Genomic DNA, 72,089 nt, shown 5'->3' with positions numbered 1-72,089 from the left:
GGTCAGAAACGACGGATGGTAGACACACCATCATCACCAACTTAGTCTTCTGTAGGAGTACTAGCAAGATCCGTGCATTGCATGGAACATCAAGATGCATTTTTTTATAAAACACTTGTTGTGATTGACCCATGTGGGAGTAATCCCATGTGTAAAAACTAATGATATCTCAATAAATATGAGATAAGGTGAAGAGGAGTGGGGTGTGGTGGTGATTGGTGGTCGGACCGAGCGGAGGCATGGGGATTGACGACGCCGGCAGCGGCCACCAGGCTAGTTTGTTCCAGAGGCTTCCTTTCTTAATTGCTCAACAATGAGGTTGTTGGAGATAAGGATGAACGAGGGAAGGCCTTGTCTGCAAATGTGGAGAGGGTGTGAGTATCTTTTAGTTTAATTTCCATCCGTCAGATCTAGATCGGACGGTCTATATTGCAAGATGGCACGCGTACCATCATCACCAACTCAGTTTTTTATAAGAGAAGAAATATAAGTATGGAGATACAAACGTATTATCGATACTTGCTTCCGTAAACTAGCATCTACATTCTATTCAACGCCTCGGCATGTGGGGCCTTAGCACAATGACTTCTCGACTGTGTAAAACAAAGGTTTTCCCGTCGCCGATAAGGAGGAGGTGACAGCGGCGCGCTTTTTGGCTTGCTCTAGTCCTAGTAGTCATACTAGCTAGATGGTCTAAGCACGTGTAGATTTATTCTTTTTCACGTCTCGTGTTCGCCGTACTGCCACAACTGTTGATGAATAGACGGTAAGTTATTCACGGGGAATCCCTTGTTGAGCGTGTTTGCGAGAGAGAGAGAGAGAGAGAGAGAGAGAGTGCGTGTGTGATATGTTAGAGACTGAGGCAATGGTAACAGATTCTTTGTGTCTATGTGTGTGGAGGATAGAGAGAGACATGTACATGGGGCTTTGTGTTGTGTAACGTGGAGACACATATACATAATTAGAGAGTTAGTGTGTGAGATACACATGCGGACATGGGGAGAGATGAGGATCCAGATAAATGGGTGTTTGTGCGTGTCTGTGTGTGTTTGTGCACGCATTTGTGTGTGAGAGGGAGTGTGTGTATGTGGAGTAGAGAGACCACTAATGATGTAAACCTAGTATAAGGGGAAGGGGGAATGGTGTGACATGTGTAGTAGCGGGATAGCATGGGTGCGGGTGGGGGAGCAGACTATTTGGAAGAGACATCGAGTGTGTGTGGGAGAGGGGTGTGAGAGCGAGAGAGAGAGAGAGAGCTAGCGACAGAGAGAGAGAGAGAGAGAGAGAGAGAGGAAGAGAGGGGGCGAGAGGGGTCGTTTGTGTCCATAAATGGCGTATAGATAGGGAGACAATGTTGATGTTGTTCGAAATTGGCCTATGTACGGAGACGCAAGGGAAGCGAGTCATCGTGTGTGTGATAGGGACTTCATGAGAGATCTAGAATAGATGGTGTAGAGAACAATGTGAGAAATCGAGAATGATGATACATTAGGGAGCTATGGAAAGAGTCACGACATATATGTATACAGGGAAGGAGCTGGGGCGGGTCCGCGTGTGGGAGAGATAGAAAGAGGAGAGTGGTGCACAAGGAGACAAAGTGTGCTTGTTTGTAGTGGGGGTGGTGTGTGAGGTGAGTGCGCGAGAACCACATAACTAGGGAGATAGACGTTTGGGGGCGACGTTTTGTGTGTATGGGAAATGTACACTCTACATAGTGCGTGTGCTTGGGAAAGAGAGATGCCGGGAGACCTAGAGAGTGGGGGAAGAGATGTGTGCATGCCCGAGAGACAAAGTGATAGAGACCTATATTGGGGTCCGGACTTTAGAAGAGAGAGGGGTGTTAATGTGCTCGTGTGTTGGTGTTTGGGGGGGAGAACAACTTCTCTATGTGTGTGGGGGGTGACGAGGGGGGGTGGCTTCAGATAAAGAGTGAGGTGTCTATATTTGAGGGACTTTAGCGTAATTGAGATATTGTGCACTCATGGTTGATCAATTTGTTTCACAGTCTGGACTATGAGATAACGATACTTTTGAACATGCGTGATATACCTTGATGTACCAGAATTACAAACCTAAGATTGGAATTTTGGAATTCGACTCCATCATTAGATTTTTTAATTCATTTAAACGGAGGTACATTTTTTAAGCCGGGATTTCATGATTTCAAATTCATATATCAAACCTAGAGATATACACATACGGGCATGTTCAAACTTTATAATCATCCACTTTATTCATACACATACACATTTTTGCTTTTGTCATCATATTTATAGGATAAACACATTTGGAATTTCATTTGAATTGGACCGTATGATGGTATTTGCTTGTAGTAGCTCAATGATCCATATTTGAATTGAATGGACAATCTAAGTTTTGAGTTGGAGACATTGATTTTCAAAACTTGCACTTTTTTGCGTGCAAAACAAACAAATTGTCGGCCATGATATCATAGTCGGTCGTACAAGAGCAGAATATAATTTCAAGCGCCAAAAGCTTTCAAACTTCCCGCTCACATCGAAATATCTCGCGCCCGAAAGTTTAGTCCTGCAATATTCCTGTTTTACCCCTGCCACATGAACGGAAAAGGGCTGCTTTGGTAACTCCATTGTTTTCCCCTCTTTGCCCCCAACATTCTTCCCCAAAGCCCCTCCCCTTCCCCTCCCCGACACCCCCCCAACCACGGCAAGCCACCGAATCTAGTCCTCCGTCGCAGCGGTGGACCTCACACCCCACCGGATCTACCTTCCGCACCTTGGAACCCCCAACTGCCAACTCACCACTTCACCGGAGCCGCTTCAGCGACAGGCTTCTCCACCGCTCCAGATCTCCTTGACCGCCATCATGGTCCACCGCACCGGATCTGCTTAACCGGCGCCCTCGTCCACCACAGTGTAGGCCCTTCACTGACTCCCTCGTCCGCCCCTTCGCTGGCCCTTCACAAGCCCTCGTCCGCCGCAATAGATCCGCCTCACCGAAAGCACTGTGCAACGCGCCCGCCGAAGCCTTCGTCCACTGCACTGGACCCGCTCCACAGACGCCATATTCAACTCCACCGGCCCTACTTTACCGATGCCGCAGCCTCATCAGGTTATTTCGATTTGTACTCCTTCGGTTTTTCTCTTTATCGTGCAACTGTTCACTTACCACAGATGAGTTTTCTTGTATGTCGACAGGCGCCGCAACCATAGCACCGGAGCTGCTTCAGCGACGGCGACAGCCGGCCCAAACTCAACCACAACACGAGCACCATCGACGATCCTTAGCTATCAAGTATGACAACGATACCCATACGCCGCCGAGAATCAGGTACTATTATCCAACGGCTGGCGCCTACATTCACTTTCCTAGCATAAGCACCGCACCTTTGAATTTCTTCAGGGCATCATTCAATTTTTCATGAGACGCGTTATTCTGCTTGCACCTGTAGGGCCATACTTCTGGCAGTGAACATGTTACGTGTGCTAAATTACATACCAGTGCACATATAGTTAATATGCTTTAGTTTTGTCCTAACTATTATTACTGTACTTCCTAGATACCACTGCCTACTATTTTACTTCTTGAATGCTATATTTATGATAATGGTGTTGTTCTGATGCCACTTGTTGGTTCCATCAGACTACTTAATGTTCTCTATGCTTAATTACACATCAGCAAACTAGCATGTGGTTCCGTTGCTTTTTGTTCATTTTACCCTACATTTTCTGATGCTAGCTATTACATCACTGCTCCGAGCCTCTGTTCATTACTTGTTTGTGTGTTCTTGATCTTCCCAAGTTGCATGACTAATTTGATACTTCTATTAATTATGGAGCTGCCAACCCCGTCAAGCAAAATATTTGTTCTTTTGGGGCTGGCACCTCGAACAAGCATAAAAATAGAGGGAAGCAGATATATTGTCGTGTATGCACGCACCCTTCTTTCATTAGTTTAGATGAACCATTGATGATCAATTTGGACCAGTGCATGCAATTAAAATTAATTTTACCTAAATAGAGGGTGCAGAATAAACTACAACAACTAGATTTGCAACCATGGGATGCTGGCGATATCTTCAAAGAACATTGCAACAACAGCAAGGCTTCATAGCAACATATGGTAAGCCAGTGTGTTCTAGTACATGTGAAATGTAATGCGAGTGGCTGCTTTCTTGGCTTGTGCCCTCAACCTGTAATCCTACCGAATTACAAACAGTTCAGTTGTCTGCTTTGCTGTATTGCTTGATTCGAATGCTTGTTTGTTGTTACGCTATACCTGAGTTGGCCAATATGTCAGCAGTGCCTGCTGTACTATCGTAAAGAAATGCATGCCTATTTAATTTGAGTCCTTAACTTTTCCTCTCAACTTCATCACAAGACTGTCTTCATAGTTTATATGAGGCCACACTGTTAAGTGCTTTCTCAGATTATTTCAACTGCTTAGATGCCTTGGCAACTTAAATATAGCGGTGGTACACTCCCTTTCAACTAGGGATGTCAACTGGGTCCCGTTTAATCCCGATTAAAGTCCACTAGTGGTATGATAGTTCAAAAGAGTTTTTGTTTTTTGACGAAAATGAACTAGGGAGCTAGCAAAAACTAACTAGATGGGACTGGCGGATGTCGTTTATTTGCCACCTACATCCCTAGTTTCATCTTACCATTTTAATTTCTTTTTGGCTGATCCTGCTTCGAACCATTTAAATATAGCTTGCCATGCTCGGCAATAATTCGTCTGTTGTTTACCATGTAAGCTTACTGCCTGGATCATACGATAACTATCTCTTACTTATGTCTAGCGGAAACCTTTCAGGATGCCGTTCACACTAGGACACAATGTACAACCCCAGAATCTATTTGTGGAAGCAGTGCGCCATCCATGTTACTAGATGGTAGCAGTTCAGAGGAAACACCGTCGGAGAGCAGTCTGAGCACAGATATTATAGTGCTTGAGGCTCTACTAGAGGCAGAAAGAGATGGTGTGGCTACCATGAATGAGGTAATCTTTATCTTGAGGCTGGAAATTATGGAATTAGCGGCACGCATTATGCAAGCAACCCAAGAATTGGAGGAAGTAAGAATGTTGCATTTGAAAAGGGAGGAGGTCCTGCTGTTTCTGCTATCTGAAGCCCAGGGTAATCCCGGTTCTTCTTTAGATACCAGTTAAAATTGTCATTAGATTATTGTACTTGCATGTTGTGTCATGTCTCTGAATGGATTATGTTGCAAGACCCCCTATGTTGTGCATGTGTTGTAATGATCCGAATTTTTTAGGCGAGGTAATCCTCAGTGCTTGTATGATTGACATAAGGTGAACTGTTTGTCGTGTGAGCATATTGTATTGGATGAAATAACTGTTTGACTCAGAGTGTATCCAACCTACTGAATTCGAAGATCACGGCATTTCTAAATCATAATCATATATAAAGGTGGAATAAATCTTTGTTGTGGTTTTGAAGAAATAAATAAAAAACGTAGAATTATTTGTGGATATTCATAATCGAATACAAATTGGATTTGAATTTAGTTTGCCAGGGCCCAGGGAAAACGTGAATGCTAATTCTCCCAAGTTTTGAACGAAGCGGCTAAACACCCACTATAATTTGTGGGCTGCCCGAAGCAAGTGTTTGCTAGCTGGAAATTACTGTCTACCCCTGACATTTGACATCCTTATCGACCGGATTTACACTACAGTCGATAGGGGTAGACTAGTAACTTCAATCAGACGTGACACGACGGCCTCTGACCCCATTCAGACACGGTGCGCGCCCAACGTGGGCGGCAAAACACATTTGATTCAAGCTCGGCCAAAAGACATGTGTCTCTTCCTCCATTTCCCCATTCATACAAGGTGGGCGGCAAAACAAGCTCTCCTCGTCCGAAATCGATGTAGGCTAATATTTTAAATAGGGCAGATGTGTAACTTCCCTCAGATGTGACACAACCACCCTACCTATCAGCCCCATTCATACACCGTGGACGCCAACCGTGGGCGGCAAAACACCCTCTCCTCGCCTGAAATAGTTACCGGCAAATATTTGGGAGATGCGAGATTACCATCCTATCCCCAACCGACGCAATGTCTGAAATTTTAAACGGGGGATAAGTTCGTAACTTTCCCACATTTCAGAGAAGCGCGTCCCAAAGTTTGAGACCCCCCTCCCGTCCATTTCCCCATTCATACACCGTCGGCGGCACGACAACCTCTGCACTGCGGCCAGCCTCCTCCGTCCGCCACCCCATCCTCCACCTTGCCGGAGCCGCCACCCCTACCCTGTCGTCCACTGCAAGAGATGGACGTCTCTCATCCACGGCGCTGGACCAGGATCCTTTCATCGCCTCCTCTCGCTTCATCGGCGGCGTCGTCCACCTTGTCGTTGCTGCTCCTACGACCGCCTCGTCCACGGCAACAGGATTTATCCCCCGACCAAGCCGTCAGCCGTCTAAAGTTTTCTTCCCCGCCACCGACAGCCATCGCACCCGCAACACCCTCAACGTATCAGCAGAGGCCTACACGGCGTCGCAAGAGAGGTGGTACTCTTCCATATGTGCTTAAGTTATTGATCTCACCCAGAAAATAAATCGTAATTTGTTTACTGTACTTTTCTTCTCCGTACCAAATCGTAGTGGCTAGTTGAAAGCAAACATTGGTTGCGAAGTAGCTTTGTCTGGTTTGCACCTTCAGATCCGCCATGGCACGGGCACTATACTCGTAAAGCTTATGGTCCCCCCCCTTTATATTCACTACCATCATTGTAGGTGCTTCGTATCGTGCTAGCACTGCTCCTCAAGACCTCAACCCAAAGCTTACGTGTTGAAATAGAGAATGTTTAATTGGTCACCTAATGTTCCTATATTCGTTTTGAAAAGCATGTGCGCCACCCACTGGTCCAGCTAGTTCCACTTTCCTGATTTTTCTCTTGATGCTTAGGGTTTTCCCCTTTTATCTACTCTACTATGATCTGTGTAGGTGCTTTCTGTCAGCATTACTCCACCCTTCAAGCTAAACAACACAACATTCTGAATTCGAAAGCTTAGTTGTTCAAATATGATTGTGATATGATACTGATATTAGTTAACAGACACATTTAATTGGTTAGCTAAAGGTCACACTTGAGTTCCCAAATGCATGTCGCGACATATAGAGAGACAGCATAATTGCATTTCTTTGTCACTTGTTGACTATACTTTCTTGTCCATGCCAAATCTTAGTTGTTATTTCAAAGAAAACATCGGTTGCTAACTACCCTTTGCACGGTTTGCAGCTTCAGATCTGCCATCCCACTGCCACGGTCAACACTGTACTCATCATGCTTACGGTTTCCCATTTTATGATGACCACAATCAGCCTACGTGGTTCGTGTCGTAATAGCACTGCTCCACCCATCGAGCTAAACAAGCATAGTTGTACAAATTCATATCTGATATTATGCTGATATTAGTAAAACTGAGAGATGTTAATTGGTTAGCTAAATGTTCCTACTTTAGTTTCGAAATTCATGTGAGCCACATATGGAGAGACCGGAAAGAATAGTATTTCTCTGTGCGCTCTGGTTCATCATGGGTGGCCAACCGACATTGTATTGAAAGACTTGTAATATATTCAATCTGCTTGCTCTTCTGCTCTTCTTTAAGATGATCCTCTTCTCTTGCGGTCGACTGGTCAGGTCGAGTTGTTCTCCCTTAGTATATTTTGAATCTGTCAGGTCAGGTCGACTTGTTCTTCTTTACTATATGTTGAAGCTGTCATCTGTGAAGTGTCATCACTTCTGGAGCTCTCATATTTTGAGTAGTAGGCCACATTATATTATTGCACACACCAAATTACAGCATGCATGGCATCTCTTAAAAGAATTGCAGAGATATCACAAAGGGGTTTACAGGGAGGCAGTATTGGATTAGAATCACTTCTGCATTACAAAGAAAATCTCACTTGTTTTTATGTTTTCATGCATGTCAGATATTGAACATTATCAAAATGAATATGAGAATGGGCGCACGAGAGGAATATTGCGGATCAATCCACTGGCTAACAAACTTGGCATGGTGGAGGATGGCCTATCTTATTCACCCATCAAGGTGCTTGCTCTAACTTGGCAAGGTTGTATTGGTCGCACATATTTTGCATCTGACCTCTTGCATTACTTCTACTTTGTTACACCATCTGCTTAGCTTAAGCATCATATATGAGTATATGCCATACCTATCCATTTTCCGTACCTATTCCATGTGTCGTCACACTATGTTTTTCCAGTCAAATGTTATTCTTTCGTAATAGATGTCCAAAAGGAAGAGGGTGAGTGCAGATCCTCAAGGAGTGATACCTGTTAAAACAGATAGATCAGCAGCCACAGAAAACACAGGCCCAACTGTACCACACTTTACCCCTACTCCATTGGCCAAACCCCTATTAGAACTGCTGAGAGCCCAGCGTCAGGTACTGTCTATGATATCAATTCAAAATTTGAACTCCTAAATTTCTGCATGTGCCTTACCTTCTCTCTTGTATGAAAACTAATTTTAGATGAATCTCCTTGCTCAAAGGATCATACGATCTCACAACAATACTGGGCTCTACATTTCTCTTGTCAGTACCTCTCTCCCTTTTGCCTTGTAACGTTGTACTTAATTAATTGCTATTTGATTATGTATCATCAGTCTGCACCTGAGCTTCATTATCCTCTATTTCTTCCAATATTATTTGATCTATATTTACTCTTTGCAAAATGTAGAATAATGGCAATGCTTATAAAGAATTTTCTTTGGGGAATTTATTGAATTATCCTTCCATCAACATGGAGAAGGGCTTTGTCCAGCCCGTGTTAACATGTAATGTAAGTTCATCCTTCTCAAGCCTTCAAACTTTGTTCTAGTATAGATTTGGATAGACATCATTTCCTCCACTGCTGTTTGCTTTGCTGTTTACATCTGATTGGATGTTTGCAACAACTACCAGTTTCTAATTGTAGTTGTAAAAACATGTTCCTTATGCAGAACAGGTCCATTTATTTGCTTATATAATTGTGAAACCTGTTACGCGTCTCCTTGTTTCTCTTATGCCAGGCAGAACTTTGGGGAAGATAGTGAGCCAAACCATCTTGAGGACAACGAGATGACCCCAAGGTCCTGTCTTGATGAAGACAGTGAGTTGAAGCTACTCACCAGTAGATGTGAGACAACCTCTGTGCAGTCGCTGCCTCAATCAGTTCGACTTCTTCAGTCTCCACTTAAAGCAGAAAGGCTTGCTTCAGCTCAGCTCCGACTTGAAGTCAAAGATGCAATGAAGATGTCAGAGGACTGCCTTGCGCACCATCATGCCATACAGCTATGGGTGATGCATCTATCGTTGACACAACTGAGGTCTACTCAGCTTCTTCGGCTGTTTGGGGGGGCCGACCTGGCTAGGCCTAGGGCGCGCCCCCTGCCTCGTGGGCCCACGGTGGCCCCCTTCACTTATTCCTGCACCCACACACTTCATCTTCCTCCCAAAAATCACCATCCAGCTCAAGCATGAGTTCTAGCTCATTTTGCTGCCATTTTCGATCTCCTTGCTCAAAGCTCCATTCACAAAATGGCTTTGGGGAATTGTTCCTTGGTATGTGACTCCTCCAATGGTCCAATTAGTTTTTGTTCTAGTGCTTTATTCATTGCAATTTTTTGCTGCCTAGGTGACCCTGTTCTTGAGCTTGCATGTCAAATATATATGGTCCCAAGTAATTCTAATGCATGATATAGTCTCTAGGCACTTGTGGGAGTAGTTGCTATCAATTTTGTTGAGTTTGATTCACTTTTATTTTGAGTTACTGAAAATTTCAGAAATTTTTAGAGAAAGATGAAGAGATTTTTCTTGAGGGGCTCTGTAGCCAAGGCTCTAAAGATAAACAAGCTAAGGAGAATGAAAATCCCAAGTATAATCTCCCTCGTGTGGCGGAAGTACGGCCGTGTGATTATACTTAAGGCCCTGCGCCCTCTTTGTTTGATTTAACTGCAGGCCATTACCTCGTCTTGCCGGAGGCCATTTATGCGTACCGGGGCCAGACATCAACTCCAGAGCCCGAGCCGGAACCACCACTTGACCCTTATCGTCCATCATTTTATCAGTGGGATCCAGAGGAGATCGCCAGCCAGTGGCAGTATGATGACACTCCTCAGTACATCGGAGAGAGTAGCCGTGATCCATGGGCGTAGACCAACTTAGGCCAAAAGCCTAAGCTTGGGGGAGTACGTATTTCTCACCGACATTACATTCACGTTCACACACTCACTCTAGTTGTCGGTGCTCATACTTTTTCATTGTACTATCCATGCTAGTTTATTTCCTTTTTCTAGCTTTCTTCTTGTGTGTTTGAATAACCTTAAGAAAAAACAAAAAAAAGATTAGCTAGTTTACTTTCCATGCTTGAAGTAGTAATTAAAAGAAAACCCAAAAAGATTTCTCGTTCTTCTTTTGCTTGTTGGGAGCTTTCCCGTGTAAATAGTTTTATTTCTTTTCTTTCCTTTGGGGCTCGAGGGGAGAAGACCATAATGAAAATGTTTAGTGGCTCTCATTTGCATGATTGTTGATTTAACCAAGAGACCATATTACCTTGTCTTCTCCCTTGAGTTGAATGCTTGCAGATTCCAGCTTAGTTCAATGCACGTGCACTATTATTATTATCCACACTGTTTGGTCGTGCAAGTGAAAGGCAATAATGACGATATATGATGGACTGATTGAGATGAGAGAAGCTGGTATGAACTCGACCTCTCTTGTTTTTGTAAATATGATTAGTTCATCGTTCTTGATTCAGCCTATTATGAATAAACATGTTTGCAATGACAATTAGAGATTATAGTTGCTTATGCCATGCTTAATTAGCTAGGAGCTTATAATGGTTTACCTTGCGTGCCAACATGCTATTAAAATGGTTGTGATGTGGTATGATAGGGTGGTATCCTCCTTCGAATGATTCGAGTGACTTGACTTGGCACATGTTCACGCATGTAGTTGAAACAAAATCAACATAGCCTTCACGATATTTATGTTCATGGTGGATTATATCCTACTCATGCTTGCACTCTGTGTTGATTAATTTTAATGTGTGTTCATGACTGTTGTCGCTCTCTAGTTGGTCGCTTCCCAGTCTCTTTCTAGCCTTCACCTGTACTAAGCGGGAATACTGCTTGTGCATCTAACTCCATAAACCCCAAAGTTATTCCATATGAGTCCACCATAACTTCCTATATGCGGTATTTACCTGCCGTTCCAAGTAAATTTGTATGTGCCAAACTCCAAACCTTCAAATGAAATTATGTTTTGTATGCTCAAACAGCTCATGTATCAACTAGGGTTGTCTGTATCTTCCATGTTAGGCGGGTTATTCTCAAGAGGAGTGGACTCCGCTCCTCATTCACGAGAAAATGGCTGGTCACCGGGATGCCCAGTCCCATGCTCAAATCAAATGAAAATAATCAAACAAAACTCCCCCAGGATTGTTGCTAGTTGGAGGCACCCGTTGTTTCGGGCAAGCCATGGATTGATGCTTGTTGGTGGTGGGGGAGTATAAACTTTACCATTCTGTTTGGGAACCGCCTATAATGTGTGTAGCATGGAAGATATCGAGATCTCTTAGTTGTTATGTTGACAGTGAAAGTATACCGCTCAAAATGTTATTTATCTCTATTTCAAAATCGAGCTCTGGCACCTCTACAAATCCCTGCTTCCCTCTGCGAAGGGCCTATCTATTTACTTTTATGTTGAGTCATCACCCTCTTATTAAAAAGCACCCGCTGGAGAGCACCGCTATCATTTGCATGCATTACTGTTAATTTATATTGGGTATGACTGTGACTGGATCTCTTTTACCATGAATTACAATGTTTAGTCAGTCCTTGATCTTTAAAGGTGCTCTACATTTATGTTTTGCGGTCTCAAAAAGGGCTAGCGAGATACCATCTTGTTATATCATATTATGATTGTTTTGAGAAAGTGTTGTCATCCAAGATTTATTATTATTGCTCGCTAGTTGATTATGCCATTGATATGAGTAAACATGAGACCTAAGTGTTATTGTGAATATGGTTAGTTCATAATCTTTGCTGAAAACTTGAATGCTGGCTTTACATATTTGCAACAACAAGAGCAAACAGAGTTTGTAAAAGTTTTTCTTTATCACTTTCAGTTTGTCAACTGAATTGCTTGAGGACAAGCAAAGGTTTAAACTTGGGGGAGTTGATATGTCTCCGTCGTATCTACTTTTCCAAACACTTTTGCCCTTGTTTTGGACTCTAACTTGCATGATTTGAATGGAACTAACCCGGACTGACGCTGTTTTCAGCAGAACTGCCATGGTGTTATTTTTGAGCAGAAATAAAAGTTCTCGGAATGACCTGAAAATCCACGGAGCAACGTTTCAGAATTAATAAAAAATACTGGCGAAAGAATCAGCACCAGGGGGCCCACACCCTATCCACGAGGGTGGGGGCGCCCCCCCCTAGGACGCGCCCCCTGCCTCATGGGCCCCCTGGACGTCCACCGACCTCAACTCCAACTCCATATATTTGCTTTCGTGGAGAAAAAAATCAGAGAGAAAGTTTCATTGCGTTTTACGATGCGGAGCCGCCGCCAAGCCCTAATCTCTCTCGAGAGGGCTGATCTGGAGTCCGTTCGGGGCTCCAGAGAGGGGGATCCATCGCCGTCGTCATCATCAACCATCCTCCATCACCAATTTCATGATGCTCACCGCCGTGCGTGAGTAATTCCATCGTAGGCTTGCTGGACGGTGATGGGTTGGATGAGATTTACCATTTAATCAAGTTAGTTTTGTTAGGGTTTGATCCCTAGTATCCACTATGTTCTGAGATTGATGTTACTATGACTTTGCTATGCTTAATGCTTGTCACTAGGGCCCGAGTGCCATGATTTCAGATCTGAACCTATTATGTTTTCATGAATATATGTGAGTTCTTGATCCTATCTTGCAAGTCCATAGTCACCTATTATGTGTTATGATCCGAGAACCCCGAAGTGACAATAATCGGGATACTTCTCGGTGATGACCGTAGTTTGAGGAGTTCATGTATTCACTAAGTGTTAATGCTTTGGTCCGGTACTCTATTAAAAGGAGGCCTGAATATCCCTTAGTTTCCATTAGGACCCCGCTGCCACGGGAGGGTAGGACAAAAGATGTCATGCAAGTTCTTTTCCATAAGCACGTATGACTATATTCGGAATACATGCCTACATTACATTGATGAATTGGAGCTAGTTCTGTGTCACCCTATGTTATAACTATTACATGAGGAATTGCATCCGACATAATTATCCATCACTAATCCAATGCCTACGAGCTTTTCACATATTGCTCTTTGCTTATTTACTTTACCGTTGCTACTGTTACAATTACTACAAAACTGCTACTGTTACTTTTGCTACTGTTACCGTTACTTCCATACTACTTTGCTACTAAATACTTTGCTGCAGATATTAAGTTATCCAGGTGTTGTTGAATTGACAACTCAACAGCTAATATTTGAGAATATTCTTTGGTCCCCTTGTGTCGAATCAATAAATTTGGGTTGAATACTCTACCCTCAAAAATTGTTGTGATCCCCTATACTTGTGGGTTATCAACGCCCCGAGCGCAACGATCGGGGCTACGGTAGCGGAGGTGGCCGAGGCGGAGGACGCTGGGATGGACGCGACCACCGTCAGGAGTGGCCCGACCAGCCTCGTGAGGACCGCTGGCAGGACCAGCCTCACGAGGGCAACTGGAGGGAGCTGCCTCATGAGCTCAGGGCAATGCAGCTTTGCCTCCTCTGCCTCCACCGCCAAGAAGGAATGAAGATCACCATAAGGATGAGGGGGCTGTGGGCTTCCAGGAGCCGCGGGCCATCGCCTGCATCTTGGGCGGCTCACAAGCCCCAGCTTCTCACCGAGTCTTCAAGCAGTTTGCGTGCGAGGTCAATGCGGCGCTCCCCAAGCTTGAAGCAACTCGCCCTCTCAAGTGGTCCAAGTGCGCCATCACCTTCGACTCCACAGACCGGCTCAAGTGCGCGGCCACCGCTGGCGCGCTCCCCATGCTCTGCTCCCCCATCATCAGCAACGTGACCGTCACCAAGACTCTCATTGACGGCGGAGCAGGGCTTAATGTTCTCTCTGTTAAGACATTAGATAGACTCCAGGTGCCATACTACCAGCTGCACCCCACCAAGCCATTCTCAAGAGTGACAGACGGATCAACACACCCGATCGGGCAGGTTCGCCTCCCGGTCACTTTCGGCGAGCGCGACAACTACCGCACCGAGCTCATTGACTTCGACGTTGCCGACATCCGCCTGCCCTACAACGCCATCCTTGGGTACCCAGCACTGGCCAAGTTCATGGCGGCCACACACCATGGCTACAACATCCTCAGGATGCCAGGAAGCGGCGGCATCATCACGGTCGCCTGTCAGGAGAAGGATGCGGTGTGCTCCCTCGAGCACACTTTCCAGGCTGCAGCAGTTGAAAACCCAGAAGACGAAGACGGTGCCCTCCCTCCTGAGGTCTCCCCCAAGACGAAGAAGCTGCAGCTGAGCCAGGGGTCTCGTGAGGAAGCATCACCCGAGGACGCAGTGCTGAGTCTCGCGTCTCCGGATACGGCGCCTTCTCCCATCGCATAGGGAGGCGCGCCCGGCGCCCCTCTCAGGATGGGCTCGGAGGCTCTCCTTTGGAGGGCCTCAGACCTGGCCAACGTCGCGAGAGTGGCGCTTGGGCACCATGTGGAAGCGCTCTTCAGAGCACGCTTCCCAGGAGAAAGCAGCAGGCGTGAGGCACCAGACGTCCAGGAGTTCGTCAGCAAGGCAGTTGAGGAGATTTAGGAAGGAAGGGTTCTGCAAGGCGATCGTCGCCTGCCGCGAGGCGGAGCTCACTGCCCTAGCGAGGCTAAAGAGTTTCGCGTCTGCATCGACATCCCTGGGCTCAACAAGGCCGCGTCTTGGCAGCTCATGTGGCCGTCTCGTGTCGGCCGATGCGAGGGACCGCCCCACAGCTACGTCTGCATGCCTTTCGGCCTAACGGGCGCGGCTGAGGCGTTCCAGCGCTGCATGAGGGACGCTCAGGTGGCCTGCGAAGCCAGGCACCGGGCGATCTTGGCGGAGATGGAGGAGCACCCTCAGGAGCCTTCCGGTCCCTTCGAGCCTCCCGAGGTTCGGCACTGGAGCGGCTCATGAGGAACGGCTTCAGCAGCGCGCGTTTTTTGGCTACTTCAACAACTCTTCAGCAACAGTACCAGGTGACACCTCTCTAGTTCGTTCAGTTTGGGGCGCCCCTCGGGCTGCACTATCCCCGGGCCGTGCGGGTCCGTCCCTACGGCATGTATCGCTTTGCATTCACCGGGATTATATAACCGCTCCGTGAATTTGTCTATGATTGTCACCTCGTGACCACCGCCTCATGACCCTCGTACGTCTGACTAACGCCAATTCTGAATCACTGCACGACACTCACATCGACACGGTGCTTGTGCTCGGGTCCGTCCCTGCAACGCTGATAAACCCGGGGACTGAGCTCTGGTTCACGGCCCGCCTCGCGTACACCACCTCGCAGGGTCTTCGGTGCCCCTGTCACACGCCCTGGGGCTCTCGGCCTCTTTTGTCATCTAACTTGCAGGATCACCCTACAATGGGCCAAGGGTCGTCCCGGACGGCCACCGTCCAGCCTCGCGAGTCGCTTGCATGTTAAAGGGGGGCCTCCCGAGCATCGCGTCTCGGGAGCTCCTACTGGCTCTCCAGCCCTCACCCCCTGGCCTTGACCACGGCATCGCGACCTGGCATACCAGCGGCGGCTGAGCTCGCTCGAGGGCCGGGTCCCGAGGATGTAGAGCACTTTGGCAAGCGAGGCAGGAGGGTGGCCAAGACGGGCTGCACCTAACGGCACCGCGGGCGCGACAACAAGCGTTGCCTCTCCGATGGACTCGGATAGCAAAAGATAAGTCTCGACTCGCTACGGCATCAGTTTTGCTCCACACGCCTCACCCCGCAGTTCCACTTGGGCGGTTCGACTCTCCTTTTCAATTTCCTGCACAGCTGCTTGCACGCCAAGGGGGACCTCATGAGCATCGCATTTCATGAGCTCTTACCGGACCTTGGGCCGCTCACCTCCTAGCCTTGACCACGGCATCGCGACCTGGCATACTAGCGACGGCTGAAGCCTGCCTGGGGACTGGGTCCTGCCGGTGTAGAGCGTCACGCTGTCTAGGGAAGAGAAAAGGGAGGGACTCAGCCGGACTCGAATACGCGCATTCATTACAAAGCCAAAAGGAACAGCGATACTATTGAATATATTTCGGTCCTTACAAGCCCCACGGGGGCTGAACTTCATTTCACGCAGAGGAACGACTACAGGGCCCTACGGTATCGCTGACGATGCCGGGCGGCAGCCGCAGCAGCACTCCGGCCTCGGCGGGAGCTCGGCGGCACGTAGCTGTCGTTGCTCGACTCCGGAGAATCGCTGGGCTCAGGAGAGTCACTGGATTCCCAGGAGTCATCGCTGCTGCTGGACAAAGCGCTGAAGGGGGTAGCGGCGTATCCAGCGCCCATCACGGCGTCCCTCGAGCTGTCTCCTCCGGGGCAGCACTCCAGCCGCTCGCCCTGGCCGTTGAAGACCTTGAAGAACAAGGTGGTCGCGACGTCATACTCGAAGTGGATCGCCAGGGCACCCTCCGCTCGACAAGCCCGGGCGACCTCACCCCATCCTCGCATCATAAAGACGTCTCCGGACGACACCACCTCGACCTCAGCCCCGCTGGCTAGGCTGCTGCAGCCACAGCTCCACTGGTCCCCTCGGAGGCAGCTCGCTGGCGAAGAACCGCGGGAATCGGATCCAAGTATCGGGAGGCATCGCCGCCCACACCACGAAATCGCGCGAGCTATCCTCAGCGTGGGTCCGTGGCATGACCTGCAGGGCAATGGCGGCCCTGCCATCTTCGCGAGGCACCGCTCGGAGGCGCGCTCCTTCACCTTGCGCCCGGGCGTATAGGGGGAGGGGGAAGCCAGGCGAAGGCCTCGATTGCCAAGGCCTGGCCACCTCTTGCCTCGCGCCAGCATCGTCATGGAGGTGGAGTCGCTTCTTCGGCGGGAGAGGGTCCGGCCCCTCCCTAGGAGCCTTCCCCTTCTCTGCCGCAGAGAACCTCCTGATCGGCGCCATGGGAGCGAGGTGAAGAGGAGGAGAAGCTAGCAAGGGCAAGACGAAATAGAAATGGGCAGGGGCTCCACCCGCTCGCACGTTTATAGCTGGGATAAGGTAAATCGTCGGCCTCCCACGATTCCTAGTAATGATGATCCTTTCTGTATGCAGCATGCATTTTTCAAGTCGAGCAGTTGCCGAGGCAGCATGGGGAAGCGGAGTCGCCCACGTCCAATCAATCGCCACGCGTCATCAAGGCCGCAGGCGGTTAGGGCCCGCGGCGCTCCGTCCTTGCCCTTTGGCTTCGCCTGGAAGCCAAGCCCGAGCGCGCCTTGGGCCCAGGGGCTACTGTCGGCGTCCTGGACTTGGGGGTATCGAGTCCTGCCTGCCTGCGGCCCACCACGTGGCTCCATCGACGGCCTGGTACGGCCCAGCTTCAACACCAACACAGCAAGACCCTCGCGAGGGGCCAAGCCTTGCGAGGCGGACGACGCCAAGACCCCTGAAGGAGTTGGCCTCCTTAGGAGGGCTCCTGAGGGGCGGAGAGTTCTATGCAGCTACCTCACGAGGCTCAGCTGGCGTGAGCCATGACGACCAAGACCAGGCGGGCGCCAAGCGGGTGCAGAGCACAGGTTTCCTCTTCGGTGCAAGCGGGGCAAGCCACAGGCGCGGAGTCCCGAGGAATCAGCCAAAGGTTTCCATTCTGGTGCAACAAGACCAAGACCGCTAGGACGGCAAGACGGAGGTCATCACCGAGCCCACCGCAGCATCACGACCAGAGGCTTTTCGCAGGCGAAGACTACTTTTGTCAGGATAGACTGTACTACTTGTCCCCTTTCAAATCCCGCCGTTGTGGAATCCCTTCCCGCTCATATTTGGGAAGAGGACCAAGGCCACTATATATAGGACTTGGCCACCACCATAGTAGAGAGAGATCCATTCCACCCCGAGCACCACACCAGCTCAAGAACACCTCACCTCCTGAGGCTTGTTCATCCTTTGTACTAGTTCATCCATAGCCCCTCGAGGCAATCCACCACACCACACTGGAGTAGGGTATTACACCACAACGGTGGCCCGAACCAGTATAAATCTTTATGTCTTTGTGTCTCTGTGAGATCTACGCGCTAGGCTAGGGAGGATCGCGAGTAGGCAGGCTGGGCAGGTTGAGATCTCCGCACGCACCCCAGAGTTCGAACCTCTCAAGGGTTGCCGGATCCCGAAATCCGACAGATGCACATGAATACTGGTAGACATATGGAAATACCCATAATGCAGGCACGCAAGAAGAATCTCAAAATCACTAAGCTGTAGAGGATCCTCGGAAGATCGGATAGCATTCGAAGAATTTCGTGAAACACAAGATCAACTAGGGATGAACGGATCCCCAATAAGTGTGAGGAATTATCCGTAAGGGCTTTCATGCAAAAATGGAGCTGCAAGGCAGCGGTCCCAATGGATTTTTTTAAGTCAGAGGATAATTTGATGTATCTTGTAATAATAAGAGTAATTGGAAAAGAAGGTATGGACGGCAAGTGTATGTAGCTATCATAGGGATTTATTAGTGGTAGGGAATTGCAACAGTTAAGGGCACAAGGGTCTCGGGAAAGCATCGGATAGTATCTTCGAAATCTTCTGATGAAGCAGGCGATCATCTGGAATGAGGGGCTCTCCAGGGAAAGTAGCTACGAGAACCTAAAGTTAGAGTTAGTAAAATCTTTTAACCCGAATAGAAGAGAGATCAGAATCCCAGAGTAAGGACGAGGAATAAAAGATCCTAATACCACCCAATGGCGAGGTGGGCACGTAAGATACACAGCCATGTTAGTAAAAGTTTTGTAGTGACTAGACTCGATTTCGGCCAAGGAGTTGGAAAGGGGATTCCTATAGGTACTCGGCTCTGATACCAACTTGTGACGCCCCCGATTCAATGGTACACTAATCATACACGCAAATGTGTACGATCAAGATCAGGGACTCATGGGAAGATATCACAACACAACTCTAGACACAAATTAAAAATAATACAAGCTTTATATTACAAGCCAGGGGCCTCAAGGGCTCGAATACATAAGCTCGAAAACACAAGAGTCAGCGGAAGCAACATTATCTGAGTACAGACATGAGTTAAACAAGTTTGCCTTAAGAAGGCTAGCACAAAAGCAACATCGATAGAAAAGGCAGGGCCTCCTGCCTGGGAGCCTCCTAACTACTCCTGGTCGTCGGCGGCATCCACGTAGCCTCGGTGTAGTAGTAGTCATCGTCGAAGGTGGCGTTTGGATCCTGGGCTCCACCATCTGGTAGCAGCATCCGAGAAGAATGGAAAGAGGTGGAAAAAGGGGAGCGAAGCAACCATGAGTACTCATCCAAAGTACTTGCAAGCAAGGATCTACACTACATATGCATCGGTATCAATGAAATGGGTAGTATCTGTGGACTGAACTGCAGAATGCCAGAAGAGAAGGGGAAAGCCTAGCCTATCGAAGACTAGCATCTTCAAGCAGCTCCAAGCATCTTGCGGCAATCAGAAGAGTATAAAATAGCAGTTTATATTTAACAAACATGTTGTAGAAATAACGCCCAGAGATCCTTCCCCGACTCCCTGCGGGAAAGCAATCTTGGAGCCACATATCCATTACATGCCTCAGGATTCAGTATCCAGTTCTAGTTGTATCGATCGAGATACAACTCCGAGCGTTTGTTACCATAGGACAGGCTATCGATAGATGTTTTCTTCCATGCAGGGGTGCACAAACTTACCCAACATGCTCGATCAACTCCGGCCGAACACACCATCAGGTCATGACCGGCCTCGGCCGATCAACACACCATAGTCCTACCTAGGCTCAACAAAGAGGCCAACACGCCGGTCTACATCCTAAATGCGAATGGGGTCATGGGCCAATCGTCCTTTGCAATCCTGCGCGTTGCGAACGCGGCCTGTGAGAAGACCTAGCCTCCCTTATACAAGAGAAGGCGTTCCAGTACAACCCGGCGCACGCCGCTCAATCGCTGACGTCAGTGAGCTTTCGGAAGAATCGTACGACGCAGAGTGCCCATACTTATTCCCGCGTGTTGGTTAGTGTGAAAAAGGCCAGAGGCCTACTCGGATCAAATATCCAAACCGTTAGTGAATTAGGAGTGCGCGGTAACGAGCAGAGACTCACGATCGATGTGACTCCGTCACCCCATCTCGTGGACTTGCGACAAGGGCTAAGAATGCCCGGCTACGCCACGTAGTTATCTCGCGGGCACCTTCCAGGTCAACCCGACTCCACATCACTCGCAAATATGTTCGCGTGGGTACCCCTCAGGGCCGACCCGACTTTAGTATCATGGTTATGTGTTAAAGCCATAGTAACCGTGTGTCCAAAACACCAAGGGGGAACCCTGAGGAATCACCCTCGATGGAATTCCACCTGATGTAATCGTCAAGGTGAACCTAGGAGGAATCACCATCGAGGTCCACTCTTGAGGAGTTGCACGACAACGTCATTATTAGGAGTGGTGAAGGAGGAATCACCCTCGATGACCACAACCAATGAACTAACCTACAAGGTTAACATCAGAAGTGCTGACGAGGTATCACCCTCGGCACTCGATAGTAACCAAGTAGTGTCGTACAACAAAGGGGGGTGATGTGCGGTGTCGGGGCCTAGTTGTCCATCTCGTTATCCGAGTCTTCTAAAGATCCAGCGGGGCAGTAGGGATAAGGTGAGGTCTCTAATGGGTCTCTAACCAACCTATACTAAGCAGTTTAGAATAAGCAGGTAAGGTATGAAAGCAGGTAACAAAAACAGGCTATGCATCAGAATAGTCATACAAAAGTGGTAGCAGTTCTAATTCAAGCAAGAGAGGGAAAGAAATGGGCGATATCGGAATGAACAAGGGGGGTTTGCTTGCCTGGAAGCTCTGCGGCAGAGGTCTAGTCGTCAGAGACGTAGTTGTACTCTAGGGCTGTGTCGGTCTCGAGAGCTATGTCGATGTCGGGGTCTAACGAGAGAGAAGAGGGGGAGGAAACAGATAAATAGACAGCAAACATATGCAACACAGAGTATGCTATGCTATGATGCAGTGCAGGGTTGCCTAAAGATATGTCTAAGTCATTTTAGTTATTCTAGGTTTAAGGTTGTATTTATTAACCAGTGTATATGCACTATTCATCTACCGGATACAGGCTAAAAGTTACGGGTTCACCTACGTAGAGGGTTTCGATATAGAAACAGACGTCACGATCAGATTCGTCTCGTCGTTCTGAGCAACTTTCATGTATAAAACTTTTTCATCCGAGTTATGGGTTATTTTATATGATTTTTCAAAGTTTTAAACACATTCTGAAATGTCCTGGAATTATTTTTAATCTCAAAAATCCCCAGAAAAGGTTGGGTGCACCCGGTGCACTGCACCCAGAGTGCACTAGAGGGGCTGACAGTGGGGCCAGTCAACTGCTGACTCAGAAGTTGACTGGTCAAAGGTTGACTGGTCAGCAGGTCCAGTGGGACCGGCATGTCATTGACTCAGGGCCAGTTAACATATTTTTAAACAAAAACTTAACTGATTAGTTAGTGGCCTTGGGCCCACAGTCATAGACTATTAGAGGGGGGTTAGCACTAATCATGGTCAAACCTAATAAACAACAAAAAGAAAAGGGGGTTGGCCCCAAACCCACACGCACACAGCGCGCTCGGGCGTCGCCGGCCATGGCCGAGACCATGGGCGCGACCGGCCGACTAGAGCTCCGGCTGGTGGGGCTCGCGAGAGGGGGTACAGCAGCGGGACGCCAGTGGGAGCAGTCGCGGGACGCGGAGGGGGCGGCTCGGCGGCGCTGGCGAGCAGCGGGAGTAGGCGAGGCGGTCGTCCGTGGCGAGCGTGAGAAGTGCGGTGGCCAGAGGCGGGGCAGTCGGCGGCAGGAGCCAGTGGTGGGCGAGCGGCGAGGCCAGAGGCTGAGAGCGGGTGCAGCAGGCGAGCGGCAGCGGCCACGGGCGCCAGCGGTGTGGGGCGACGCGGGAGGCGGCAGGCGCGGCGGGACAGGCTACGCGCGCGCGGGGGTCAAGGGCGCGACAGGGGAGGGAGGCTGCAGCACGCGAGGCGAGGCCGTGCGTGGGGTGACGGCTAGGCGAAGCGGGTGGCGCAGAGTAGCTCGCGGCAGCGGGGCGGCGTGTGGGCGCAAGAGAGGCAGAGTGAGCGGCTGCGGCGAGTGGGGCGGGCTCAACAGCGCGAGTGAAGGCGCACGGGGGCTGCAGGGGCGCGGCAGCAAGTATAGCAGCAGCGCCGGGCGTGCGGCGGCTGCGGGTCGGCGTGGTTGGGCAGGCCGGGCGCGCGGAGCGCGGCAGCACAGCGGCGCAGTAGCAGGAGGCGAGCGACGGGAGCTAGGCGGCAGCGGCAAGCTTCTTCCACGGCAGATCGAGCGTCGAAGCACGCGAATGAGCACGGAGAGAGGAGGGAAAGGGAGGTAGGCTCACCGCGAGCCCGTAGTTGTGCAAAGCGTGCTCGAGGCAAGCTCAGTGTGGTCACGGTGGTGTACATCGGTGGCGACGACGTGCGATGGCCGAAGCAGAGAAGAAAAGGTTGATGGCGATGGCTACGCGGCTCCCCTCCTAGCTCCGATGCCCGGAACGGACGCGGACGAGCGCGAAGAACGCCCAGGACGTGCTCCCGCCCGCCGGAGAGGTCGGTGGACGCGTCACCGACGGCGAGGAAGCGGTGACCGCGTGTGCTTGCGAGCTCAAAATCGAGCCACAGGAGAGGGAGGGCGATGGGGGTCCAGGGGGAATTGGAGAGGGCGAGCTAGGGTTTCGGGGAACACCTAAGTAGGGTTGGGGAGGGGCACGTGGTGGCCATCCACCTCCATGGCACCGTGGATGTGTGTCACGACCTCCCCTGCCTCCCCATCCAGTAGCGAGAAAGGAGAAGGCCTGCTAGGTGGGCTGGGCCGCACTGTGGCTTCGGCCGGGCCAAGTTACAGTAGCACTTCTTTCTTTTCCCCTTTTTTCTGTATCTGCCTTAACTAATGTTTTCTATTTGGTTTTGCTAGCCAATGATCTTTGTTTAATTATGAGATTTGGTATATAAATATTAGACAACATTACAGGGTTGCACAAAAAGTTTGGGGCCAAATGGAGTTGTTCAAATTTAGCCTTGAATTTAAATGGATCACTTAAGTGCTGCTGGTCCAACTTTAAATACCTTAAGGGCATTTTAAATAACCAAATGATGTTTGTTAATTCATGAAAATTTCTTAGAGAATATTTGGAACACAACGAACATTTTTTGTTTTACTGATCGAAGAAATCAGACTTGTAATTAAATTTAAATTTGAACCAATTTTGAATCTAAGTTAGATTAGCAACAATAACCCTCATGACATGGCATCATTAACGGAGGATTACTGTAGCTTAATTACTGTGCCATGGGTAGTGATGTGTTTGGTCTCTGTTGTTAGTTTCTTGTCGTTCATGGTCGCAGGGAGGTGGGGGGGGGGGGGGGGGGGGGGGGGGGAGGGGTTTGTGGCGGCCGACGAAGAACGGCCGAGGAAGAAGAGACAAATGGATGCGGTAAAAAGGAATGTGATCATTACTTTGTCGTACAAAATGGGTAATCGACAAGAGCGGTTGGAACGTCATCCGGCGGTTCTAGGAGTCACGGGAAACAAGTGTCTATTAGAGCAATCTTTTTAGGGTTTCGAACAATACATTTGTACCGCAGCGACATCACACGCTCGACGTGCCTGTCTGTGTGTGGTCTTGATATGGCATGCTCCACTTGTTTTGTTGTAACGGATTTCTCAAATTATGATGGGGCAAATAGCACTGCGAACTTTAATTTGTAACCAGTCGTGAGACTTGACATGATGAACATGCTTTATTCAAGATAGTTGACTGAATGAAATGCTTTATTTGTGTCGTTCCTCTGTATTCCAGTTGTTACAAATGACGCGCTTTCTTGGAGAGACACGCCCGTAAAGGGTAGTCGAGGCACGATGGTACACGCAGTAGAGTCACGGTCATGCATTTATGGTCGAAATGTTTTTTTTTCTGTTAATAACATCTCTACTGAGTGAGGTACTGTTGTGATACTAGTGGAGGCACGCTGCTATATTAAGAAGAGTCAGGGTCGTGCCTTTGTGTTCCCTACTGTTTTTTGGTAAAACTATTCCTTAGAGAGGCACAACCGTCAAGCTAGTGGATGCACTCTGAGGCATGCTTGGGCATGCATTGGAGTGGAAGAACTGCCCTACGGCTAGGGCCGAGCAGTTCACCGGCCATAAATGTCATCCCATTATTGTGCTCAAAGCCGTGGCTTTGTATGACTTTGGTTTTGGCATTGCTTCATTGGATTGTCAGGTTCTCTCAAAGTCTTAATGATATATTGCAAAGATCACATCTTTTTGCTCAGCTTGCTAGTGGAGATGCTCTGGCTTGGAACTACACCGTCAATGGACATTGGGTATTATCTTGCCGACGGTATCTATCCTTCATGGTCAACATTTGTGAAGATCATCAGTAAGCCAAAAGCCCCGAGCACAATAAGCATGCCGAAAGGATATTGGGAGGGCAGTTGGTGCGTTGCAAGATCGGCATCCCATTGTTCGAGGTCATACTTGCTTTTGGGATAAGAAATCCCTCTTGCACAACATAATTATTGAGGATGAGCGTATTTAAACTAAAAGAGTTTTTTCTATAACAATATTGGTAGATGTATAAGCCTAAAAGGAAATCAGATCAGATCCTTTCAGTTTGAGGACAATGCTACACACACCCAGCTCCATGATGATGTGTATTGTATGGGAGATAAGACTCCCAATGGCAACTGTATGGGAGATGGACCTCCCATTTTATTCATTTGATCATATTTGTATACATGTGTGATTTGAACAATTCTATTCATTCCGTACCATTCGTATCATTCTAATTTTTGGATTTAAATATTTGTTGTAATTGAGATGATTAAAACATTAATAAGTTTGATTTATATTGTTGTTGTATTAAGATTGTATTTTGTTCAAAATCATGATTTGCCTAAAACCAAGAAAAAGGTTTTGCGGTACCACGAGGGCTCCGGCGCGGAACAGAAACTCGTACCGGTGCTGCCTCTCTTTAGCAGCGATGGTCCGATGTGGTCTGGCGAGGGCTTGCATGAAGATTCCGGCAGGGTGGCGATGCTGTATGGGAGGCGGCGAGCAACGCCGCATTGCAGCATACGAGCAAGAAGGCGGCAGTGTTACATTGGTAACAGGTGACGCTGCTGCAAGACGAAGCTCCACGCGTGCTACAGGGTTGGGCACTAAAGATGCAAGACGTTCAAAGAAATCATACCCAACACCCCCAAAACGTGGCCCAAACACACAGGAACAAGCAGAGTTATTGGCGTTGAACATACAATGGATCACAGTATAAAACATAGATGGGCACAATGAACCAACCCACAAACTAACTTTGCTGCATACAAAGTTGTATAGATGGATAGACATAATATTGGAAGAAATCTGCACCTCGCCCGGCATTATATGTAACACCCATGTTCTTCGGAATAATAGGTGATCCCCTTGTCGTTTTTGGCAATATAAAAGCGACTAAAGTCAATCTTGTTCCACTCTTCCTGCAACCGGTCCTGCAACCCGTCGTCGAATTTGTCCCTGTTATCATAGTAGTCCTCGTCGACCTCAGTGTACCCCTTCTCGATCAAATCCGTGCGCACCTTAGCCTGAAACTCTTCAAAACCATCTTGAACCTTCTCAAATTCCTTGTCCAGCTCTTCCCTTCTCCGGATCAAATCAGCCGGGTATAAGGTGCCCTTGGAAGCGAGGTCGTGGATGATGGGGGGCTGCCTATTCCGGGCCAAGATTGCTTGGATGTCTGCACTCAACAGCCGAACCTTGCCTGAGGCAGCCACAGAGGCGTTCTCAGGCTTGGACTGCTCCAGGATCCTCTCCACTGCGGCGTCCAGCTCATGAGGTTCCAACTTGGCAGCCTCAGGAAAGTTTAACAACACAGCCTTGACCTTCGGCCTTTCCTCCAAAAATTCAGACTCCCAGACATCCTCATCCTCATATCCAGACTCATAGTCAGACTCATAGTCATAATCATCCTCATCCTTATCCTCATAACCATAATCATCCTCTGCCTCATCATCGTAACCATCCTGGTCCTCAGGCTGAGGATCAGAATCCGCCTCCTCGATCTCAAACTCAGCCTGAAGATCACAAACCGCCTCCCCGATCTCAGGATCAGCCTGAAGATCAGAAACCACCTTAACAATCTCTTGTCCGAGGAAGGGGGTTCGGTGGCCTTGGTCCCTTCCTGTCGCGGGACCTGCTGGATAGGGGCGGCCACAGTAACATCAGCTCGCATCGGGAGTTTTGCCGTGGCGACCATTTCGTCGATGGCTGACTTCCTAGCGAATGTGTTGGGAAAGCTGACCTTTTCCTGCTCAGGAGAAGGGTAGATCTCCTCCTTGGCCTTCCTTTTGAGAATAGTGTGCTCGCCGGTCACCACGATAGGTTCGGTGGTGCAGCGCTCCAGCGTGCCCTCCCCGTCGGTGCCCCGGCTCCGCTCCCCAGTGCATAGATCCAGCGTGCGGTTGGTGGAACCCTCCTCGCCGGTCACCATCTTCTGACCTGTGCTGTTCCTTCCCAGCACGGGATTGGTGACGGAATCATCCTTGCCGGCCATCGGCGGCGCCTTGTGATCTTGATCAGCTGCTAATCCAATCGACTCGCCTCGCCGATGGTAATTTGCCTCGCTGCGATTGGTCGCATGATTGGGTTGAGAAGGGGGTGCGACGGCATCTCGATGTATATAAGGGCATCAGCAACCCTAGCCTTGCCTTCTTCAGGTCGGATGGCCATTGCTAGGCGTAAGCCGGCTGATCCTGGGAAAGGATCAGTCGCTGGCCCAGCCGTAGATTCGCCCTGATTGAGACCGTTTGATCTCCCGTTGAGTTGACCACGCCCTTGCTCCAACCCCACCTGTTCATTCTTCCCGCGATAGCTCCGGCTCCCAGCGCATGCTCGCACGTAGCTCCAGCCGGGGCACCAGCTCGCCGGCCCGTAGCACCCGCGCCGGCAAAGCTTGTCGCGACAGGGCATGCTGCAACGTAACACCCCATGAAACTCCAGCGAGCAGCCGCGCCGGCAAGCTGCGACAGAGCATCCCATGAAACTCTGGCGAGCAGCCGGGCCGGTAAGTTTGCCGCGACAGAGCATGCTGCAATGCAGCATCCCATGAAACTCCGGCGAGCAGCCGTGCCAGTAAGCTTGCCGCGACAGAGCATGCTGCAATGCACCATCCCATGGAACTCCGGCGAGCAGCCGCGCCTGCAAACTATTAGCAAAATGCCGATGAGCTCGCTACGCCATATCATGCTGCAACGCAGCACCCCCGTGACTCCGGCGAGCTCCCCATGCCGGAGCATGCTGCAACGCAGCACACATGTGACTTCGGCGAGCTTGCAAGCACGAAGGTGGTCGGAGGGCCGCGATGCTCCATCGCAGCGGCGCCGGCCGCACGCGATGCTGCATGGCAACGCCTCTCTCCCCGCTCGCCATGGGATCTCCGGCTTGCAGCACCCGACCAAGCTCTGTTGAGGCGCCGCCATGATTGCATCCTCGATGAGCTCTGGTTGGAGCATCGGCTGCGGCTACGGCGCCGACGAGCTCCTCGGTTGCAGCATGACGACTGTTGTACTTGTACCAATACCTTTGCAGCACCCACATGCGCCTTGCGACGAACCATACCGTTGAAACGTCGGCGAAGTTGCTGTTGGTTGCGGCACCGTCGTACGAGCGCGGCCTTGTAACATTGGCCGTTAGCAACGGTGGATTGCAGCAACCATGGCAGCTGCGACCACCGGTTACGGCGCCATAGATTGATTGCAGCACCCCTTCAAGCCTCCGAGGTTCTAGCACCAGCGAGTGCTGCCACGAGCGGCGCTCCTCCGGCGAGATCGAGGAGATGGTACAGGGAAGGGGGAAGCTCTGTTCAACGCACGGAGGTAGTAGAAAAAATGGGTGGTGAATGCTTCGTTAGTTGGGATAAGAATAGAGAGGGAGCTGCGGTCCGTGGGCCCCTGGCGTGCGGAGGACACGGCTTACGTCCGTGGTTTGATCAGCCGGTTGATTATAAGGATTTCCCTATTAGGATCCGTGTCGGGATGGCCATAGCCCATGGGCCGACACTATATGACCTGGGCCCTAATAGACACACGCAGTCCGCGACAGATTTTCCTTTTCTAGTCTGTCCTAGTCGCTGCAAAGAGAGGTCCTAAAACCACTAAGAGAGAGAGAGAGAGAGAGAGAGAGAGAGAGAGAGAGAGAGATCCTAGTTGGAGTCGACAACCCCGGTCCATGCAGGAGAAACCTTTCAGCTACAACCCGAGTCCCACAAGCTTGGAGGACACCTCTTTCGGGACATACGAGATTGAACGCTGATGCGGCAGTGGCCAAGAACATGAACAAGGGAGCAGCGGGAGTGGTTTGCAGAGATGAACATGGGACGTGTCTTGGAGCTTCGACGGTAGTTTTTTAAGGAATAACAGAACCTGAAACATTGGAAGCATATGCATACAGAGAGGCTCAAGCATTGGCGCAGGATTTGGCACTACGCAAAATCCATATCGCGACAGACTGTCAAAGAGTTATTAACGAGCTCAAGGCAACATTGCAACTCGATGAGTATTATATGATAGTGAGAGAGATTAACTCTCGTAGACAGTTAGTCTAGAAGTGGGACTTCATGTTTGGCTCTCTACTCCTCCTAGTAATCTTTGTATCCAACAAACTCTTGATGTCTAAATAAAAAGCGTTGTATCGACTCAAAAAAAATGGAAAATAGAAAAAAAATTGGTCACCGCGCTTGCCTGGCTTCACGAACCGCGGGCTGCTTTGCCAAAAAACGCAAGCTGCTAACCTCTAATATACTACCTCTGTTTTTAAATATAAGACGTTTTGGTAGTTTATATTGAACTGCCAAAATGTCTAACATTTAGGAACATTGGATGTAGCTGACTAGTTTGACCTCCGACCATTGACTAGTTTGACTTCTGGCCATTGACTAGTTTGTCATAGACTAGTTTGAAAAATGCCAACGAATTTTAAAAAAAGTTCAATAAATGGGAAAAAACATGAATTTAAAAATAGTTCACAAAAGTAAAAAAATCACGTCATTCAGGGAACAATTAAAGAATTTGAGGCACAAAAATCCAAAAGAATGAAAAGTTCACCAATTTGTAAAAACTTCATGAATTTATAGAAAAAAAGTCAACATTGAAAAAGGTTCACAGCATTTGAAAAAAATCCATGAAATTTAAATATATTGAAATTGAAAAAAGTTCTTGAATTTGAGGCAAAAAGTACACAAGATTTGAAAAAAATCACGAATTTGAAAAAAAAAATCATGAATTTTAAAAAAGATCATCATGATTTTTTTAAAAATAGAATAAAAACATAATAAAACTGAACAAAAACCATCGAGAAAACCAAAATACTATAAAAAACAAGTTGGAAGATTCCAAAAGCTTCCCGAAACTAGCGGGGAAGCTTCTGGTCATGAAACAAGCGACCGAAATGTGGCCAAATACCTACGGGCCACCCCGTAGAAAATTGATCGAAGGGGAGAGATGCGAGCCGTGCACAGGATATATGTAACCGGCACAATTGGGGCTAAATAGGATTCCACTCGTTGCAACGCCACACGAACAAGCGAGCTAACTACCAAGTAGACCTGGGCATATGTGGCCCGGGCCGAGCAGCCCGACCTGAAGCCCAACATATGGGCCAGGTTCAGGCCTCACTTTCTTGCCCATGGCCTGGCCCGAAGCCCGGCAAAACATGTTTTCCAAGAAAACCCAGCTATAATGTGTGTGTGTGTGTGTGTGTGTGTATAGGGTGAAGAATAAGTAATTTTTCACCCCGGTCGAACGATCGAGCCGGAGAATTGTGTTGTCTCCAATCACATCCCGTCCCATTAGCCGTTGTGCAGTAAGATTTGTCCTTCTCGAGGTAAATTTACTGGTCCCACATTACGTTGTAAAATTACCTTGATATCGAGGTAATTTTATTTGCTAACCGTTTAGGAGATTAGCTAAGCTCACGTTCCCGTGATTTTCTAATCGGATTAGAACGGTTTCATGTTTTGGAAAGAGCTAATTTTTTTTAAATAATACATTTTTTTATTAATTTTTATAAATATTACGCTGGGTAAATTTTTTTCAAAAATAATACACCGTCAGCCCGCTGCAGGCCGACTGGGCCTAGTCGGCCCACAGCAGGCCGATTGGACTCCAGTCGGTCATCCCTGTCGGCCCACTGTGGGCTGGTTGGGTCAATTAGCTCGCTGTGGGCTAATTGTTTTTGCAAAAAAAGTAGGCATAAAAAAATATGTTTCAAAAAATGTTAATTATGTAATTAAAAAATGTTAAACATGTATAAAAAATGTTCCTGATGTATACAAAAAATGTACAATATATATGCAAAAAAGTTGACATAAAAAATATGTTTTAAAAAGTGTTAAGCATGTATTTAAAAATTGTTAAATGTGTGTATAAAAAATGTTCCTTATTTATACAAAAAATATAGAATGTGTATGAAAAAAAGTTGACACAAAAAAATATGTTTTTTATACACACATTTAACAATTTTTAAATACATGCTTAACACTTTTTAAAACGTATTTTTTATGTCAACTTTTTGCATATATATTGTACATTTTTTGTATACATCAGGAACATTTTTTATACACGTTTAACATTTTTTAATTACATAATTAATATTTTTTTAAACATATATTTTTTATGCCTATTTTTTTGCAAAAATAATTAACCCACAGCGAGCCAATTAGCTCCAGTCGGCCTACTGCTGGCCGACAGGACCCAATCAGCCCACAGTGGGCCGACAGGGGCCAGTCGGCCAGCTGTAGGCCAATCGGCCTGCTGTGGGCCGACTAGGCCCAGTCCTGCAGCGGGCCGACGGTGTATTATTTTTGAAAAAAAATTACCCAGCGTAATATTTATGAAAATTAATAAAAAATGTATTATTTAAAAAAAATTAACCGGTATCGTGCAGGTAATCTTACGTTTCATCCACGCTTTCTACGGTTGGCTGGGAGGTGGGTTTGTTTTTTTCACCACTTGACCGTAATTTTAGTACACTGTATGTGACTCACTGTTCACAAGTCGCTGGGTGAGGAATAAGTATTCTTCGGCTGTGTTTGGTTGAGCTGCAGATTCTGTAAAAGCTGCTGTGAGCTGTGAGCTGTGAAAAAGCTGCTGTGAACTTTCTGCTGTGGAAAAGCTGGAAGCCGTTTGGTTGAAACAACTGTGAAACTGTAGATTTGACTGTGAATGTTCTATGATGCCCCTTAGGCCATAGTGAAATATGTTAATTTCCTAGTTGACCGTAGAGCAGTGATACATATATGGTAGGCAATTGAACGTCCATTTTGCAAAGGAAAATTATGACAATTAAGATGACTCATATGTAACACATATGCAATTTAACGATTATGGTTTGATGTTTTATATATCCAAACAGATAGATACACCATAATATTATTATGGAAGACGTGGAGCATAGAGAAAACACATATGGTTCAAATGATGATGACCTTCATCGACATAACTAACTTATCTTGCCATGGCAAGACAAGCATCAGCTATCCTACTACAAATATTGTTCATGCTATCTTCGTTCTCCTCTTCTTCAACGGGATCCGCTTGTGTTGGTGCCACCTCCTTTCGTAGCACTGGAGGTACATACTCATCATCGGCATCACATTTATCAAAAACTTTGTCACTCAACTTGCTATCACGAATGAAATTATGCAATGCCATGCAAGCAATGATGATATGCTTCTGTGTACGAGGTGAGAAACTTGGGACCCCTTTCAAGATGCGCCATTTCTGCTTGAGTACCCCGAAAGCACGCTCAACAACATTTCGAAGGGATGAATGTGAAAAGTTAAACAACTCGTACTTCCCTTCAGGTGGACGATGACGGCGAAGACGAAATTCCGGCAGATGGTATGTACTCCCCTTAAAAGGAGCAAGGTATCCCGTTCGGTTTGGATACCCAGAGTCGAAAAGATAGTATTTCCCTGAAAAAGAACACAAAGTTAGCGTCACACATAAGAATATAATTAATGATGACATCAGTTACTACATTATACCATTGGGTGGTATAGGAAATGAAGGGAAGTGTGCTAATGCATGATTCAAGACCCTTGTATCATGTGCACAGCCCGGCCAACCCGCAACCACAAACGTAAACCTCATGTCAAAGTCACATACTGCAAGCACATTCTGAGATGTGAAACCATGTCGACATCTATGGTTAACCGCATCATCTGCAGGCACTGAAACTGGCACATGTGATTCATCTATGGCACCAATAGCGCCTTTGAAATGAGGCCAGAAACGCTCTTCCTTAATCTTTTCATGCTCATGCCTAAAAGTAGGATCTCTAGGTTTGATGTTATCTTTCACTAACTTGCGCAAACATAACAAAACTTCCTTAAACTTTGTATGAACTGTCCAAAGTGATCGTACAAAACGGTTCTCAGCTTGAGCAAATGATTGAGGGCCTCCAACAATCCATAAGAACATGGCCAGTGACTCAATTGATGAAACATTAGTGGTTGACGTCAAACCATATGCAGAGACAAGCAAATCATGAAGTGCCATGAAAACATCATTGCCCATTCGAAACATTTTATAAAAGTATCTAGGTCGACCGTAACACTCCATGACCCATTGAAGTCCTGTTTGCCGAGGCACTCTGTATGTTTTGTTCAAGTATCGCTCAACATAGAGGTTACCTAGGTTTCCCATGATAGCAGCCTGATTCGCAAGTTCAGCTAGAAGTTTCATTCCCTCCCGTCCCTTTATGGCCACTTCTTCCATTCTTGCATCCATCTACATAACAATATAAAAATGTTAAAATATTCTGCATCACATAAATATGACCAGACTACACGAGCAATTATTTCTCGCAACATAAATAAGGTAAAACAACACGAGCACATATTTCTCACAACATAAATATGGTAAAACAACATGAGCACATATTTCTCACAACATAAATATGGTAAACAACAGGAGTAAATATTTCTCACAACATAAATATGGTAAAACAACATGAGCACATATTTCTCACAACATAAATATGGTAAACAACAGGAGTAAATATTTCTCACAACATAAATATGGTAAAACAACATGAGCACATATTTCTCACAACATAAATATGGTAAACAACAGGAGTAAATATTTCTCACAACATAAATATGGTAAACCAACATAAGCAAATATGGTCCACGACAAAAGCAATTACATCCACAACGAAAGAAAATATGGTCCACAAATAACCAAATTTGGTCCACAATGAAAGCAAATATAGGTCTATAACATAAACAAATATGATTCACTACACGTGCTTCAACATCTCCTTCTCATGCTCCCTCTCCAAAAAATCAAACCTCCCTTCTTTTGTTTCAAGAACATTGAAGATTTCCCTAAACTCGGGCTTCACTATAAGAGTGAGGGTTGTGTGCATGAGAGCAGTTTTTTCCTTCACACCACATTCTTTGACCATCTTCATTACTTCTGAAATGGTGGGAACATGGTTTGTGAGAGGAGCGGATGATGCTTCAACACTTGAAGTTATCTTCTCCACTCCACTTTCTATTTTCTCGCATGTCTGCTTGTACAATCGTAAGAATGGACTCTTCTCTTCCTTCTCCTCATTTGCGTTAGAAGGTTGCTTGCGCTTCTTGCTTGGTTTTGGTTTCTTCGAAGATGCCAACTTCATTTCAGCACGACCATCGGGCTTGTCGAAAGGAACCGCATTATCACCACTTGATTCATCAGAAGATATATCTCCAGCACAAGAAGCACTAGCCCCAGTAACATGTACTTTATCAAATATGATGTGCAAATCTTCAAGGTGCTTTGGTCCCTGTTTTTTGAACTTCATATGATTGCATTTCTTTCCTGTACTCTCTTGGCATCTCTGAAATGGATTTTAATGTATAAGTGAGATAATGCAACCATATAGAACCATGCCAAATGAAAAACAAAATGGCTAGTCCTACCTTGATATGTTCATCCCACCATTCTTTAGAGCAATCAACGGTTCTCTTCGCATCATCCCATCCAAGCCCAGTTGCTTCATTCTTCAACTCCATGAATCAAGTGTACTCATTTTTTATGGCATCCCACTTGTTTTTGAATTTATCCTTGGGATACTTCTTTCCCGTTCTAGCTTCCCATTTCTCCAAAACGTTTTCCCAACCCCTCTTGTTTAAATAACCTAATGGCCTATTCCCCTTTTCAACCTCTTCTCTCAATATTTCAATGAGTTTCTTGAGATGGGCATCATCCCACACCGCCTTCTCATTCATACTTCAATAAAGCAATATGAGAAAAGCACGTATCAATAATAATGCATTACATAATAGCAGCAAGTACTCAAATAGTATGTACAAGTAGCAAACATAATATCTATGTACAAGAAATTTTTGTGAATGTTGTTTGCTGTCTTTTTAGATGGCATGTCATGCAAGCTTATACATCACACAAAAATAGGTATATCATGTTCAGCTTCTGTACATATCATGTATACAAGCAATTAAACATTACATAAATAAAATTGTGCAAAAAATTCAAAGGAAACCTAAACAGGGAGGGTGAGGAGGAAGGAGAGGGGGAGGGAGCAGGGAATTGCTATAGATTTGACTATGAATTGTCTGGAATGATCCTATTTACATCCAATATACATCATCAATAGACAACAATATGACAAAGCAAAATAAATCCATCCTATTTCTACTTGTACAGGAGGTGGGAGGGGGGATAGGGGAGTGGGAGGAAGGGGAGCAGCTACCTTTCAGAGTGGAGGTAGGAGCTCGCGTCGGGGCTGCGGGAGGCGTCGACGGCGGCAGGGCGCGCGGAGGTGGAGGACGGCGCCCCTTGCTGGTCCGGTGGTCCTCGCGGGCTCTTGAGGCGGAGAGGTCCGGCGAGCAGTAGAGGAGGGAGGAGGTCGCGACGGGGAGGCGGCGCCAGCGGCTGGGCAGGCGGCGGTGGAGGGCCGCCGGCGGCGGCTAGGAACCCTAGCTGCCGCTCGGGTCGATGGGGACTGGGGTTCCGATGTGTTTTTTTACGAGGGGTGGCCTTCTGTGGTGCTGGATGACTCGCTCGGGAGGAATAGGCCCAATCGTTTTCCACTTACGAATGGCAAAGGTGGGTAAATACATTGAAACTCTCAGGGGACAGCTAAAAGTGTATTGCTGAAGTTGGGGGTTCACCTGCTTCGAAAAATACACTGCGGGGAAGCCGTAACTTTTACAGATTCTGCTTCTCTGTTTTCCCCTTTGGTTAGCTTATAGCTTCCAAAAGCCAGAAGTTGGCTGTAGAAGTCCAACCAAACACAGCCTTCATCTTGGATGACGAATAGCGCGACCCTATTAGACACCCTGGGTGAAGAATAAGTAATTCTTCATCCAGTCAATTGATGGAGCCAGACGATGGTACTCAACCACGTTATCCCACCGCTGTAAACTTTTATTGGCACCAGGGTAATTTTACCATTTTAATCAGCGTACGGTTAGCCCATCGTGGGGATTAGACTAGCCATAGTGGGGTAACATAATTAGTATCATATACTTGGAACTCCCAAACATGCTTATGTGGTAGGTAATTAAAGAAAAGAGAAGGTCATAGTAACATAGGTAGATACCATATCATAATAAATGTTATGGTACTATGTGTCATGCATGGCAATAAATGAAACCATCTATGATACTACTTTATGATATTATGCACTATGAATGTAGTATCATACACTAGTATTATATGCATGATACTAGTGTATATGATACTCCCTCCGTCTGGAAATACTTGTCGAAGGAATGGATGCATCTAAACGTATTTTAATTTTAAATACATCCATTTTTATGCATTTCTTCTACGAGTATTTCCGGACGGAGAGTAATAGTGTATGTTACTCCCCGCTAGCAGCACCCATTTCTCCCGATCTATTCTCATTATTTCGAGTTCAGAGTCTCGACGACGAGTGTCGCGCGGGCGTAGTGTGCGGCGGATGGGCTCGACGGCAAGTTCTTGTCAGCCTGGCAGGCAGCATGTCTGCGCGGGGTCTCGGTGGTGGTCGTGGTAGCGCTGTTGTGGCATCGATGGACCGCTCAGCGGCTGGCGAGGAAGCTTCACGACGGCTGCGCCATGTCCCGCGCGATTTAGTCGCCGGATGGCCCCGGCGTGGTGGATCCGCTGTAGGAAACCACTACCGCGTCCCACGCGAGGAGGCCGCGGTGACTCACTTGGGCGACCAGCCCCTATTTAGGGTTCCGCTCCTGTAGCAACGCCTGGGGGTCCTCCAGTCCTTCAATCCATCCATTTTGACAGCTCCGTCACCCCTGAGATGTGCTTCGAGCTTGAAGTCTGCATTCCTTTTTGTTCCAGATGGTGCGCTGCACAACTACATCTCAAGTGATTAGGTAATTAGGTATATCTCAGATGTTATTCAATTTTGATTTCGCCCCAAATTTAATTGTTTTGGGCATATCTAAACTAGAAGCTTAATACTCAGATTTTGATTTAAATTTCACAGGGTTAAAAACAATGTCAGTGCTTGGTGTTTTAAGCAACAACTCATGCCTGACGGCTAGTAATCTTATTTGGTCAACATTATAAAACACATATTTTAGTTAGGGAAAGCACCATTGTTTTCAACCCTTCTTTGTGCCTGACGAATAGTAATTTTATTTTGCATCTATCTTGATGGATAGATCAAGTGTCCTGCATTATGTGGTGAAATACTTATGTTCTATTATCAATGGTAATGGAATCGGCCAGAGGGTCGTTTGGAAAAAAGATGAAAGTGAGGATTAGAGCAAAGAAGATGAATTGTTATCGAATTTAATTATGTAAGAGGAAAATCACCATTCTGAATAATCAAATTCAGAGCATGGAAGCATGATGTAGGCATCGCTTGGTTGACCCCAATCCAATTTATTTCCTGTGCATACATCGTTCTTTCATCTAATCCAAATATTTCTGCAACTAGAGATATTCAGATAAAATGTTTAGTTGTGAAGGGCAATCATCGAAAGTTGTTTTATGTTGGAAAATTATTTTCAGTTCCAGTTCTTGCATTTTTTTTGGAAATCAGTTCATCACTTGCTTATTTCGCATCAATAGTAATATATAGCTCGATTTGGACATAAGTGAGTCATGAGTTTTTACAATGCCTTGTTTGTTATTATTAGTAGAAGCTCAATTTTAATGGAAAATTATTTATTTGCGGGTATTGAAAGCTAGGCTGACTAATGGCGCTTTCCCGGAAATAAAAGATATGTTTTATAAGGTTACACAACCTTGGACTTTTGAGTTGTTCTGATTTATATCAGATGTGCTATGTTTGGTATGTTCAGGTTGTGTTACTGTTTCTTAAGTTCAGGTTGGGAGAGTATGAATATTGATAATTGTCGTGATTCTGGTGGAGTAATTTATCACACAGTTTCTTTCAGGCTTCCGCCATGTCACAAATGGACCATATGGAACCGATGTTTTCACCGTGTTTTAGTTCCATGTGCTTACAAGTGACAGCTGAGAACATGGTTTAATTTGTTTAACCATTTCCTAATCCACACTACTTTTAGAATGCTAACTACTTAGACAAGCGCATATCAGATTTCCATAGTATGACGGTGCGCCCACCAATTGCTCTATGTTAGATGTCTGCCTGTGACATGAACATTAACTTCACTATACATCTCACTCTCTCAGTCAGGATCAGAGGAAGAATGAAGTTCTTTTATAGTTTTATGCCATTAGCAGATGGATATTAGTTTACCACTGGACAGGAAACGGAGGCATCTTATGTGCATGGTCCTATGTAGAATCAACAGGGAGCGAGAATGGTAAAATTACGACAGACACTATTTTTGAAAACAAACATGACTTGCTGGAATTTAGAATAGCAAATAAACAGTATGTGTAGTTCTCTACTGCTTATTCATGGCAATCTTCATTCTTTAGGTGAAAGCAACCTGCTATTCTATCTTCAGCCGACTGCATGAGTAACATTGATTATTTAGCTGACTGCACAAGTAATTTAATTTTTCTCTTCTTATGATGTTCGGAGCAATGCTAGGTTAGTGCTAGCCTCCAGTTTGGCTTATTTCCATTTCAAAGAGCTGGATACTGACCTCTTCTTGGCATCAATCGTTGCTGGCTTTTTAAATTATTTATCCTTTTGTTTCATTACAGTGCGATGAAGCTTACTGGCGCAACCTATTCACATATGTACTGTAGCTGTTCAACCAAAAGTTATCTGCACAAGTGAGGAAAGGACCTTCACTGCGTAGTAGTAATACGTGCTTTCCTTCATGACTGTTACTAGTACATAAATGAAATAAACATGTAGAAGTACTTTTTTTTTGCCAAAAAAACATGTAGAAGTACTTACCAATAAATATGCCCCTCTGGCCTGCCTATAAGAATATATGCTCCCACCACTTCTGTTTTTTGGTCTTCGGAAGTTGCTTCCTTGGAACATAGCATTGCTATTACTTTTTATGTTGCATTATTATATATTATCTTTATTTTGTCGTTGATGACAGTGCTCCCTGATCATCAGAAGCTGAATCTCATCTTCTATGCCCATCTGAATTTTATTATTGAACATTCACATTGTCCCTGAATGTCCCAACTATGCCAAGGGAAAAAGTAAAAACTGTAGCGCCTTCTTCCATGCATAACTTGTTTTCATTTTTATTTCATCATAAATTTTACTTTTATATCATATAGCTGATTCTCTCAATTTTATTATCACATTGCCCTAAATGTCCCAACATGTCGAGGGAAAAAGTAAAAACTATAGCGTCTTTCGTGTATAACTTGTTTTCTTATTTATTTCATCATAAATTTTACTTTCATATATCTGATTCTCTCAGTATATTGACAACATGATGTCGTGTTGGAACAGAAGGGTTTAGAATGGAAACTAAGGTTCTTCAAGTAAGAGCACGGGTATCATGTAAGCAACCGGTCTTCCCTGTTCCTTTTTGTATATCATCAAAGGTGACTTAAACATGTTTGGCACATAGCAGCGTCTCCAATCAAAATCTACTAGCAGCGACCAATATCCTACCCTTTACAATATTATGCAACGTAAAGAAGATTACGTAGGTATCGTCCTTCAAACTATTCCCTTAAACATCCAGTTCAGACGTACGTTAGTGGGTGAGAGATGGACAGCCTGGATGCACTTGGTTTGGAGATTGATTGAAGTTCGACTCTCCGACATGCCGGACTCAACACAATGGAAGTTAACTAAAAATGGGATATTTACGGTGAAATCCTTTTATACGGATCTGATTAATTCTGGCCCCCTCTCAAGGTCACTACATATATGGAAGGTTAAGGTTCCTTTGTGGATTAAAATTTTTATGTGGTTTGTCCACAAACAAGTAATACTCACAAATGACAACTTACTTAAGAGACGATGGGTAGGCAACTCGCGGTGTTGTTTTTGTGCTCAGGATGAGACAATACAACATTTATTCCTTGAATGCCCACTTGCCAAGTTATTTTGGAGAACGATTCATATAGCTTTTAATATCAATCCTTCAGTAGATATTTCGTCTTTGTTTGGGACGTGGTTAGCTGGGGTTGAACAGATCACGGCAGCACGTATTCAGATTGGAATATGTGCGTTACTATGGGCTATATGGAACTGCAGAAATGATATGATTTTTAATAGACAACACAACTTAACTTTTTTGCAGGTTATCTTCAGAGCTATAGCTTGGATCCGTACGTGGTCCTTACTCACTCTTATGGATTTCAGGGAGCCTTTGGTTACTGGGTGCAATCAATGGGAGATGGTGGCTCGGGTTATTTTCAACCGGTTCGGATGGCGTTTGCATAACAGGATAGGAGTTTAGAGAGCTTATCCTTATTATTACCGTATCGGTGGTCTTTGTCCGCTTGTATTTTTCTGGTTTATGCACTTTGTTTTGCTCCGTTTGCGATCATAAAACCTTTATGATCATACTTTCTGGATTTTTAATAAGAGGGTCACATGCATCATCATGATGCAGAGGCTGGGGTTATACCTCCATTTTCAAAAACTAGCAGCGACCAAGGCGAGGTGTACAACAGACGAAGCTTGTTTGGTCGAGCATGTCTGCCATCGTTGAAAATAAAGAACCATGGGTTAATATAATCCATTTTTTATAAAACATCACACGTCCATCTTGATTATGTATGAGATTATTCTGAGATATTGCCTCCAATAATTAATCTTTTAGAGAAGGAATTTATCTCTTGTGATAAATATAGGAGGGTGAAGGCTATGGTTCTCCCTGCAATTGTGAGATGAATGTTTGTACTGTACTTATCATGGAGAAAGGCCTTATTGACTATCCCCCCTAAAATGCATTTGGATATGAAGAAACAAAGGAACAGATGGCTGCCGTTCATCCTAACTCAACTATTTACATGTCCTTGATCCTCTGTTAAGGTAGAATCTTGAGGTCAGAGTGAATCAGCCACCATGGAGGCTGACCAGATGGCCTTCAGGATCGTTTAATGGAAATAATGTGACAAAACAGTTTGAAATATGCCTTGTAATGTAATACATCTGCCTATCATTCCACAACTTAATTCCTACGCTGACATTACATTTAATTGGTGGACCATGCGTTCCTCATAATCTTGTTTACGCCCACTGCCAAATTTCTTGTGCTGGCTGCCAAATTCCTACTGCTCTCGACTGAATTAGTAAAATGTGTTTCGCGATTGCGTTGGATTCCAAATTTCTCACAGGCCTGGGAATTAACTGAAAGATTTTCTTTTCTTTCTTAAAAAATGATCAATTATAAAGAGACATATCCAGTAAAGCCCGTTCAAAAAATTGTTCAACGCACCATAGAAAAAGTTGATCAATGTCCCCACAAGAAAAGTGTTAAGAGAGACATGCAGTAGAGCCTTTGTAGTACATGGTGGTAATTTAATTACCAAGTCTCTCGGCCATAAAGTTACGGGATATGCAGCATGGGTTCGTGCATGCCTTTAGTACCCGTCATTCCCACGCCCTAAGATTAGAGCATCTCTAGCCGCGCCCCCAGAAAGGCCTCTCCAGGCGATTTATTTGCGCCGGCGTCGAAAAAACGGCTCGGGGGCTCCGGCGCAAGCGAAAAGTGTTCCTGGGGCCACATTAACAGGCGAAAAGTCAAACCACCCGCCCAGATTCGCCCTCCTGCCCCCCGCGCTCGGCCGCCACCCTGCCGATCCCGGCGCCGACCACCGCCCGCCGCAGCTAGGTAGACCGTCTCCAGCCTAGAAAAAGAAGGAGCGTCGCCGAGGCAGCCTCTTCGCCGCCGCCCCTGCACCTTATCCGGCGCTCCGGCCGCGCAGGGCCTGTACGTCGGCGGGCTTGCGCCCACCTCGCCCACAAGGTGTTCGGTGAATTGCCCGGCCCGGCGATGGACTCCGAAGATGAGGAGGCGCTCGCGGCGTTGCTGGATGAGGAAGCCGAAGTCGACGTCCAGGAGCAGGAGCATCTCATGGTGCTCGCCGCCCTTGCCGGCCTGCTCGCGAGCAGTGAGAAGCCGCGGCGAGGTGGCTTGGCGCTTGGGCGGGTGAAAGCAAAGAATCGGCATCGTCTAGAAGGCTACCGCATGCTCTACTCGGACTACTTCGCCGATGCTCCATTGCACGGTGAGAAAACATTTCGGCGCCGTTATTGGATGAGCCGAAAGCTTTTCCTCCGGATTGTGAATTCCATCCGGGAGTTCGACAGCTACTTCAAGTGCAAGAAGGATTGCACCGGCACACTTGGATTCACCTCGATCCAGAAGTGCACGACAGCTATGAGGATGCTTGCATACGGAGCTCCCGGTGATTCACTCGACGACTATAGGCACATGGCCGAGTCCACCACCATTGAGTGTTTCTACAAGTTCTGCAGGGCAGTGGTGGCAGTGTTTGAACCGTAGTACTTGCGAACACCCAATGCGAAAGACACTGCTCGGATCCTAACACAGAATGAAGCAAGAGGATTTCCTGGGATGCTTGGAAGCATCGACTGCATGCATTGGAAATGGAAGAACTGTCCATTTGCTTGGCAGGGGTTGTACAAAGGCGCAAAAGGCGGTTGCAGTGTGGTGCTTGAGGCAGTGGCCACACAGGACCTCTGGATTTGACACTCTTTCTTTGGGATGCCAGGACCTCACAATGACATCAACGTCCTGCAGTGCTCCCCAATCTTTGCCAAGCTTGTTGAAGGTCATTCTCCTCCGGTGAACTTCGAGGTCAATGGGCGGCAGTACAACAAGGGGTACTATCTAGCTGATGGCATCTATCCGAGATGGTCGACATCTGTGAAGACCATCTCAAACCCTGTGCCAGGAGGCAAGAACGCCTGGTTTGCGAAGATTCAGGAGGCTTGCAGGAAGGATGTCGAGCGGGCATTTGGTGTGCTCCAATCTCGATTTGCTGTTGTCTGGTTCCCTGCTCAGACCTGGTCGAAAGATCAAATATGGGAGATCATGACTTGCTGTGTCATCTTGCACAACATGATCATTAAGAGCGAGCAGGAAGATCCAGTGTTTGACACTGAACCATACCACAGGCAGGGTCCTCTTGCCCAAGTTGATCATCAGCTACCGGCAAACTGGACTGACTACCTCAATATGCGTCAAGAGATCCGAGACCCACAGGTGCATCAAAAACTGCAACACGATCTGGTGGAGCACCTATGGAGGCCCAAGGGCGAGGCCGGGAATGGTGATGAAACTTGAGTTTTTATTTGTTAAACGATATAATTTGTAGTGAACTATTTTATTTATGTGATGAACAAGCCGAAAACACGCCGAACTATGTGAGGAGCTATTTGTTTGCGAAAATTCACGCCGAAACCCGCTGAACCGCGCCAAATATGGGCCGATTCACGCAGTTATCGGGCCGTTTTTGGACAGATTTGGGCCGAAAGCTGGGCTGAATTCGGCGCCTGGGGGCGACGGCTGGGTGCCGAACCGCCCCCAACGCCGATTTTATCGCCGGCGCACCCTAGGACGCTCTTTTTCGGCGCCCTGTGGAGCCGAACGGTTGAAGATGCTCTTACACCGCATGCAAAGATTCTTACAGCGGCCAGGCTGCTTCATGAACGAAAAACTAGTTTAGGCTGGCTGCACTGGCCGGCTAGGGTGAAGAATAAGAATTCCTCATCGAGGGTGGATGAATAGGGCGACCCAAGCCATGCTCAGCCAAACCACCGTTCGTTTGATCGAGGAAAAGCCCACCTTCCCCTCGCCGTAAGATTATAACGGGGTTGACGTTTTTTTTCTACGTTTGATGACTCGATGCCTGCCGTCTTCCCCCATTTTTTTGCTAAAAGAAAAACCTCCTTATCTTTTTCCCACGTCCCCGTCTTTTCCTAATCTGCGGCATGCCAGCATACGGTTTCGATAGTATTGGCGGCGGACGGCGGCATGGTGCTCGGCGGGATTTGGCTCGGAGTTAAGCCATTGTTTGTCATGCTGGTGGGGCGGCATGGTCTCAGCATTGGGTGGTCCGGCGGCGTGGTGTGCGGCGTCTGCATAGGTATTGGACCGCGCTGTGCACGGAGCGGTGGCTAGTGATCCCACCGGAGCCGTGGCAGGTGATCACGGCAGCGCTGCATTGGGCTACTACATGACAACATTGCCACTGTTTGGATTGAAGTTTGGTTGGGCATGAGTGCACGGGAAGAGGTGAGCAACCCCAATTTTAGTGATTTCCGTTCCAAAATTCCAATTAGCTTCGTTTCCCTTTGTCATGTTCTTCCCAAATTTGATATTCGTGCATCTGGGTGCTCCCGATCTGCTTGCTCCTGCGCCCCTCGAGGTCCCGATTTGACTACCAGCCTGTGGATCTAGGTTCTCCCGGTGGTGGAGATGAAGGGACCCCGGTGGCTATGGACTTCACCGGGAAGCAGGAGGCCACCACAATCAGCTTCCTCAAGCTAACACTAATCATTCATCTCATCTAGTTACGTCTCACGGAAGAAGATCCTCTGACGTACTTCAAAGTACTGCTGAGGGACGTCCTTCCCGTATCACGGTTCGCTGGTCATCCGACGACAGCAGCCAAAAATCAGGAAAACACAGAGCACAGTCGGTCCACAAACACGATCCAGCCCAGCCCAATGGACGGGAAAGGGAAAACAGTGCCAGCGGATGAAAAGGGCGCGAGATCAGGGAAAACGCCGCCAGACTATCCACAAGATAGTACCTCCCTGCATAAAGTACTAGTTTTACACAAGGGATGAACAAGCTAACTAAAACAATATTGTCATGCGCATGTAAATGAAATAGATACCTATCGGTGGATGTGGAAACCTATCTGCATACTTCACCAAAGTATCTCTGTCATGTGCTGACCCTGGCCATCCCGTGATAATAGAAGTGAATCTCATGTCAAAGTCATACACTGCCATGATATTTTGTGTTGGGTATCCATGTCGATCAACATGGTTGACGATCTCATCATTTGGAACTATTACAGGAATATGCGACCCATCAATTGCACCTATGCAACCATCAAAGTGAGGTGCGGATCTTGCATCTCGAAGCCTACCATGTACAACTCTGAACTCCGGATCACTTGGTCGAATGATGTCTACAGCCATGTCATTCAAGCATTTCAATACTTCATTGAATTTGCGATGTATAACTTCGGTTGATCTCTTGAAATGATTCTCCACTTGGCTTACGGATTGAGGGCCCCCAACCGTCCAGAGAAACATACTCAATGCTTCTTCTGAACTCATGTTTCTTGTTCCTTTCAAGCCATATTTGTGTACAAGTGTACGATGCAACCTATCAAAACAAGGCTTGTACATCCTGAACATGTTATAGCAATCTTTTGGACTACTCAAGTTCTCGGTAACCCACTGTTGTCCGGTCATTATCGGAACTCTTCTCTTCTTTTTCATGAGATACTTCTCACTGTACATGATACCAACAAGTGTAGCCATCATGTATTTTTTTCTCCTTTGCCTCCTTGAGGTTGGCATAGCATCAGAATCACTTTTGGACTGTTCACTATGGCTATCACTTGTGCTCATCTACATAAACACAGAAATATTAGGAACACATGTATGTCAGGATCAACATAAGCGATAACAATCGGTAGAAATAATTTTCATCAAGTGCCAAGTGACATAACAAGAAAGGAAATATTGTTGATCAAGTCTAAAGTGACAAAGCATGAAGGGAAATATTGTTCATCAGGTCTCAAGTGACATAACAAGAAAGGAAATATAGTTCAGCAAGTCTCAAGCGACATAACATAAAGGAAGGGAATAACATATTCATGATCACACGTCTAAAGTGTAATCCTAATGCCTATTTCGCTCTTCATACATCCTCCTAAGCCAATTCTTCTTCCCTTCGCTAGTCTTCATATTGTTAAAGAAACAACGATTTTCAAACTTCGCAAACAACTTGGTTGCTATGAAGTACTCATCACTTGTTTCATCGGCTCCACATGCCAGAACTTCTTCCATAATCTTTTCAATTTCAGTAGCAACACTATTCTTATGTGAGTTCATCGCAACATCTTCACTAATCAAGTGGTCAACCATGCGCTTGAAGTCCCTTTGAACAGGATTCTTTTTACTAGAGCTTCCATCTATCTTCCATGGCCCCTTCTTCGCCTTCTTGGCTTGTGTAGTCTGCACTTCTTCCTCTGGCGACGGGGGGCAAGGGGGGCCTCCGGCGTGGTGCAGCTGAAGCTCCGGCGCCGGCGCAGGTGGAGCACAGGGGCGGACTGAGAGCGGGGGCAGCAGGTGCTAAGGGACGGCGGCGCGACGGATCTGATGCGGCCGGTGTATAGCCGGGGGCGGCGGAGACCGGATCCACACGCCTTGCCGGCGACGGTGGCGGCGGGCGAACCTTAGAGAGCCATCCCCTCTCTGTTTTTCTGCCTCTGTTCGGTAGGTGTGGATGTGTGCGAACGAAAGGATGACCCTGTTGATGGAGAGGTTGGGCTGGGCACGCGGTGGCATTTCCATCATAATAACGGGTAGAAGTTGGCCCATATTTGAAAGGGGGTAAGTGGCAGCTCGGGAATCAGCAAAATCGCTGATTCCAGCTTCCGGCCTCGTCCAGTGCAAGTTCGAGAATCGATTCTAGGCATCTGATGTTGGAATCTGCCTGTTTGTTTGTGAATCTGATTTTGACTGTGCTAGAATCCAGGGATCACTATCTCTAGCCCAAACAAAGGCCACCTAAGTTCTCCAAGTACTATTGCCTCCTTGTTTATTCTCTTTGGCACGAGTCTCACAATTTTTAGGAAAGGATAACATGAATTATTTCATGTCCCAGAGAACACACATTAATTGTTTGTTCCCTTTCACATTGGTTCTAATATTTGCTCTGCACTTTACATGTCCCTTGCTCATGTTTTTTTTGCATTGTTGGGGAAGAGGCATGTGATGATGGTGCACATGCTCAAGCATCACATACTTCAGTGGTATGTTGCTAAATAACAATCACAGCTATAAATAAATCCATTATTTCTGAGAACTCACCAGATTTTTTTACCACAAGATGCAAGTGGTTGGTAAAGGGGTGTGTAGTGGTGGTGCACAACCACAAGCACATATCATAGATGATATTGTTTCTAGGGGAAAAGGGATGTTGTCTGAAGATTATAATTTCAGAACACTGCTCTTCCTGTTAGTAGAAAAGAGAGATCAAAAATAAGTTCAGAACAGGGCCAGCCACTAGCACCTCGGTACACAACCCAGATCATAAATAAGTATTGTGCTCACAATTTGACAAGCTGTAACATCCCAAATTTTCAATTTGGTATGTTATACATAGATCATCATTGCATATCATGTTTTATTGCATTTTGACAAATCCTTGATAAATCCTAAGCAACTCAAGGACCCTCGGAGAGAGTTGGGGATTTTCTCAAATTTTCATATTTGATTTTCATCAAATAATAAGACGAGGATTTTGGTTTTAATTATTTTCTCTCCGGAAAAATATTTCATTTTAAAAAATAAACAAGAGGAGAAAATATGACTTCTCCAAAACAATTGAAATACTGAAGGTAAAATGTTAAAATCATTTATTGAAATTTATTTGGATTTTATTTGCAATTTTTATTGCATTAAAATATTGCATGTTTTCAAAATATTTATTTTGTGTTAAAAAAATGTTCACCCTATTCTAGATTTTCTAACTAGACGGGGAAAATTTATTTTATATTTTTCTGATTTTTATTTATTTCTCTGTGAATTATTTTCCGCGGAACGTTTTAAAAAAAAAACAACGCGCGCGCCCGCTGGGCCGAGCCCAGCCGAGCGCCAGGCCGCCGGCCCACCTCGCGCCCTCTCCTCCTCGCGCACGGCACGCGCCGCCGCCGCCGTGTCCATGGCGGACACGGGAGTCCGTGCCGCCGCCGCCGGAGCTTGCCCCTCCTCCAAGCTGCTCCCCCCCTTTATAAACCCCCGCACCCCCCCTCTCTCCCTCACCTCGCCCGCCGCCGCCGCACTTGCCGCCGCCGCCGCCCGCACTCGGGAGCCGCCGGCGCCGCCGTTTGCCGCTGCCTGAGCCGCCCCCTCGCCCTACCCCGAGCCCCGCACCCCGCCGCACCCCGCGCCCTTGCCGGAGCCCCGCCGGAGCCCCACCGGAGCCGCCCCCGACGAGGTACTGCCTCGCCTCGTTCGTCGCCGGTTTTTGTTAAAAAAAACCATTCGTTTTTAAAAAAACCCTAGATCGGTTTTTTTTGGTTTTATTATTTTGCGAGCGTTCACCGAACCGTTCGTTTTAACGAACGCGTTCGTCGGTTTTTCTCTGTTAACGAACGTCCGTTCTTTAAGCGTTCGTCCATTTTTCTTTTTCGTCGGATTTTTCTGCAATTATCTCAGATTCGATTTCTGATCGAATCTTCGTTTCTGTTTAACTTCTCGCTCGTTTATCGGAATCAGGCGATTCAAGCGCCTAGAGTTTCGGCTCAAAATTCTCTTTCCGTTTAACCTACTCAAACAAGTTTTTGCTACAGTAAAATTTGACCTAGATCCAGATTAGTAAACGAAGCTGTTTTCTTTCGTAGTTTGACTTTCGTTGCTTCTTTCGAGTTGATTCTTTTTGCAAACCGGAGTTCTTAAGTTGAACTTTCTGGTTGGATCTTTCATTCGAGTTTTACCTGTGCATTAGATGAGTACTGATTGTATGTTTGTTTGTTTGCGATAGAGTACCCGGAGTGTGCCGCCTGTTACTTCGAATCGTTAGGTTTTGCGGATCATCAGCAAGGCAAGTAACACTTTGATCATACTTTTCATACCCAGTTTTATTGCATTAGATCTATTCCTCTAACAATTGCATGATTAGGATCTGATTAAATTGTGGGAACTGGGAAGTAGTTGAGGTAGTACCTATTACCTGTTTTCTATTCAAACCCTTGGGAGTTACTTCTACGTTGCTATTATATTGCCATGCTATGCTCGTAGACGTGGATTGGGTTTGAGAGATATTCATGACAGATGTGAGATGTTTATTAATGGTTCAACTTAAGGTGGCAACTAAAACTCACATCTGGGTGGATTGAGGCACCTGGAGAACCCAGTGTTGTCTGATTTTATAAGGTCCGCCACCCAGGCTCAAAGGGATCATAAGATTATTCATGCTAGAAACTTCCGTGTGCAGCCACAAGCTATTATGGGCTCTAGCATAGTTGAGTAGGTTACATGATCTCTTGAAGAGGTGGGCTAGCAGATGTAGGGGCAAGTAGGTGTACCGGTCCATCCAGAGTAAATAGTGATTGTTTCTGAAAGACTGTGTCTCGGTCATCCGTTTCTCAAACATCATGTAGTGCGAGAATCAAGCGGAGGCGATCGAGTCTTGTGGGGAAAAGTGCGCAAACCTCTGCAGAGTGTACAAACTAATCATGGTTAGCCGTGTCCCCGGTTATGGACAACTTGAGTATCTAGTACCTGGATTATCATTTGAATCTCATCACCATGTTACTTTTAATTAATTTTGTTGGGTTAATGATGACACTTAATTGGGATTGAGTTGGAGGTACCTTCTCAATGTTTAACAACCACCATGATATTTAAATAAAATTTATTCCTTTGAAGTAGGATAAAATTGGCTTTTCGCAAAACTGTAACCATAGAGCTTTCCACCAGCCATATATGCATGTAGTATAGCATTATTATTGTTCATTACTCTCTATGTGTTACATTGCCAGCATATTTTATGTGCTGACCCGTTTTCGGGCTGCAACGTTTCATGTTGCAGATTTTTCAGACGACGAGTAAGGTGCCTTAGGTCGTGGTCTTATACTCAGTGATGCCGCTGGAGTTGATGGACTCACTTATCTTCCAAGTCTTCCGCTGTTATCATTTTTAGATGGCCTTAAGCCATGTTTATCATACTTAATCTCTTTGGAGATATTCGATGTAATAAGTGTGTGATTGCTACTCTGTTATAAATCCTCCATTTGTACTGTGCGTGTCAGCATTACTGATCCAGGGATGACACTGGTGCACAGCAGCACAGACCATTTGAGATCTGGTCGCTACACAAGCATCATTGATAAGCTCTTAAATTGATAACATTCATATACAATCTCAGTTCAATCCGAGTTCTAGATTCCTAACAAAATAGAAATACAGTTTCTACATCTGAAACTTCAGTTCAGGCTCTTGTTGGCTCCTGCTGCTCAACTACTGCCTGCCTCCTCCAGCATCGCAATGTGTTTATCGCCCTTCATCCACGGCTGCTTGCGCTCAGCAACGCGGCATTCACTTGGCACCTCCCGCAGCGGCCGCGAGCTCGACGGCGTGCTGCAGTCATGCGGTGGTGGCGGCCATGGTGTTGCTAGCCACTCTCCCTCTTGCTGTGACACGGGCGGCAGCGGCGGTCGCACTCCCGCGCTGGGTGCGGTGATGGCAGAGGTGCTCGCCTATCAATCGCGGCGGCGCTAGGGTTAAGCAAGGTCATGGCGATGGCGAGCGAACGGCGACGGGGAGTAAATGGATCGGTGTTTTTTTCCTTCCTCTGAATTGGGCCGCATCTCTTCTGGGCTCATCGCTGCACGCTGCTTCGCAGCTGTGTTTTCGTGGTTTTTGGCTGCTGCCGTCGGATGACCAGCGAACGGCGATACTGGAAGGACGTCCCTCGACAGTACTTTGAAGCACGTCAGAGGATCTCGTTCCACGTCTCACGTGGGTTATGTGGGTATCTAGCCATCTTTGCCTGCTTTAATAATTTTCAGTTGCTTCAATTCCTAATCTGGTCCATAGTAGACATGCAGATAGTAGAATCTTGCCTTGGTCGGCTGGTCATGGCGACGGTTCAGGTGATGTTCACGGCAGCACTGGTTCGACCACGACTGCTTGCTCCGGTATGCACTGGTGAGTTCAATACAAATTGCTTGATGCTCCGAAATTGTACTTATTTTGTCCAAACCCCAAATTTATATGCTGCTACTTGAACTGAAATCCCTTTGTAAGTCTTGCCAAGGTGAACCATGCAAAAATACTTTACTGACTATCTAATCGTTGTTAGGTTTTCTCTTCTCTATTTGAAAGCGATGATCTTGTGGCAATTGGTTGCATTTGAATTGGCAGCTGCACCACCGTATACACAAGTTTCCTAAGTTTATTCGGGTGGTTTCCTATGTTATAATGCTAAAGAAAGGCTTGTGCACAACTCATGCTAGATCCAATTAGATGATGTAAAAATAACTGTTAGATTTCAGCAATCTCTTTACTGTCAGCATTCTCAGGTAGCAGCAGTTAATCAGCAAAGGAGTCGTGGATAATATCATTGTGTAGATTGCCAATCATCGTTAAGAATGTTTTTCCATGTTTCTAGCGTATATGGTCATAGTGGCACCCCTTGCATCATCATTGAATCCACATGTTTCAAAAAATGGCCTGCAAATGGTACCAAAGAGTGTATTAACATCGTCATATACCATCGTAAGATTCTATTACAAGTGATAGTTTGAAGTAGATCATGCTTCCTCCTTTATTGTCATGTTGTTCTAACATCTCGGTTTAGTTGATCCAGAGATACATTTATCATTCATGTTGATTATGCAGTCGAAGCTTATCGATTCATTCGCTGACTACAAGCTTGTCAATTAATCTAATGCTGAACTTTGTAGATTTTATGTAGATAACTCTCTGCCTGCAAAACAAAAATGAAGTAGTTAGCTCCCATATGGAAGTGTATTTAAAACATTTTGGAGGTTGAGGAGCTTGAAGAAATTGTACTTATTTTGCTTGTGCCTATACCTCTCGGATTTTTTTATGACAACTGAAAGATTTTGTCTCTAGTGTGATCTCGTGATTATACTACTTGTTCTATACAAAGAAATCTATGTGTATATGAGTACTTGCAGTTTTTACCTTGAGGATTACTTTTCTTTTGAAGATGTAATTTTGGTACTTAGTATACTTCTTATGTAACGCCCGGATAATTAGGCTACAGTAAAACTCTCCTGATGATGCCATGTCATCTCTGTTACTGTTGCTAATCAAGTGTTAGCTCAAAACATCTTAAATACAAAAAATGAATTAGTGACAAACACCCAAAGTTTTCAAAAGTCAAAACAAAAATGTTCGGTGGGTGCCAAATATTGCACTGGTAATTATTGTGGAGAAAACATTTTTTTAGAAAGTGACTAAGTATTTTAAAGTGAAATAAAATAGAAAAGAAAAATAAAGAAAAGAAAAGAAAAGAACCCCCCCACTGGACCAGGCGGCACAGCTCACAGGCCAGACCGGCCCACCTGGCCCAGCTGGCCAACCGCCGGCCAAGCCCCCTGCCTCGTCTCCCTTCCCTGTTCCCCCGACCCAGGTCGGAATAGGGGCGCGTCGCCACCGGACCCCCCCCCTCGCCGGCGTCGAGGAGAGGATAAGGCCGCCACGCCCCCGCCTCCTCGATCCCGCCTCCCACTCGCCCCACTCTCGCCCTCGGTTCCCGCGCCTCTGCGCCTCCCCCCTCAGATCCACCTCTCTTCCCCCTCGATCCCCACCGCAACCGAGCGACGCCATGGCCTCGCCGCCGTAGAACTCGCGGCCACCGCGACCTCCGCGCCTCTCCGACGTGTCCGCTCGCTCCCCCTCCCTCGACTACGCCTCCCCGTCAAGCCGCAGGACGCCGGGCACCCTCGAACGCTGCCCCGGCCTCGTCTTCTTCCTCGGATCCCCGGCGCGTCTCCGACGAGCGCCGTCGACTCTGCAGCTCCTAAACCCCCCAAGGGCCTTTCGTGTGTGCCGCTCGGTGAGCTCCACCCCTCCTGCTCTCCGTTTGCTCTCTCGCACGCCCTAGCTAGCTGCCGCCGAAGCGCCCGAACGCAGCGCCGTGGAGCTCGTCGCCGACGAGTCTCCGGTGACCAAATGGTCATGGGCGTGTTGCCATTGAACTCGCCGCGTCGAGTAGGGCCCAACTAGCCCTCCCGTTTGCCCAATAGCGCACCACATCGCCGTTGCCGTTGCTCGCCCGAAACACTCCGCCGCCGACGAGCTCGTGGCTGTCGCCACAGCCGTCGTCTTGCTCGCCTGAGCCCGTCACCGTGTTCCTGGAGCTTCCAGGAACCCAGCGCGCGCGCGCACATGCCTTCCCGTGCCCCCTAGCGCTGGATCCACTCACGCCCGACTCCGACCATCCGCCGATGGGCTCGCCGCCGTCACTTCCGGCCACCTCCGACCACGCCACCGCCACCACTAGACGCGGGGCACTCTCCTCGTTCGAACGCAAGAGACGGCGCTCGTTTTGGTGCCCCGTAGGCGAAACCCGATGCTCGCCGGCGTTCGGCCGCTGCGCGCGAGCTCGCCGGAGCTACTCCGGCGGCTCCGCTGAGCTGGCACACCTAGGGCCACCCCTGGGTCACTGCCTGGTGGCCCCGTGGGCCCGGCTGGCCCAGTTGACCAGGGTCAACGTGCTGACTGGGCTGGTCCCAGCAGCTGACCAGTGGCCCCGACACTATAAACTAATTAATTAGTTAATCTAATTAATCTGGGCTAACTAGTCACTGACTACTGGGCCCCGCCCGCTAATTAACCCATTTAGTTAGTCTAAACCCCCGTTAGTGCACCTGTCAATGACATGTGAGTCCCACTGGACCCACAAGTCAGTTTGACTCCAGTCAACCGCATTGTTGACTGCTGACATCACACATACGTCATGCTGACGTCATCCCATACTGTTCTGGATAATGTTGGATTTAAATAAATAATTAAAATCAAAAAATGATTAAATCTTTAGAAAATCATATAAAATAATCCGTAACTCGGATGAAAATACTTTCTACATGAAAGTTGCTCAGAACGACGAGACGAATCCGGATACGCAGCCCGTTCGTTCACCACACGTCCCTAGCATAGTGAACCTGCAACATTTCACCTCCGGTCCATCTGTCCGAAAACGCGAAACATCGGGAATACTTTCCCGGATGTTTCCCCCCTTCGCCGGTATCACCTAGTACCGCGTTTGGGCACACCTAGCCTCACGCTTTGTCATGTCATGCATCGTTATGCATCTGTTTGCATTGTATTCATTGTTTCTTCCCCCTCTTCTCTCCGGTAGACTACGAGACCGACGTCGCTGCTGGTGCCCCGACCGACTACGCTGTTGACGACCCCTCCTTCTTGCCAGAGCAATCAGGCAAGCCCCCCCTTTGATCACCAGATATCGCCTATTCTTCTCTATACTGCTTGCATTAGAGTAGTGTAGCATGTTACTGCTTTCCATTAATCCTATCCTGGTGCATAGCCTGTCCTTGCTACTACTGTTGTTACCTTTACCTGCAATCCTACATGCTTAGTATAGGATGCTAGTTTTCCATCAGTGGCCCTACATTCTTGTCCGTCTGCTGTGCTATACTATCGGGCCGTGATCACTTGGGCGGTGATCACGGGTATATACTTATATACTCTATACATGATACCTGTGGTGACTAAAGTCGGGTCGGCTCGTAGGAGTACCCGCGAGTGGATCTTTGTGGCGGAGCGACAGGGCAGGTTGAGACCGCCTAGGTGAGAGGTGGGCCTGGCCCTGGACGGCGTCCGCGGTTACTTCAAAATAACACGCTTAACGAGTTCTTGGTATTTGATCTGAGTCTGGCCATTTGGTCTATACACACTAACCAACTACGCGGGAACAGTTATGGGCACTCGACGTCGTGGTATCAGCCGAAGCCTTCGTGACATCAGCAACTGAGCGGCGCGCGCCAGATTGGACTGGAACGCCTGCTAGGCTAGGTCTGCTTTCGGCCGCCCTCGCAACGTGCAGGTGTGCAATGGGCGATGGGCCCAGACCCCTGCGCCATAGGATTTAGACCGGCGTGCTGACCTCTCTGTTGTGCCTAGGTAGGGCTGCGACGTGTTGATCTTCCGAGGCCGGGCATGACCCAGAAAAGTGTGTCCGGCCAAATGGGATCGAGCGTGTTGGGTTATGTGGTGCAATCCTGCAGGGAAGTTTATCTATTCGAATAGCCGTGTCCCTCGGTAAAAGGACGACCCGAAGTTGTACCTTAATCTTATGACAACTAGAACCGGATACTTAATAAAACACACCCTTCCAAGTGCCAGATACAACCCGGTGATCGCTCTCTAACAGGGCGACGAGGAGGGGATCGCCGGGTAGGATTATGCTATGCGATGCTACTTGGAGGACTTCAATCTACTCTCTTCTACATGCTGCAAGATGGAGGCTGCCAGAAGCGTAGTCTTCGATAGGACTAGCTATCCCCCCTTATTCTGGCATTCTGCAGTTCAGTCCACCGATATGGCCCTTTACACATATAACCATGCATATGTAGTGTAGCTCCTTGCTTGCGAGTACTTTGGATGAGTACTCACGGTTGCTTTTCTCCCTCTTTCCCCCCTTTCCTCTCTACTTGGTTGTCGCAACCAGATGCTGGAGCCTAGGAGCCAGACGCCACCGTCGACGACGACTCCTACTACACCGGAGGTGCCTACTACTACATGCAGCCCGCTGACGACGACCAGGAGTAGATAGGAGGATCCCAGGCAGGAGGCCTGCGCCTCTTTCGATCTGTATCCCCGTTTGTGCTAGCCTTCTTAAGGCAAACTTGTTTAACTTATGTCTGTACTCAGATATTGTTGCTTCCGCTGACTCGTCTATGATCGAGCACTTGTATTCGAGCCCTCGAGGCCCCTGGCTTGTATTATGATGCTTGTATGACTTATTTATGTTTTAGAGTTGTGTTGTGATATCTTCCCGTGAGTCCCTGATCTTGATCGTACACGTTTGCGTGCATGATTAGTGTATGATTAAATCGGGGGCGTCACACCTTATGCCTGGGCTTAGAATATCATTTTCTTTATCGAATGTTCTGAGCAGCTGTATGAGCATCGTAGAACTTCACCGAAAGTAAAAGTTTCTACTGCAAGTAAGCGCGACCTAACTAAGGCCTGCGGTGCAGGTTCACTTCCGTGTGGAAAATCTTAGCCCTTATAATTTAAGAATTTTACCTGTTGTTTTTGTTCAGCAATATAAAAGCCCAACATTACCTTTTATTTGTTCAACATTATCCTAAAAATGCATAGATCCTAAAATAAGTGTAGAGCACGAATTGCAATCTACAAAATGAGCTGCCTACTGAACCAGCAACTGAAGATGTGGGTGGTGTGGTAAGACATACGTCAACCATCTATTACTGAAACAAGACTCTATTTGTCCAATTTGTACTTCTGATCAGGGATTGCAGATTTAATATTTACTTTTTCCAGCAAGTATAATTTTTTTCTTCAGATTCTTATATACTGTGAAGTGTTGGTTTTGCTCATCTTTTACCCATTCTTTCTCCCCGCAAAAAAACCATTCTTGTAGAGCTATGTATTAAAATAAGATTATTTTTTCTTCTTGGGGTTTCTCTACCACTGGCATTGACAAGCGTTCATTAGTTCCATGTAATATGTCGATTATGGATTATGGAGAGTACCTTTCAAACTAATGTTCCTCTTTTCAGCTTACAATTTTCCTTTCTTACATTTTGCAATGCATCAGGACAGAAACATGGAGCTGCAATGGTATGTGTACATGTAACAGGTTTCCAAGCTCTGGAAAACTTTTTCAGTAATCGAATCGTTGCTAAAACTACATGGTCAGCCAGATGAGGATGTTGAGAAGGCTAACTGGAAATACTTCTTGGCAGAAATTATAGGGTCATACAGATGGGGATTTTGCGACCTCTAATCGAAAATCCAAATGTCTGCATTTTGGCCAGACCAGTGCCCTTCTCAAGATTGACATGAGGCTGTTCTAGTACAGAAAGATAGTTTTGTCTATATATATATTTGTTTAGATGCTACTTTTTCCAGCAGCCTATTGAATTGTTGCTTTATGATTTATGTGTGATCAAGGTTGGAAAAAGCGGTAGGCGTAAGCGAGGCGGTTAGCCTTCGCCTAGTGCCTAGGCAGTGCTTAAGCGCCCTAGGCGCAGCCTAGGCGGTTATATAATTTTTACTATTAGGATGTATATGTGGTTATTATATGTTTATTTTATTAATTTAGGGCATATAAGTATGTTAACGAGCAGCTACTACGATTGGAATATGGCCCTTTTGGCATATCAGTGCAATATGGCATGATTTCTCGCTTGGGTAGACAATTTTTACTTGCTCTGCCTAGACTTCTGCTTATACCCTAGGCGAGGCGTTTGGCCATTGCCTAGCGCCTAGGCGTGCCTAAGCGCCTCCTAGGCACTGCCTTTTCCAACAGAGTGTGTGATGAACTCACATCATCTTTGTTCATTGTAAACTGGTCTAGTTATGTCATGAAATCCAAGTGCTTTTCGAGTAGTTCTTATTTGGTGGAATGCACAATTCTAGAAATTTTTATGTCTTCACAAGAATGCATAAGAATCTTTTTGTGTGTGGTATAGAGCTAATGAGTTGAACACATGACTTCATGATCTGGTAAACAACTGTTGTAGAAAACACCAGAAGAGAATCCAAAACAAAGAAATCAACATGATTTTTGTAAGATACACTCAACTCGATACTTATTGACATGCCTATCACAATATATTGAAAACGTACACAAATTGGAAGAACAACCTTCCGGTGGTGCTTCTACAAGGAAATTTGACAATCACTCAGAGGAAAGATTTTATCAATGGAATAACTCAAAAGGATGATGCATTGCACCCCAATCAGATATTCACTATACATCACGCGATGAAATCTTTGCCTTGTTGTTACAAAATTCACTTGCATCCATATCTTTTGCCAGTCTAAAAAAACAAAGACCTGCTGAAAGACATGTTTGATCCATGGCATAGAAAATCAGAGGTCTTCTACTGGTACTGGCAGCTTTAGCCAGGCTCCTGAACTTGTGGCAAGCATCGACAGGTTGAGCGGCCACACGTGGTTGTGGTTGTGTTCGTCCTGGTAGGTACCATGAGCGCCCCGCGCATTGCCACGACACCGCACCACATGCTTCCTCGCAGCACAGTCCTTGATGTTGCTCTATCTGTAGAACTCCCTGCACTCTAGTAGTTCATATTGAATTACTTGATTCAGTTACAACCTACAATGAAAGGATGCATATCTCATCTTAAGTTAAATAACTTATAAGAAAGCCCTATAGCACATAGCTGATGCGTCGAACATCTGAAGCTTTGATAATATGAAGGCCCAACAGTTTCAAACAAGAAATCAACACATAGATAACTAGAGTAAGAAATGAAACTGTGGGGCTTCCATTAAAATTTCCTTTAGTGACAACATTCTGACCAGAAAATGGTATTCTGAACAAGCACAACAAAGCAGACAGAGAATGGTATTCTGAACAAGCACAACAAAGCAGCCAGAAAACACGGAAATAAGGAGTACCAAATTATCAGGTTGACAAGAAAAGAAAGATTTGTAAAAACTGCAAATAGCCGTACACATAGATTTATTTCTATTTATATAGAACAAATAGTATCATCATGAATCTCAAACTGAAGATAATGGCCTACCAAATAAATGAAGCTTCTAGTTAGATCCATGCATAACAGAGCTGGAAGATCTAAATACATGTTCATATGAGAGCTGCTTCATTTTCTTTTGCAGGAGAGAGTTGGCTGTTTCTGAACTACATAATTCAGCATCCATTCAATAGATTGATAAGGTTTTAGCCCTCAATAAATTTATTGATGATTTTCTATCCTAACCTGTACAGAAACTGCAATATCTTTCGTTCAAAGTGTAATACAACAAACTATCGATACACCAAAAACGAGTCAAGATATTGCCCAAGCAATCTATGGACTAGATGGAGGTGAGCAAATGTACAACTGTCTTTTGAGTGTCTTCCAGATTGCAAAAGGAAACAACAAAACCGAAGCAGCCGCTACTTTGCATTATTAATTGTGGAAATTCATCACTCCATTTGTTGAAGACGAGAACCTTATCATCCTGGGGGTACCTTTGGTGATAGAATTTGTACCTGAAAGCTAATGACCTAATTTCCTAATTTTATGTGAAAATCAATGGTGGCACAAAAGCAGCTCAAAATAGATAGGAAACTATACAAGTATGAAGTATTTACTTCAACTCTAACATGAGGTATATCTACTTTAAATCCACACCTTATAAAAACAACAACGAGCACGCTTCGTCGAGTTCCATTATGGAAACCGTCCGTGTTTTACATGACAAACCCAAGAAACCGTCTGTGTTTTACATGACAAACCAAAACTTTAAAAAGGCCAACACCCTCAACAAGCGAATGTGGAGCCAACAGACTGGAGCAACCAGGTAGCTACGCAGGGGTCCTGTGCAAACAGCCGTGACACAAACTAGATGCAACAATTCGAGAAGCGAGTATACCAAAGTACAAGCACAACTTTAGCAGCTGAATGTGCCAGACTAAGTTCATATTAGAGAACAAAAGGAGCCAATGTTTTCAAAACAGGGGAAGGAATGCAAAGATGACAGAAAAGTCACGTCACAATATGTATTTGAAATCCATACCTAGATGATAGGAAAGTCACAATACACATTCTAAACAGACAGAAATCCCGAAAATAATTTCTTTTTTCTCTAGTAGGAACTTTTAGCAGCACCTCCAGAATCTATCTACATTCAGTACTAACAATATAAGGGCTTCTTTGATTCGCGGGATTGTAAAAACATGGGAATAGGAAAAACATAGGATTGAAATGTCATGCTCATCTCAATCCTATAGGATTTTAGGTTGTTTGATTGCATCATAGGAAAAACAAAGGATTCTTTCAAAGAGGTTTGATTGGATGCTAGAAATCCTATTGGAAGTAGTACAAAAAATTCCTTAGGAAAAAATCCTATAGGATTCAATCCTATGAATCAAACAACCAATATAGGAAAAATTCCTAAGGATTCTAATCCTACAAAATTCCTATGCAAATCCTTTGAATCAAAGGAGCCCTAATAATGTTTGGAGAAACTACTAGCTGCAGGTAAGACTCTGAGAAACAGAACAAGAACTTTTCTGAACAATTCAAGCATATTTACAGTAAGGTTTGGTCATCATGTATTGTGGTACAAAGCTATATTCTAGAACAAAATCTTTATCACATACCTCTACTTCAATGAGTTTTGTAAGGCAATCAGGCTATACAACTAAAGTTGATTCACAAAAGGGAATTCTGCAGAGGAAAATAATAATATGGTTTGATGGAGCTCATGATCATGGATGACAGTAGGTAGAGTTTCTTATATGGTGAGGCCTCACCTGGATGGTAATTTCGTTCTGCTCTCATCCCAACAGGCACGAGTGATTTCTTGAAAGTAATTGCCCCATCACAACTTACCACCCCGGTTTAGATGCCAAACTCATAACACAAAAACTGCGGAAAGTCACTTTTACCGGTGCCGGGATGTGCCGGTGAGATATCCACGGTTGACTTGCTTTGTGATCTGCGCACTGCGTTTGGTATTTTCTTGTATTCGGTTGCAAGTGGTTTGGTATTTCCCTGTTTTACTCTGACAGCCTTTATCTGACATGAGTACTACTACTATTTGCATGTGTTTTGGTCATTGAACGGTACTAGTGGGTCCTACAAAAGTGCATGCATGACACAGACACAGACACACCTCTCACCCTATAAATTCATGGATTTTAATTATCTTGTGATAATTTCAATAATTCACATCTTTTGAATGAAAAGTTTGTTTTGGATAATTTATATATATTTCAAATCCTGGCGACAAGACCTTCAGAACAAGATCAATCTTTGATACATTTGAAACTAGTCTAAATTTAACGATTCAAACCATCTTTCAATTAACTGAAATATGTGAAAAACTATAAAACTATGAAATGAGTTATTTCAAATATGTGAAATCGATTGTTTCAATGAGTAAATTTGGGCAGTTAACGTATATGGAAGTTTTATTTTCCAAATATATGAAACGTATTGCAGTTTTAAAAATAATTGTTTCACACATTTCAAAAAAGTAAATCTATTCATAGATTTCACTTGTTTCAAATATCTAATTTCATAGATCTCAATTATTTCAAAGTAATAAGTGAAACCAGTGTTTACAAATAAGTGGAATATTTATTTTAATGAGTGAAATCATATTTGAATCAGTGAAACAGTCGAAATCACTTATTTCTCAAAACTTGTGTTTCATTGTGTGAAAATTAATTCTTTCAAATTTAAAATTAGTGAAATTAGTGAAACAGACGATACCAGTGTTTAAATTTGTGAAATGGTTTATTTCAAATATGTGAAATTCAATGTTTCATGATGTGAAATTCAATGTTTCATGATGTGAAATTGATTCTTTCAAATATATGAAACTATTTTTTTTAATGAGTGAAATCTGGTCATTCCACTTATTCTTTTAAATATATGAAACATGTATTTCTCAAATATATGAAACATATTTCGGTATGTTTGTCAATTTGCTTAATCTTGTGTTTGAAAAATAGTGAAATAGGTTGTTTAAAATATGTGAAATTGGTTATTTCAAATATACAAAACTAGTTTCTTTTAATGAGTGAAATCTAGTAATTCCACTATTTCTGTCAAATATATGAAATATGTATTTTTCAAATATATGAAACATATTTCGGTATGTTTGTCAGTTTGCTTAATCTTGTGTGTGAAAAATAGTGAAATAGGTTGTTTAAAATATGTGAAATTGATTTTGTGAGTGAAATCTAGTCTTGGAACGAGTGAATTGCTTTGTAATGATTATATTAAAAAACGTGAAATCAGTTTTCTAAAATAAGTTTTTTTAATGAATGAAACCAGTTTTATGAAATGTACGAAGCCAGTTCTTTGAAATGGCCGAAACCTATGTGTTCAAATGTGTGATATTGATGTTTTCAAACCAGTTAAAATAGTGCAGAATTGATTATTAAAAATTTATTAAAATTTCTTTTCATAATATATGAATTTTTTTTGATTGTGTTTGTGATTTTCATATTCCAGTTTGTGACATGTTCGAAACCGTATAAATCACTTCTATGAACTAGTGAAACATTTTTATGTTTTATGAAACTAATTTCAAATGTAATTGAAATATATATGAAAAAGATAGTTCAAATATATTCAAAATTGATCTTGTTTTGAAGGTCTTCACCCCACGAATTCAAATATATAAGAAGTTTCAGTAATGAACATTTGGTTCAAAAGATATGAATCATTAGAAGTATGAGGATGAAAATAAAATGCATGTCCAGTGCATGGGGTGAGAGAATGCATGCATGCACCGTTCTCTCCACTCCCCTCCCTATTCTCTGTAAAAGATGACTATCTGTCTGACGCAAGTACATGTATTCATGTATTACCATTCATCTATCTGATAAACAAAACAAGGGCACAAATCTCCAAAATGACACCAACGGCGGATGCTTGACCGGTAGGTACCGGCTCCGGTAAAAAGACTTAGTCGACAAAAACTGATGCACTCTTGATGACACAAACAAATTTCAGTCTGCCAAAAATAGGTAGAAAAGTCACTAGGTGGATGTAGGCGGCCATGTTCGAGAGAGGAAAGGGGCAGCTCTTCAGCTCATGGGCAAATGAATTAGGAGGACTGGACTGAACAAACTTGAAGAGGAGGTCGATGATACCTAGACCATGATGACTCAACGGCGGCCGGTGAGATCTCTAGATCGTTTCAATCAGGGAGATAAAGAATGGAGAGGAGAGAAACACAGTCCTTGAGCTCGCGGAGCGCGTTGGCGCGACCGAGCGATGACCTGGCGCTCAGGTCGAGGTCGGACTTGGCTCCACCACTTCTGCTGAATTGGATCCCGCCCAGATCCCGCCGGCGGGACGACCTATTCTCCTTTTGCAAAGCCACCGAACTCCGCTGTCCTCTGGGGAAGGGGAACCGTCGTGGGTGCGTGCAGAGCAGGTCGGGGGTAGAGGCGGTGAACAGTTGGATTGGAAAATGGCGGAGCCCTCCCAAGCTACCGCCGTCCCATGATCCATGGACTGGGTTTTCTTTTTGCAGGATCCATAGAGTGGCTTTCTCCCGATTGTTTTAGCAGTAGAGACGTGCAAGGTAAATTTACCTCGCAAGTCTTACGGTCCTTCTTTTGGACAGGCATGCGTGAGGTAAATTTAACTCCGGACCTTTGTTCCTTACCTGGAGCGTGCCGTTCGACCAGGGTGACAAATTAGGTCATATATATACTATAGTAAGTATGCACGTGCAACGTATAATCATAAAAAGAAATTTTGTCAGTCATCCTAGTTAGAAAATTTGTTTTAAATAGTCGGCTAGAGCCGATTTGGACGACTGCCCCTATTTGGCATAGCCCGCAATTTAAAACACTGGTTAGGACACAATTATTTCAAATCTTAACTTGTACTAAATTTTACTTTTGCAGAAATAGTTTTTCCACATGAGCACCATATCTCAATGGACTCGTCGACTGTACAGACTTAAGAAAAACACATTATATACCTTAGTCAATTTCATCCCACAGATTGACACTTCAGTACATAGACAACATCTGGTCATTGGCATTGGATTTATATATACAACAAAATGCGAAAGTAAATTAGACATTTGAGCATGCATATTTCACCAATTATAGACACTCGAGCATATGAAATGACTCACACAACTTTGCAGGATAAAATCTATGAGATAGTCTGGAAGGTCTAATAATATAGACAAAAAGAATCCATGTGACTTGCAGCCAAAATGTTGGTGAACATATTTATCATCTTGAGCGCACGTGTAGGTATCATTTTCTAGCTAGAAAAAAAAAATCAAAACTTGCCAACAGAGCAGTGTCCATGTCGTTCTAGTTAGATATGTCCAAACTTGCCAATCAATTGTTATTTTCAAGCAAAATGTACGTTCAATGCACACCTAAAGTAATGAACAAAGATTTACAATTAAATCTTGTTGGACAGAATGCGCGCACCATAATACAATTCATGAAAGCATCAACACAAACTCTTCTTGTGTTCTCCGATCCCATTTTTATGTACCTCGATATCACGACATCTTCATCTACATATTCACCTCGATCGACAATAGTCAACATGATTTTATTCAATGACCATGAGCCAATGTATTTTTACAACAAAAAACATAGAAGCAACTTTAATGGAACTGTATATATTGTATATACAACATGGGCAAGACACTGTTAACAAAAAATATATCTGCCTAGACAACAAGATTGGAGGATTTCGCATTAACTTACCATAGTACTACCACAAGTAGCTCCTGAAACAAAACACTACATAATCAAACAATAATGTTTAGTTTGCAAAGCAGTGTCCATTGAATAGTCATGAAGAGTAGACTGCATCAACAATGCATAACATGAAATGCGGAAGTACTAACATAATTAAACTCGGCAAGCAAGGCAAGGGTACAAGTTAACTTACCGTATGGGCATAGATCATATTGACTTCACCAATGTCTTATACACATTACGCTGACTAACATGGTCAATACAATGGCCATCTACCAAATATTTTGGGAATGGAAGTTAAACAGTACAGAAGCATATCAAGTCCGAACTGCTACACAACGATGAGTTGTGCCCAATTTCTACACGACAAGATATAGCAGCCATAGATCACCTCGGTTCACGCTCCCCACAGCTATCCATCGGATGCAAAATTGCTGCTTAGCCTCCTCATCCATGTCATGAGTATCCTTTATCCATTCTACACATGCTGCATAACAAAAATTGGGGCATCTACTAACAAAGATTATACATCAAAGAATGGTAGAAGAAAACAGTACATGGACTGTACGAAGTAGACATACAAAAAAAAGTAAGGACAGAGATAAGATGTGCAACTGAACATGAAGAAAAAAGAGGAGTTGCTGCAGGTGGCTGTACATCCAGAGATATAGTACTGTATTTGCAAATGAACATGGAGAAAGAAGGCTTCAGGGACGGTGGAACTCACCTGCGATACCATTCTCGTCACCTTCGCAGTCACGTGGCCTCATGGTTGTGCACTCCTTTTCTCAGTTTGTGACTTTGTGTGGATCATCCTGGGCGTTCTTCGCGGCCCTCGCAGGCATGCCCCAGGCTGCTGGCGGCCGAGCCAGCGACGCGGGGCGCGATGGCACTGTGCGGGGACCCGAGGACGCCCTACTTCCTGCTGCTCCACGGACTTCTGCTTCCCAGCGGTTGAGCGGCTCGACCTCTCGTTGGCCTGGCTGTTGGGTCACCCGCTGCTCTCCTCGGCCTCGCGCGCCGCGGGGCCACTCGCCTCCTCCTTCTCCAACGACCTCTCGCTCCACCCAGAGGAGATTGCCGAGCAGAACGCCTTCGTTGCCGCGTGCCTCGCCGCCTACCTCCCCACCGTGTCTGACACTCTGACTTCGCCGTCTACTGCCATGACCCCTCGACGGTCGCCAGCCTCGCGCCCTGCTAGCGGGCCACGTTCCGCAGCGTCAACCTCCTCGGTGGCGCGGATCTCGAGCCGCTGCTCCAGGCCTGCCCCGCGCTCACCACGCTCGACCGCCGCTGCCAGGCTCACCGACCTCGGCCTCGCCAGTGCGTTCAATGGCTTTCACTTCGCCGAGCTCGGGGCCATCGCGGCCGTGCCCGCTGCCTCCGGTGGCCATGGCGTCCTGTAGTTTGGGAACGGAGAGAGATTAGTGAGGAGAGGGGGAGAAAACGAAGGAGGGCGTTGGGTGCGGTTGACCGGTTGAGGAGGTCGGCGGCGGCTTGCAGGAGCGCGGGCGACGAACGGAGGCAGGGTCGACTCGGGGGGAAGTGCACAAAAGAGGAGAAGGGAGGAGCAGCGGCGCTGTTTTTCTCGATCTAGGGAGAGAAAGAAGGATCGGGGAGGCACGATTCAGTTGGAATCGGCCCGAAAATTAGGGACCTGCCAGCGGAATCTAAGACGCGGTTGTTTTTCTTTTGCGGGCGTGGGACGGCAGAGTTTTCGTATGCCCTGAGTATGTTATCTTATTTAATAGTAGTGTAGATATTATATATATAACTCGGAAATTAGGTCTTTCATTGAATTTAATAGAGAAAATAACAGTTTTTACGGGCTGTGGGCTGAGCCGGACTGGGCCGGGGCTTGAGAATTTTTGCACAGGCTTTGTGAAGCCCGGCCCGTACCCCACCCGACCCGGAGAATGCCCAGGTTTACTACCAAGTGGGCCAATCGCTCAAAAAAATTAACCAAGTGGGGTAGACCATTTATGCCGTAAGCAGAGGGTTTGAGTTTTGGCTTTGGAAACCTTCCTGCATGGTGAAACGCTCGTTGGGAAAGGGTAAGCACCTCCATGTCGTAGCCAATAGAAGATTAGGGAACTTAGCCTACCCACTCAATGTTGTCCAGAGCACTTATTTAGGGTTTTTTTTGGATAAGAGCGATATACAAAACCCTGTCTCTATTAACTAGGAAACGGCTCTAACAGAAATAAAATCTTGTTTGGATGGTCTAACTAACTTGTGGATATAGAAAACTTGGTTCTCCAAAACCTAGGAATTTGCATTTATGGAAGTGACTTTTTGCAAAAATGTGATTAACATATGTCAGCTCCTCGGTATCGTTGTGCTCAAGTTTGCCATCCTAATGCGTTGTTGCAAAGACGACTGGTACATCCGGCGGGTCGACGCGGACTGATACGTCTCCAACGTATTTATTATTTATAAAGTATTCATACCATGTTTACTATAATTTTATATGATTTTGGTGCACTTTTACATGATTTTATGAACTAACTTATCATATATACCTAAGAAGTTCATCCCCACTAACTAATTTATCTTAACATGCATCTACTCCAACTCAGCAAGGCAGCCACATGTGTGTCTGTTTCTGTAACATGCAGCAGCCACGTCATGCGTTTGTTTGCAGCTGTCGACAAGTAGGCATTTTTTGCACTGGGCTGCCCGGTCCAATAAATTGGCCAGCTTATTTGGTGTGTGGTGTGAGAACTGCAGTAGGATCGATCGATCAGACTTCCATCTTTCTTTGCTGCAAGTGCGCTCGCTGTCGCTCTCTCTTCCGTTCTCTGCTGCCATGATCAACAGGCTCTCCACTCACGACAATGAAACGGCAACCACGCATGCATATGAAACGACATGATTAATCACCCCTAATTTTCTCGCCTTCAGTTCTATATTTAACTGAGCGACTCTTCCCCATGACAGCTACTCCCTCCATTCCCAAATATTTATCTTTTTAGACATTTTAAATGAATTACAACATAAGGATGTATATAGACATATTTTAGAGTGTAGATTTACTCATTTTGCTCCGTATGTAGTCACATGTTGAAATCTCTAGAAAGACAAATATTTAGGAACGGAGGGAGTACTCATCTTCTCCACGGCAATTATCTCCCCCTATGAAACACCTCTCCCTCTACAGTATGCACCTTCTCCCCAAATCTTATTCCTCTGCCTCCCATTGCAGAAGTAATCAATGCAACTGCTCCCAAATTTAGTGTCGGTGGCTTGACGATTCTTACTTGCTATATACTATGGGTCCCTGGACAGTCTCGCCTCCCAGGGTTCAAGTTGGCGCCTAGGAGGAGTAGGTCAGAAGGATTCTAGGTAAGAGATTCTTGCTGCTGCCCCGCGTCCGATCTCTTGGTCACCTTACTTCTTCCTGGAGAAATGGGAGGTTGACAGTTGTGTTTTTGGTTGAGGCCCTAACAAAAACATAGAAAATATGTCGCCTGGTCATTGGGGGAGATCCTTGCAATGATAAAGATGTCAATCAGCAAGTTTCAGAAGGTGAAGAAACAACCATGTAAATAGGACGATTGACGAGGTACCAACTAAATAGGTACCAGGAATTTACCATATAAGTTCTATACTAGATACCAGATTAATTTGATGCTTATTTTATCTAGAGCTGCATCATTTGGTTTTCTTGCCGAACCCTTCTGTTTACAACATTTGGCAAAATTGATGTCTGGAAAAGTAATTCACAGGGTTTCACTATTCAATGAGTTCATGGCATCCAACCCCACTAACTGCTTTTGAAAACTGCTACAAGCGTATGCAACTTAATAGGTTAGTTGGGTTCGTAAAGTCCCCTGAAATCTTCAATAATGTGGTATCATACATATCTATTTCTGAACAACCATTTGATAATTCTCTTTAGACTTTTCCGCTGATGAGGACATGACTACCTTGGATACGACCAAAAATATTACATACATGTATATTCGTGAGGTGATTTCTAATGCAAACTATGCAATAATTTATTTGCTTCATCCAGGACAAAAATACTTCACAAACTTTTGTTTCATGTCTAATTGCAGGTGTATTGGACATTTGTACAATCCACATATAAAGATAAGGGGAAAAGAGAAGTTTAGGTGTTGTTCAAAAAGTCCTTTCACGTCACTTTTGGGCCAAGAGAAGATAGAGTCCAAGTCTCTCACGTTCTGGATTCAGATTCGGACTGCACAGATATACCTGCTCAAAACGCCAATAACTCTTTCATACGGACTCCGAATTGGGTGATTCATTTTTTGTTGGAAAGTAGATTTCGTGCTCTTTCCAACCCAATTGGATTCACCTTAAAATTCATCTGGAGCATTGAGTTATCGACGAAACAATCTGACGTTACAGCAGAATCCGAGTCAAACTACAAGTCCAAAGGTGTTGCATTACCTCCACTTGGGCCCATGAGCCTTGTACGACCTAGGGTTAGTTTTAGGCTGCCTTGGGACGTCCTCCCACCTCCTTGGCTGCCACCCCTTGTTCCTATATAAGTAGATCCATCTACTTGCTTTTTCTTTGGGATTTGTTTAGTTAAAAGTTAGCCATTGCAACTTCATGTACTTTGTTTGTGTCCAACAACCAGACTAAGACCGCTTTAGGATCCCCACCTTTATCAATACTTCATCTATATTCGCGATATTCATATTGCATTATCATATTCTTGCTTGTTCTTCGATTGCTTGCAGGAATAGACCTTCGTGGTCAGGTTGATCGTGCTCCGGCGTGGTCAATAACCTCTCGGAGTTGGTTTAGCGATTGCTAAGGCGCAATGTCGTTGCACGTTTGTAGTCGGATCGTCAAAGTCGTCTCCACCAAATCGATAGTTATCATCTCATCAAAAGATCGGGACACCCTCGCCTCTATCAAGTGGTATCAGTTTTCAGGTTGCTCGGTGAGAATTTCCAGTTTTCCCTAGATTAGATTTATTTTCTTACCTATTGTCCAAAAAAAGCCCAAAATTTTTTAGATCAGTTTATCCTTTGTCCAAGCAAGTCTGAGCCTTTGCAATTTTTCTTTTCATTATTTGCATTATTAATTTAGCGGTTGCATCGTCGTGTCAAGCTGCTGGTCTTAGTGTCTAGTTCGTTTAGAGTTTCGAGTTCTGTTCACACTAGTCACGCCGCCGCTGCATCGTTATTCCTTCCACTATCCACCATCCCATCCATCAATTTCCACCACATGCTACCCACTATTCATTGTCTTCATCATAGTTGAGGTCGTTCACATCTTCGCTTAATCCAATCTGCATCTTATCGGTTTTTGTAATCTAAAATTATAAAAACAGCAAGGTAACAAGTGGTAAAAGTGAGCGTAAACGGTATTGCAATGCTAGGAAACAAGGCCTAAGGTTCATACTTTCACTAGTGCAAGTTCTCTCAACAATAATAACATAATTGGATCATATAACTATCCCTCAACATGCAACAAAGAGTCACTCCAAAGTCACTAATAGCGGAGAACAAACGAAGAGATTATGGTAGGGTACGAAACCACCTCAAAGTTATCCTTTCTGATTGATCTATTCAAGAGTCCGTAGTAAAATAACATGAAGCTATTCTTTCCATTCGATCTATCATAGAGTTCGTACTAGAATAACACCTTAAGACACAAATCAACCAAAACCTAATGTCACCTAGATACTCCAATGTCACCTCAAGTATCCGTGGGCATGATTATACGATATGCATCACACAATCTCAGATTCATCTATTGAACCAACACAAAGTACTACAAAGAGTGCCCCAAAGTTTCTACCGGAGAGTCAAGACGAAAACGTGTGCCAACCCCTATGCATAAGTTCACTAAACCCGCAAGTTGATCACCAAAACATACATCAAGTAGATCACGTGAATATCCCATTGTCACCACAGATAAGCACGGCAAGACATACATCAAGTGTTCTCAAATCCTTAAAGACTCAATCCGACAAGATAACTTCAAGGGGAAAACTCAATTCATCACAAGAGGGTAGAGGGGGAGAAACATCATAAGATCCAACTATAATAGCAAAGCTCACGATACATCAAGATCGTATCACCTCAAGAACACGTGAGAGAGAGATCAAACACATAGCTACTGGTACATACCCTCAGCCCCGAGGGTGAACTACTCCCTCCTCGTCATGGAGAGCGTCGGGATGATGAAGATGGCCACCGGTGATGGATTCCCCCTCCGGCAGGGTGCCGGAACGGGCTCCCGAGAGGTTTTTGGTGGCTACAGAGGCTTGCGGCGGCGGAACTCCCGATCTATTGTGCTGCTCGATGTTTTTAGGGTATATGGACATATATAGGCGAAAGAAGTCGGTCAGGGGAGCCACGAGGGGCCCACGAGGGTGGGGGCGTGCCCAGGGGGGTAGGGCACGCCTCCCTGCCTCGTGGCCACCTCGAAGCTTCCCTGACGTCTACTCCAAGTCTCCTGGATTGCTTCCGTTCCAAAAATAACTCTCCCGAAGGTTTCATTCCGTTTGGACTCCATTTGATATTCCTTTTCTTCGAAACACTGAAATAGGCAAGAAAACAACAATATGGGCTGGGCCTCCGGTTAATAGGTTAGTCCCAAAAATAATATAAAAGTGTATAGTAAAGCCCATAAACATCCAAAACAGATAATATAATAGCATGAATACTTCATAAATTATAGATACGTTGGAGACGTATCAGCATCCCCAAGCTTAATTCCTGCTCGTCCTCGAGTAGGTAAATGATAAAAGAAATAATTTATGAAGTGTGAATGCTAGTAGGTGCATAAGTTTGATCAATGATATTTTCAATCACCTTTTCTAGCATCATTATATGTCATAACAGTAGCTCATCTCATAAAACTTCTTATGATCAAGTAACAAGCTATTCACATGTTAAAGCATAGACCATAAACTTTCTTGAAAACTAGCAAACTATGTTCTCAGTCATCAAACAATTGCAATTCATCTTATTTTCAGGAAGATTCTATGTAAGAGCTTTGATTTAGCAAATCCCACATACTCAACTATCATATAGTCTTCCATGATTGCTACCACTCAAAGCATATTTTTAGAACAAATAGCGTCCATCGAACACAGAGAAAGATAGGGGCTTAATGTTTCGCCTCCCAACTTACTTATCATATAGATAATTGTCAACAATAATAATTCATGATCAAATATATTTGAATGGCCATATATGCTTAGATCTTTCCCCATCACATGATGCTTGCCAACTAAAAAGTAGGTTGGAATGAGAAGGAATACTACTGACTCTTGCATAAAAGTAAAAGATAGGCCCTTCGCAGAGGGAAGCAGGGATTTGCAGAGGTGCCAGAGCTCGAAGCTTTCAAAACAGAGATGAAAATAATTTTGAGAGGTATGCTTTCATTGTCAACATAACAACCAAGAGTTCCCAATATCTTCCATACCAGATACATTATAGGCGGTTCCCAAACAGAAAGGTAAAGATTTTACTCCCCCTCCACCAACAATCACACTCCACGGCTTGTCCGAAACAATGGGTGCCGTCCAACTATCAATGATCCTGGGGGAGTTTTGTTTAAATTATTTGTGATTTGTTTTTGATCTTTTGATCATAGGACTGGGCATCCCAGTTACCAGCCATTTTCTCGTGAATGATGAGCGGAGTCCACTCATCATGAGAATAACCCACCTAGCATGGAAGATACTGACAGCCCCTAGTCGCTACATGAGCGATTCGGGCATACAAAACAGATTATTATTTGAAGGTTTAGAGTTTGGCACATGCAAATTTACTCAGAACGGCAGGTAAATACCGCATATAGGTAGATATGGTGGACACTCATGGAAGAAACTTGGTTCAAGGAATTTGGATGCACAAGTAGTATTCCCGCTTAGTACAGATATTTTGGCTAGCAAAGGATTCTAAATAGCAAGCACCACATGTTGAAGGATCTATAACAATATAACTTCTATACAAATATACCCAAGCATAACTCATTATGTTGTCTTCCTTGTCCAACTTCAACTAATTTGCTCAGGTTTGAAAATAATTAATGGGGCTCACAATCATAGAAGATGTCCAAGATAGTATATTTTTATATGTGAAATCTCTCTTCCTTCAATATTCTTTCATGAATTGTTCAAGTGACCAATACTAAGTTTGCTAACTTTCAATAAATTTACCACCTCTACTTCTTATATGTGAAGTCATTACTCCCCATGGGATAAGCATATGAAACATATATAATTTCAGATTTATGATATTCAAATCATTCAACCATTTACTCATAGGA

General features: G+C 45.5%; 4 long non-coding RNA genes and 1 pseudogene across 4 annotated transcripts; 2 read left to right on the top strand and 3 right to left on the bottom strand.

Annotated features, from left to right (window-relative positions):
* Positions 1 to 19,116: 19,116 nt before the first annotated feature.
* Positions 19,117 to 22,933, bottom strand: LOC141028129 (uncharacterized). Its single transcript, XR_012190409.1, has 2 exons — positions 22,590 to 22,933; positions 19,117 to 19,424 (listed from the first exon to the last, which is right to left on the bottom strand). It is a non-coding gene; the product is annotated as an uncharacterized lncRNA (long non-coding RNA).
* A 10,391-nt stretch (positions 22,934 to 33,324) lies between these two features.
* On the bottom strand, positions 33,325 to 35,665 carry LOC109784313 (uncharacterized; annotated as a pseudogene).
* Positions 35,666 to 38,911: 3,246 nt separating this feature from the next.
* LOC109784315 (uncharacterized) lies at positions 38,912 to 40,234 on the top strand. The gene is made up of 2 exons (XR_006666011.2): positions 38,912 to 39,172; positions 39,924 to 40,234. It is a non-coding gene; the product is annotated as an uncharacterized lncRNA (long non-coding RNA).
* A 3,366-nt stretch (positions 40,235 to 43,600) lies between these two features.
* On the top strand, positions 43,601 to 49,651 carry LOC120969398 (uncharacterized). Its single transcript, XR_012190408.1, has 3 exons — positions 43,601 to 43,892; positions 48,390 to 48,449; positions 49,440 to 49,651. It is a non-coding gene; the product is annotated as an uncharacterized lncRNA (long non-coding RNA).
* Positions 49,652 to 63,649: 13,998 nt separating this feature from the next.
* On the bottom strand, positions 63,650 to 65,796 carry LOC141027405 (uncharacterized). The gene is made up of 2 exons (XR_012189189.1): positions 65,299 to 65,796; positions 63,650 to 65,224 (listed from the first exon to the last, which is right to left on the bottom strand). It is a non-coding gene; the product is annotated as an uncharacterized lncRNA (long non-coding RNA).
* Between the last annotated feature and the right edge of the window lie 6,293 nt (positions 65,797 to 72,089).

The sequence above is a fragment of the Aegilops tauschii genome, chromosome 7, assembly GCF_002575655.3.
Source record: "Aegilops tauschii subsp. strangulata cultivar AL8/78 chromosome 7, Aet v6.0, whole genome shotgun sequence".
Classification (NCBI taxonomy): domain Eukaryota; kingdom Viridiplantae; phylum Streptophyta; class Magnoliopsida; order Poales; family Poaceae; genus Aegilops; species Aegilops tauschii.
The sequence above is the reverse complement of the archived record's forward strand: the minus strand, read 5'-3'. Positions and strand labels throughout refer to the sequence as shown.